A 67,897-nucleotide genomic window follows, 5' to 3' on the forward strand; every position below is an offset into this window, starting at 1 on the left:
CCTGTCCTTGATTCGCCCCCCAGGGGACACCCCCAGGCTGGTGTCCCTGTCCCCTGGGCGCTCCCCAGATTCCGTGTCCCTGTCCCTTGAATCCCCCCCAGGCTCTGTGTCCCTGTCCTTGATTCGCCCCCCAGGGGACACCCCCAGGCTGGTGTCCCTGTCCCCTGGGCGCTCCCCAGATTCCGTGTCCCTGTCCCTTGAATCCCCCCCAGGCTCTGTGTCCCTGTCCCTGAGAGCTCCCCAGGGGACACCCCTCAGACTCTGTGTGTCCCTGTCCCCTGGGAGTCCCCCAGGCTGGTGTCCCTGTCCCTCAGAGCCCCCCAGATTCTGTGTCCCTGTCCCTCAGAGCCCCCCAGATTCTGTGTCCCTGTCCCCTGGGAGCCCCTCAGATTCCATGTCCCTGTCCCCTGAATCCCCCCCAGATTCCGTGTCCCTGTCCCCCGAGTCCCCCCCAGGCTGGTGTCCCTGTCCCCGTGCCAGCAGCTGGCAGGGCACACAGCAGCAGGAGGAAGTGGCAGGGCCGGCTCCGCTGCCAGCCCTGGGGACAGTGCCCAGGCAGGGTCAGGCATTGCCAGGGCTGTGCTGGTGTCTCCAGGAAACCTCTCCAGGCTCCCAGCCCGGCTCAGCAGCCCCAGATCTCCTTCCTGCCAGCACCAGGGGGGCTTGGGGGGCTTTGGGGGGCTTAGAGGCTTTGGGGGGGTTTGGGGGGTTTGGGGACTCTGGGGGGTTTGGGGGGTTTGGAGGCTTTGGGAGGTTTGGAGGCTTTGGGAGGTTGGGGGGTTTGGAGGCTTTGGGGGGTTTGGGGGGTTTGGGGGGTTTGGGGGGTTTGGGGGGTTTGGGGGCTTTGGGGACTTTGAGGGCTTTGGAGGCTTTGGGGGCTTTGGAGGCTTTGGGGGGTTTGGGGGGTTTGGGGACTCTGGGGGGTTTGGGGGGTTTGGAGGCTTTGGGGGCTTTGGAGGCTTTGGGAGGTTTGGAGGCTTTGGGGGCTCTGAGGGCTTTGGAGGCTTTGGGGGGTTTGGGGGGTTTGGGGGCTTTGGGGGGCTTGCAGCAGGATTTGCTCCCAGCTCTGCTGGAGCTGCAGCTTTTGTTGGCCATTTCAGCCCTCCCACATCCTGCCCGGGGCTGGGGGAGATCCCCAGGACCCCAAACCCGAGTGGGGGCAGCAAAATGCTCCTCATCCTCCTGCCCTGGGGCTGCTCCAGCGTTTCCCAAGGATTTCCCAGCCAAAACCCCAAACTTCACTGGGTGTTCATCTCCAGAACCCCAAAACTTCACTGGGTGTTCATCTCCCAGAACCCCAAAACTTCACTGGGTGTTCATCTCTCAAAACCCCAAACTTCACTGGATATTTGTCTCCCAGAATCCCAAACTTCTCCAGATGTTTGCCTCCCAAAAACCCAAATTTTGCAGGCTGTTCATCTCCCAAACCCTAAATTTCACTGGGTGTTCATCTCCAGAACCCCAAACTTCACAGAGAGTTCATCTCCCAAAACCCCAAATTTCACGGGATATTTGTCTCCCAAAACCCCAAACTTTACTGGATATTTCACTCCCTCAACTCCCAAAGCCCCAAACTTCACTGGATGTTCATCTCCCAAAATCCCAAACTTCTCCAGATATTTGCCTCCCAAACCCCCAAACTTCACTGGGTGCTTGTCCCCCAAAATCCTGTGAGGAGCTGGGTTTTCTACCTGAAATAAATCCCTGGTTTTGTGCTGGTGACTCTCCCTCTGTCCCTGTTTTCCCTGTGCTCGTGGAGGAGCAGGGTTTGGCTGTGATGCCTTAAAGGGGAATTTTGGGCTGCAGGACTCAGACCCTCCCTGTGGCTTCCTCACTCTGGGTGAACAGGGAAAATCCCTCCCACCCCACAAAAATCTCCCTGCTGGCCATCAGGATGGACCCAAAGCTTTTCAGAACTCCTGGCCTCGTTTCCTACAGAAAAACCCAGCTAAACCCACCACCCTGGCCTCCCTTTTACATAAATTCTTCCTCCTTTGGTTGATTTCTGCCCGGCCTGACCACGGGTGGGACAATCCCACAAAGTGTCCCCAAAAACAAAAAGGGCACTCAGGAGGGGCTCAGACCCCGCCGAGGAGTGGCTGCAGCTTGAATAATGATGAATAATCCCCTCAGTTTTGTGGGAGAGCAGCTGGGAGGGTGTTTGGGAAGCTGTGCCACATCTGGATGTCCCCAGAGCCTCGCAGGTGGCACCTTGGTGTCTAATCCTGCCAGCCCACCCTGGGCTTATCAAGGCCCTGTGGGGGCAGAAAGGGCAGAGATAAAGCAAAAACTCCTTTTATTTTTGTGGTGTTCCTGCAGCTCCAGGCAGAGATAAAACAAAAACTCTTTTTTTTTTTTTTTGTGGTGTTCCTGCAGCTCCAGGCAGAGATAAAACAAAAACTCCTTTTTGTTTTGGGGTGCTCCTGCAGCTCCAGGCTTGGGTTTCTCAGAATGCAGCTGCCCTCAAAGGAGAAATGAGACAAACAAATGTGTGGGGACGGGGACAGGGAGTGATAGCAGTGCTGGCCCTGTCCCTGTCCCTGTCCCCAGGCACAGGGAGAGGCTGCCCTGGGCTATCAGCACCCTACAGAGGAAGGGGGAAGAGCTGCCTGCACTTCCAGAGGCAGCTGTGCCATCAAACTGCAGGGTTTCAATGGAAATCCCACGATTTTCCTCAGCCCTGCAAGGCTTTGGAATGGAAATCCCAAATTTTTTCTCAGTTCCCCCTCCTTGAAGGGTTTGGAATGGAAATCCCAATTTTTTTCTCAGTTCCCCCTCCTTGAAGGGTTTGGAATGGAAATCCCAAATTTTTCCTCAGCCCTGCAAGGTTTGGAATGGAAATCCCACAATTTTCCTCAGCCCTGCAGGGTCTGGAATGGAAATCCCAAATTTTAGAAAAGAAATCCCAAATTTTTGCTCAGCCCTGCAAGGTTTGGAATAGAAATCCCAAATTTTTCCTCAGCTCTGCAGGGTTTCAATGGAAATCCCAAATTTTTGCTCAGCCCTGCAAGGTTTGGAATGGAAATCCCAAATTTTTCCTCAGCTCTGCAGGGTTTCAATGGAAATCCCACAATTTTCCTCAGCCCTGCAGGGTTTGGAATTGAAATCCCAAATTTTTTCTCAGCCCTGCAAAGTCTGGAATGGAAATCCCAATTTTTGGAAAGGAAATCCCAAATTTTTCCTCAGCCCTGCAGGGTTTGGAATAGAAATCCCAATTTTTTCCTCAGATCTTCAGGGTTTGGAATGGAAATCCCAAATTTTGGAATGGAAATCCCAAATTTTTCCTCAGCCCCCTCCAGGAAATCCGTCCTGCCTCATTCTCTGAGTGTGAGAGACTTGAAATCACCTCAAATATTGAAATTTTCATTTTTTTCTGCTCAGCCCCCAGCCAGGGCAGCCTCTGGGCTGCTGGGAAGTGATGCCACGTTTGGGATTGGGATGGGATTGGGATTGGGATTGGGATGGAATTGGGATTGGGATGGGATTGGGATGGGATTGGGATGGGATTGGGATTGGGATTGGGATTGGGATCTGTCTGAAGGAGGGGACACATCCAAGTGGTCCAAGCAGGGACCAAAAACGAGCCCTGAGAAATCCTGCTTGGCTCAGGAGCTCAATTTTCCATCCAGGGAAACAGAAAAATCCATATTCATCTCTGCTTGAGATGAATATTTTTCCTATTTAATAAACTGGAAATAAGGGATAAATTCTATCCTAAGTAATAAATTATATCCTAAACGATAAATTCTATCCTAAATGATGAATTATATCCCAAGGAATAAACCAAAACCAGGGACTGTACATTTGGCCTGAACCTCGCAGGGCTCTCCTGTGAAATAGGGTTGGGAAATGATGCAAAACACCCCAAAATCCCAATTTTTGCACCTCTAAGCACCAAAATCCTGTTTGATTCCTGCCCTGATGGAGCCCTCAGGGCCTTTCTCCCTCAGGATGGTTCCCCTGATGGTGTCAGGGAGACAAAAAGAAACAAAAAATCTTCAAAAGCACAAGGCTGCCTTTGCCCCCAAAGATTTCAGGGGTCCCCACAAACCCGTTGTGCCCCACAAATTTATTTTTACCTGCCAGACACAAGTGTGAGCGCTCAAAAGTGTTTCTGTACTTCCTGCAGGGTGAAAAATCGAGCGGGAAAACAAAAATAAAAAATAAAAAAGCTGCTGAGCAACGATTTCTGCTCACCTGCAGGGCTGAAAAATCCCAATTTTCGCACCTCTAAGCACCAAAATCCTGTTTGATTCCTGCCCTGATGGAACCAGGAGAGCCCTCAGGATCTTCTCCCTCAGGGCCTTTCCCCTGATGGTGTCAGGGAGACAAAAAGAAACAAAAAATCTTCAAAACCACAAGGCTGCCTTTGCCCCAAAGATTTCAGGGGTCCCCACAAACCCGTTGTGCCCCACAAATTTATTTTCACCTGCCAGACACAAGTGTGAGCGCTCAAAAGTGTTTCTGTACTTCCTGCAGGGTGAAAAATCGAGCGGGAAAACAAAAATAAAAAATAAATAAAAGCTGCTGAGCAACGATTTCTGCTCACCTGCAGGGCTGGGTGCACAGCTGAGAGCTCCAGAGCAGTTTTTGCACCCCTAAATCTCCTCTGAACCCCACAGCTGCAGCCCAGGCTGGTTCTGACGTGTTCTGGGGGAGATTTGAGCTCAGCCTGCAAAGCCAGCGCAGCTCAGGGATTCTGCTGGGGGCTCCTGAGCTCAGGGCTGAGCTTTGCAAAGCTCGGCTTAAAAGGGCTTAAAAGGGTTGGACGGGGTTTGATAAAGGGTTTGGAGCATCCCAAACATTGGGATTTCTTTCCCTGCCTCAATAAAGGGTTTGGGGCACCCCAAAATTGGGGTTGCGTTTTTCCCTGCCTTGATAAAGGCTTTAGAGCATCCCAAACATTGGGATTGTATCTTTCCCTGCCTCTATAAAAGATTTGGAGCATCCCAAACATTGGGATTTCTTTCCCTGCCTCTATAAAGGGTTTGGAGCAGCCCAAGTATTGGGGTTCCAGCTTTCTCTGCCTCAATAAGGGGTTTGGAGCATCCCAAACCTTGGGATTTCCTTCCTAGCCTTGATAAAGGGTTTGGGATAAAATCCCAAAGATTGGGATTGTGTCTTTCCCTGCCTCAGTAAAAGATTTGGAGCATCCCAAATGTTGGGATTCCTTTCCCTGCTTTGATAAAGGGTTTGGAGCATCCCAGATATTGGGGTTGTATCTGGAGCATCCCAAATGTTGGGATTGTATTTTCTCAAATACTGGCGTTGCATTTTCGCTGCCTCTATAAAAGGTTTGGAGCATCCCAAATATTGGGATTTCTTTCCCTCCCTCAGTGAAGGGTTTGGAGTATCCCAAATACTGGGGTTGCATTTTCCCTGCCTTGATAAAGGGTTTGGGATAAAATCCCAAAGATTGGGATTGTGTCTTTCCCTGCCTCAGTAAAAGATTTGGAGCATCCCAAATGTTGGGATTCCTTTCCCTGCTTTGATAAAGGGGTTGGAGCATCCCAAATCTTGGGATTGCTTCTGGAGCATCCCAAATATTGGAATTGTGTTTTTCCCTTCCTCTACAAAGGGTTTGGAGCATCCCAAATCTTGAGATTGCATCTGGAGCATCCCAAATATTGGGATTGTGTTTTTCCCTTCCTCTACAAAGGGTTTGGAGCATCCCAGATATTGGGGTTGTATCTGGAGCATCCCAAATATTGGAATTGTGTTTTTCCCTTCCTCTACAAAGGGTTTGGAGCATCCCAAAGATTGGGGTCGCATCTGGAGCATCCCAAATATTGGGATTGTGTTTTTCCCTTCCTCTACAAAGGGTTTGGAACACCCCAAATCTTGAGATTGCATCTGGAGCATCCCAAATATTGGGACTGTGTTTTTCCTTTCCTCTACAAAGGGTTTGGAGCATCCTAAATCTTGGGATTGCTTCTGGAGCATCCCAAATATTGGAATTGTGGTTTTTCCCTTCCTCTACAAAGGGTTTGGAGCATCCCAAAGATTGGGGTCGCATCTGGAGCATCCCAAATATTGGGATTGCATTTTCCCAAATATTGAGATTTCTTTCCCTGTCTCAATAAAGGGTTTGAAGCATCCCAATGCCACTAAATGGGGTGATTTTGGGTTTTTTTTTTCCCATTTCCTGCTCGTCACCCTGTCCGTCCCCCCCTGTCTGTCTGTCCCTGTCCCCCCTCCTTAAATCCCCCCCCAGGTTCCAACGGCCGCCCCAGCTGTGGCAGCTCCTCTGTCACACAAGAGAGGCAGCAGCCCCCAAGTGACAGCAGGTGACAGTTGTGTGCACGTGAAGCGTGGCCTGCCACCCTCCCCAGGGCGCCCCCGAGCCTTGCAGGGCCCCTGGGAAATCGTTTCATCAACATCTGAATATTTGGAGTTCATCCAACGTTTGAATATTTGAATTTCATCCAACGCTTGAATATTTGAATTTCATTCAACGTGTTGATATTTCCCCCCAAAACAGCCCTGGCTGTGCCGGTGAGGATGAGGAAGGTCCCCTTCTCCATCATTCCTGCTGAAATCAGGGAAAAGTTCTGAATTCTTGAGACTTTTCATGTGAAAACCCCTCTGCTCTTCCTCAAATCTAAAATCCTCGAAAAATGGAAAAAACAAACAAAAAAAAAAAAAACCAAAACCCAAAAAACCCAAGATAAACCAAAACAACTACAACAAAAAAACCCTGAATTAAAAAATCCCCCAAAAAACAACAACAACAAAAAACCAAACAAAAACCCAAAAAAAACCCCCCAAAAAAACCCAACACCCCTCCCCAAAAAAACCCAAAAAACAAAAACCAAAAAAATGGGGATATAAACCCTCTTTCCCTTCCTGCCCAGCTGGAACGTGGAAAACCTGCTCAGATAATTTTTTGGGATGCAAAAAATGCTGGAATTCCTCACACCCAACCCCAGGGACACGTCCTGAGGGGGATTTTGCCCAGGGATGTGATGCAGGATGAAGATTTTAGCCCCAAATGTTTCCTGCACTCGTTTTTTTCCCCTCTTCAAAATTGCATTTCCTGCCAGAGAAGGATCCCCCAAAGAGCCCCACAGGAGGGACAAGGAGCGGAGCCAGGGCAGAACCTTCCAGAAGGAATCATGGGGACAGCTCCAGCTGAGAGAGGAGGAGCTGGGGCTGGGAGGGACAGGGCCACTGTCCCCGTGGCACAGGGAGGGGACAGGGCCACTGTCCCCATGGCACAGGGAGGGGACAGCACAGGAGCTATCGTGGCCTCCCAGCTGCTGCTGCAGCTCCAGCTGAGCCTCTGGGGCCGCCATCCCTGGGGACTTTATCAGGGATTGTCCCTTTGTGTCCCCTCCTTTGGGGCTGCCATCCCTGGGGACTTTATCAAGGATTGTCCCTTTGTGTCCCCTCCTTTGGGGCTGCCATCCCTGGGGACTTTATCAGGGATTGTCCCCCATTTTTGGGGCTGCCATCCATGAGGACTTTATTGGGGCTGTGTCCCTTTTTGGTGCTGCCATCCCTGGGGACTTTATCAGGGATTGTCCCCATTTAGGGCTGCCATTCTTGGGGACTTTATCAGGGATTGTGTCCCCCATTTTGGGGCTGCCATTTTTGGGGACTTTACTGGGGCTGTGTCACCTCCTTTTGGTGCTGCCATCCATGGGAACTTTATTGGGGACTGTCCCCTCCTCTGGGGCTGCCATCCATGGGGACTTTATCAAGGATTGTCCCCTTTTGGAGCTGCCATTCTTGGGGACTTTATCAGGGATTGTCACCTCCTTTTGGGGCTGCCATCCATGGGGACTTTACTGGGGACTGTCCGCTCCTCTGGGGCTGCCAGGCTTTGTTCTTATCAAGGATCTTTTATCAGCTCCTTGCCCTGATAGCCTCAATTTTCATTTCATCTGCAATTGGGGACAGGGGAACTGATCAGATCAAACAAGAACCGGCCCAAAGCCCAGCTCTAAACTCAGCTTGAGCTCTAAACTCAGCTTGAGCTGCTGAGAGGCTCCAGCGAGTTCACACAACTTCCTGCATTTCACCCACCCTTATTCCTGCTGGAATTCCAGGATCCCACTGGGAAGGGAGAAAAAAGGGATTTTTCATCAACCTCCAGGCTCAGATTTAGGGATTTTCTCCAAGTGACAGCTGAAAATGAGAGATTTAATGAGCAGGAGAAGGTGACAAAAGTTGCTGTCACCTATCCTGTCACACCAAGGAGCTGCTCAGTTCTGGCAGCCAAACCTTGCTGGTTCTTCAGCTCCTTGCCCTAAAACAATTTAATTTTTTTTTAAAACAATTTAAAGCTCATTTTTCAAACAATTAAGCTCATTTTAGGTCCAAAAAATCCCAAAGTTCTGGGAATCCCAAGAGCAGAGTTTGTCCCTGAGGACAGGATTGGGATCCAAGGATTGGGGAGTACAGAGAGCAAAACCTGCAGAGCTCCTCTGTTCCCTCAGCAACCCAAAATCTGATTTTCTACAGAAAATAAGTGAGTTTGTATCATCTGAGCTGCACAAAAAGGGGGGAAAAAGGCAAAAAATCCCAGCTTGGATCCATCTCCTCCTCCCTTGGGATCCCAGAACTCCAGGCAGGGATGGGAGGGAACAGAAATTTCTGAGTGCCTGGGACCAGCCTGGAGCAGGGCGGATTTTTTGGGTGGATTTTTTTTTGGGGGGGGATTTTCACAGCAGAGAGATGGGAAAATCGCCATGAATTCATTCAGCGCGGCTGATTTGGTTTGTGAATGAAGAAATAATCAGAATTTCTCGGTGCCAACGTGCCCTCTGCTGGCAGCGGGGCTCCTTGCAAAACGGGGGATAAATCACAATGAAAATGTGGGATAAATCACAATAAATCACGATCAAAATGTGGAATAAATCACAATAAATCACTATTAAAATGTGGGATAAATCACCATTATCTCAAATCAGGATGGTCTTTGTGCACTTTCCAGCCTACTTAGCAAGAAAGGAGAGTTAATGAGTGGAGCAGGCAAAGTTTCATCCTGGCTCAAGGACAGCCTGGAATTAAGGAGCTCCAGGGATGTCATAAATCAGGATATCATAAACTGGGATGTGATAAATCAGATTTTAATGGAGACTTTGCTGACTCAACAAAATCCTCGCGGTCCTTTTGTCCTGTCCGGTTTGGGATCATCAATCCCATCTCGTTCCACCCCCTCGGGATCTCCAGATGTGCGGGGGGAGGGAGGGTGGGCGCATCCAGATGTTGCCCCTCCTCCGCACTACAACTCCCACGATGCTCCGCGCGTTGCCCCGCCTGCACTACAACTCCCACAATGCCCCGCGCGCCCGCCCACCGCCACGCCCGCACCTGGCGCATGCGCACAGCTCCATATGGCTCCAAGATGGCTGACACAGCGTCCGGGGGCTCCGGCACGGTAACGGCGCCTGATCCCCGGGGCGCGGGGCCGTGGGGGCGGGTTCCCGGCGGGTCCCCGGCAGGGCCGGGCGGGGCGGCAGCGCTCGATCCCTCCGGGGCGCGGAGGCGGCCGCGGCCAGGCCGCGGAGCGTGGAGGCGGCTGGTGGAGGGAGGGAGGCGCTGATTGGCTGGAAGGCCCGAGGGGAGGCAGGGTTTGATTGGCTGAGGATGGCGCGCTCCAATTGGCTGGCGGGGAACGGGGCGGGGCTTGTGTGTGGGGGGTGTCCTTAAAGGGGCCGGGTCCCAAAAAGTCAAAAAGTATCTGGGAGGTTCTGTGAGGACACGTGTGTAAATATATGTATTTACATAAATATTTATATATATGTATATATACACACATATATACACACGTGCCCCTGTGAGTGTATACGACACACGTGTGTGTGTATACCTGTGTCCTGCTGTCACCCTTCCCATTACCTGCTCCCGCACTTTTTCCAATCCTTGTTCCATGTTCCTTCCCAGTCCCTGCTTCATGGTCCTTCCACCTGATCTGTGACCCTTCCCTGCTCCCAAGTTCCTGCTCCCGAGCCCTTCCATTCCCTGCTCCCTGTCCCGTCCCTTACCATGGATCTCATGCCATGGATCCCATTCAATCCCATCCTATCCCATGCCATGGATCCCATCCCATCCCATGGATCCCATCCCATCCCATGGATCCCATCCCATCTCATGGATCCCATCCCATGGATCCCTTCCCATTCCCTAACTCCATTCCCCCTGGCAGAGGGGCAGCAAGCAGGCTGGCACCCCAGCTGACAATTACCATGGATCCAACGGATCCCATTGCATGGATAACTCTGTTTTTTCCCTGGCAGAGGGGCAGCAAGCAGGCTGGCACCCCAGCTGACAATTACCATGGATCCAACGGATCCCATTGCATGGATAACTCTGTTTTTTCCCTGGCAGAGGGGCAGCAAGCAGGCTGGCACCCCAGCTGACAATTACCAGCTGGCGCGGCGCCGCACGCTGCAGGTGGTGGTGAGCTCGCTGCTGACCGAGGCCGGCTTCGAGAGCGCCGAGAAGGCGGCGGTGGAGACGCTCACCGAGATGATCCAGAGCTGTGAGTGCCCCCTGGCCAGCCTGCACAGCAGCGCCCTCTGCTCACACAGGGCTGGCACCCTGCTTTTCACACAGTCACAGCGTGGGGAGAGAGCAGCCCAGCTCTGACGCTGCAGATAAATCCCAAAAATCGGCCCTCAGCGCGAGGCATCGATCCCAAAAATCAGCCCCAGTGTGAGGCACCAATCCCAAAAATCAGCCCTCAGTGTGAGGCACCAATCCCAAAAATCAGCCCCAGTTTGTGGCACCAATCCCAAAAATCAGCCCCAGTTCATGGCACAAATCCCAAAAATCAGCCCCAGTCCGTGGCACAAATCCCAAAAATCAGCCCTCAGTGCGAGGCACCGATCCCAAAAATCAGCCCCCAGTTCCTGCAATCAGCCCCAGTCCGTGGCACAAATCCCAAAAATCAGCCCCTAATCCATGGCACCAGTCCCTGGAATCAGCCCCAATGCAAGGCACAAATCCCAAAAATCAGCCCCTAATCCAAGGCACAAATTCCTGGAATCAGCCCCAATCCATGGCACAAATCCCAAAAATCAGCCCCAATTCCAAAGGCACAAATTCCTGGAATCAGCCCCAGTCCAAGGCACCAATCCCTGGATTCAGCCCCCAATTCCTGCAGTCCTGGAGCTGCCCCAGCTGTGAGAATTGAACCCCTGGTGGTTTTATCCTGCAGATATTTCAGAAATTGGGAGGAGTGCCAAATCCTACTGCGAGCACACAGCCAGGACCCAGCCCACGCTCTCAGACATCGTGGTGACCCTCGTGGAGATGGGTGAGCAGCTCCCTCTTCCCACCCCTTCCACCTCTGGATTGGGAAATTTCCCCCCAAAATCTGGGATTTGGGGGGTGCCTGTGGTGGTGTTCAAAGGGGTCCCAGGACGAGGGAAGAGATGAGGATATGACTCCATGTTTCAGAAGGCTGATTTATTATTCTGTGATTGTCACAGACACATTTTATGAAAAATCCTTTCTTTAGGATTTTTTCTCCTGAGAAGCCTCAGGAACAAAATATAAACAATGGTTATCTGCTGCTGTGGAATGCAACAGGTGCATCTGTGATTGGTCTCATGTGGTTGTTTTTAATTAATGGCCAATCACAGCCCAGCTGTCTCGGACTCTCTGAGAGTCATGAGATTTTATCTTTCCTTTCCTTTCCTTTCCTTTCCTTTCCTTTCCTTTCCTTTCCTTTCCTTTCCTTTCCTTTCCTTTCCTTTCCTTTCCTTTCCTTTCCTTTCCTTTTTCCTTTCCTTTTTCCTTTCCTTTTTCCTTTCCCTTCCCTTTGGAGGAAATCCTTTCTTCTATTCTTTGAGTACAGTTTTAATATAAAATATATAAAATATATATAATAAAATAATAAATCAGCCTTCTGAAACACGGAGTCAGATCCTCGTCTCTTCCCTCAGCCTGGGACCCCTGTGAACACCACCACAGATGATATAAATTGTATTAAAACTGTACTAAAAGAATAGGAGAAGGGATTTCATCAGAAGGCTTGAAAGGAATAGAAAGGAAGGAATGATAATAAAATCTCGTGACTGACAGAGAGTCTGAGCCAGCTGGGCTGTGATTGGCCATTAATTAGAAACAACCACATGAGATTAATCAAGGATGCACCTGTTGCATTCCACAGCAACAGATAACCATTGGGTACATTTTGTTCCTGAGGCCTCTCAGTTTCTCAGGAGCAAAAAGATTTTTCATAAAATGTGTCCCTGACAGGTGCCCTGTGCTGTGGCCACACACAGCTGATTCCTTTCCCTGATCCCATGATCTGCTCCCCTCGCCCATTCCTTTCTTGTTTAATTTGGAAAAATTCTGGATTTTGACTGGGTAAATTCCTCTTTTCCTCTTTTGGGTTCCAGGTTTCAACGTGGAAACCCTTCCTGCCTACGCCAAGCGCTCCCAGAGGATGGTGATCACTGCCCGTACGTGGGGCACCTCTCCTAGGCTGGGGACAGCCTGCAACTCCTGCAATTCCCCTCTGCTGCCTTCCAGGGAGCTCCTGAGGAGCTTTCTCTGGGATAATCCCAGGATTTGGGGCTCCTGTGTTGGGGTGAAGGGACCTGGGTCGCTTGGGAGGGGATTTGTCTGAAGGGTCAAGGGATCCTTTTCCCCTCTGGGATCCAATCCCAGGGTCATGGATGGGGTCAGAGCTTTGGGGGGACCCTGGGAAGGAGGATTCCTGTGTTTTCCCTGATTCCTGTGGTGTTTTTCCAGGTTCCCGTGTTTTCCCTGATTGCTGTGTTCTTTTCCCTGATTCCCGGGTTGTTTCCCTGATTCCCGGGTTGTTTCCCCTATTCCTGTGGTGTTTCCCTGATTCCTGTGGTGTTTCCCCTATTCCTGTGGCGTTTTCCCTCATTCCTGTGTTTGTTTTCCCTAATTTCTGTGTTTTCCCTGATTCCTGTGGGTTTTTTCCCTGACCCCTGTGTTTGTTTCCCTCATTCCTGTGTTTTCCCTCATTCCTGTGTTTGTTTTCCCTCATTCCTGTGGTGTTTGTTTTCCCTCATTCCTGTGGTGTTTTCTCTGATTCCTGCGGTGTTTTCCCTGATTCCTGTGCTTGTTTTCCCTGGATCCTTTGTTGTTTTCTGATTCCTGTGGTGTTTTCCCTCATTCCTGTGCTGTTTTTCCCCTGCAGCTCCAGTGACAAACCAGCCTGTGACCCCCAAAGCCCTGACAGCTGGGCAGAACAAACCTCACCCACCCCACATTCCTGGCCATTTCCCAGAGTTCCCAGATCCTCACACCTACATCAAGACACCAGTGAGTGAAAACAACATTTTTGTGCTGTTTGGGGTCTCTGAATTCCGGGAGTTGGGGTGGTTTTACTGCAGTGCTGCTGCCATTTATCCAAAATGTTCCTGCTGACCTGATACATTCCTTCTTTGTGGGTTGTGGGCATCCCTTGCCATCCAGAAATCAGCCAGAATCCCTGGATTTCTCATTTTTGTGCTGGCTGGGATCTCTTTGATGTCCAGAACCCCAGAAGTGTTGTTTTTTTTACTGCAGCACTGGTGTTATTTATCCAAAGTATTGTTTTTCCTGGCTTTGAATATTCCTTGTTTGTGGGTTTTGGACATTCCTTGGGATGGGATCCTTCCCATTGCCTGCTCCCAGACCATTCCCAGTGCAGAATCCCTGGATTTCTGCCTGCTGGACCCCTCTAACTGTCCAAAACCTCATGGATGCTGAAGAGCAGAACCTGCAGCTGCTCCATCCCCGTGAAGTTTGGAAGTTGAGCTGCTCCATAACTCCTCCATCCCTGGGATGTTGGTTTGGAGGTGGAGCTGCTCCATCCCTGGGATGTTTGGGAGTGGAGCTGCTCCATAACTCCTCTATCCCTGTGAAGTTTGGGAGTGGAGCTGCTCCATCCCTGTGAGGTTTGAAGGTGGAGCTGCTTCATAACTCCTCCATCCCTGTGAAGTTTGGAAGTGGAGGAGCTGCTCAATTCCTGGGATGTTTGCTTGGAGGTGGAGCTGCCCCAACCCTGGGATGCTGGTTTGGAAGTGAAGCTGCTCCATCCTTGTGAAGTTTGGAAGTGGAGGAGCTGCTCCATCCCTGTGAAGTTTGGAGGTGGAACTCCTCCATCCCTGTGAAGTTTGGAGGTGGAGCTGCTCCATCCTTGTGAAGTTTGGAAGTGGAGGAGCTGCTCCATCCCTGGGATGTTTGTTTGGAGGTGGAGCTGCTCAATTCCTGTGAAGTTTGGAGGTGGAGCTGCTCCATCCCTTGGATGTTTGCTTGGAGGTGGAGCTGCCCCAAGCCTGGGATGTTGGTTTGGAAGTGAAGCTGCTCCATGCCTGTGATACTTTGAGGTGGAGCTGCTCCGTCTCTGGGACGTTTGGAGGTGGAGCTGCTCCATCCCTGTGATATTTGGAGGTGGAGCTGCCCCAACCCTGGGATGCTGGTTTGGAAGTGAAGCTGCTCTATGCCTGTGATACTTTGAGGTGGAGCTGCTCCGTCTCTGGGACGTTTGGAGGTGGAGCTGCTCCATCCCTGGGATGTTGGCTTGGAAGTGAAGCTGCTCCATCCCTGTGAAGTTTGGAGGTGGAGCTGCTCCGTCTCTGGGACGTTTGGAGGTGGAGCTCTCCCCAGCTCCTGCGTGCTGTCCCTCCCTGCAGACGTACCGCGAGCCCGTGTCCGATTACCAGGTGCTGCGGGAGAAGGCGGCGTCGCAGCGCAGGGACGTGGAGAGGGCCCTCACCCGCTTCATGGCCAAGACTGGCGAGACCCAGAGCCTCTTCAAGGACGATGTCAGCACCTTCCCACGTCAGTCACTCCATGGTTTCACCTCCCTGCAGGGTTTGGGAGTCATCCCGCGGTGCTGTCTGCACTGCTGAGGTGCTGGGTGTGGGAATCCTCAAAATCAGAGGGTTTGGGGGAAGGATTTAAGGATTGCCACAATGGAAGGTTGGAAAAGGAGGAATTTGGGGTTAAAAGGGGGAGGAAAAGCAGAAAGCAGCTCCTCAAGGTTCCCTTTTTTCTCCTGGTGGAGAAGGCCTAAATCCAACTCTCATCCCAATCCTGGCTCCATCCCTGAAACCTCCCCCATGAATTTCTTCTCCCTGACATTTTCCTGCTGCTGGAAATTTTCCTGTCTCTGCCTGCAGAGCAGAGATGAGAATTCCCACTTTCCCAAGGCTTGCTGGCCCCACAGCTTCATTTAAGAGGAGCCCAAATTTCCCAGATAACTGGGAATTTATGGTGGAGCTCAGGGAGGATTTTCTGTGTTGGAACGCTGCTGGAAACATGAAGAGATTCAGAAAATTGGGAAGTAGAAAGTGCCATCTTTTAGGGAGCAGAAAATTGGGAAGTAGAGAGTTCCATCTTTTAGGGGTCAGAAAATTGGGAAGTAGAGAGTGCCATCTTTCAGGGATCAAGATTTCCTTCCTTATCCTTAGGAAATGTAAGGAAAAGGAAATGCATCCAAACCCAGAACCAGCAAAATGTTTGATCTCCGTAACTTTGCCCCTAATTTCTGAGGGCAGGAATTTCTCCCAGCTTCCTGACTTGTTGTGTCTCCCCTTTTCCCTGCTGCCAGTGATTGCTGCCAGGCCTTTCACTGTGCCCTACCTGACAGCTCTGCTGCCCTCTGAGCTGGAGATGCAGCAGATGGAGGAGACGGATTCCTCGGAGCAGGACGAGCAGACGGACACCGAGAACCTCCCGCTGCACATGAGCACGGTGGGGCCACCCTGGGGCCATTCCTGCACCTTGGAAAACCTGCCTCTGCCTCCTGGGAAATGGGAGATGGAATTGAGCAGTGCCAGGGTTGTCCAGTTTGGAATTCTGGCTCTGTCTCCTGGGAAATGGGGAATAATGGAACTGAGCAGTGTCAGGGTTCTTGAGCTTGGAATTCTGGCTTTGTTTCCTGGGAAATGGGAAATGGAACTGAACATTGTCAGGGTTCTCCAGCTTGGAATTCTGGCTTTGTTTCCTGGGAAATGGGGAATGGAACTGAAGAGTGTCAGGGTTCTCCAGTTTGGAATTCTGGCTTTGTTTCCTAAGAAATGGGAAATGGAACTGAACATTGTCCTGGTTCTTAAGCTTGGAAAACCCGGCTCTGTTTCCTGGGAAATGGAACTGAACATTGTCAGGGCTCTCCAGCTTGGAATTGTGGCTTTGTTTCCTGGGAAATGGGGAATGGAACTGAACATTGTCCTGGTTCTCCAGCTCCCTGCAGAGCCCAGTGCAGAAGGAGGCTGAGCAGGAGCTTTCAGGGCATCCCAAATTTTCATTTTCCCGAGGGATTTTCCTGTCTCACAGCCCAGGAGGCCTGGCCTCTGCTGCAGCTCCTTGTGTGCTTGGTTGTTGATTGTCCCTCCTGCCCACAGGTTCTGGGCTTAGAATTTGGAATCCTGGAATAGTTTGGGTTGAGAGGGACCATAAAAATCTTGTCCCATGGGCAGGGACACCTTCCCCTACCCCAGGATTGCTCCAGCCTGGCTTTGGACACTTCCAGAGTTGGAGCAGCCGTGGATTCTGTGAGCAGAAAGATTTCCAAGCCTGACTTTGATTTTTTCCTGTTTTTTTTCCATGGCAGGATGATGCAGGACCCGAGAAGGAGAACACCTCAGTGCTGCAGCAGAGCAGCTCCCTGGCAGGCAGCAGGAACGGGGAGGAGAACGTCATCGACAACCCCTACCTGAGGCCCGTCAAGAAACCCAAAATCCGCAGGAAGAAGTGAGGGGGGGGGGGGGAAATTCCCAAAATTCCCCTGGGAACCTCACCCAGGGCTCAGGAGAGGCAGCCCAGCTGAGGAGGGGTCTCTGAGCCTGGTGAGCCCCGCTCCCACCCTGCAGTGCTCCAGGAGAACACCCGGGAATTGTCTGGGGGGCTTTGGCTTCCGCTCTGGGGGGGATTTAATTTCTGAGGAGCTGAGAGAGCCGGGGCTTGGAGGGGCTGGGCTTGGAGAACCCAGGGGTTGGATTTGCATTTGGAGAACCCAGGGGTTGGATTTGGATTTGGAGGACCCAGAGGTTGGATTTGGAGGACCCAGGTGTTGGATGTGGGGACCCGAGGACTGGATTTGGAGGAACAAGGGATTGGATTTGGAGGGACACAGGGGTTGGGGTTGGATTTGGATTTGGAGAACCCAAGGGTTGGATTTGGAGGACACAGGAGCTGGATTTGGAGAAACCAGGGGTTGGATTTGAATTTGGATTTGGAGGACCCAGGGTTGGGTTTGGAGGGACTCAAGGTTGGATCTGGATTTGGAGAACCCAGGGGTTGGGGTTGGATTTGGAGGACACAGGGTTGGATTTGGAGGGACCCGGGGATGGATTTGGATTTGGAGAACCCAGGGTTGGATTTGGATTTGGATTTGGAGGACCCAGGGTTGGATTTGGATTACCCAGGGGTTGGATTTGGATTTGGATTTGGATTTGGAGGACACAGGGGTTGGGGTTGGATTTGGAGGACATAGGGTTGGGTTTGGAGGGACCCAGGGTTGGATTTGGATTTGGATTTGGAGGACGCAGGATCTGGAGCTGAGGGACCCAGGGACTGGATTTGGATTTGGATTTGAAGGACCAAGGGGTTGGATTTGGATTTAGAGGACACAGAGGTTGGATTTGGAGAACCCAAGGGTTGGATTTGGAGGACACGAAGCCTGGAGCTGTGGGACCCAGGGATCGAGCTTGGATTTGGAGGATCCAGCCTTTATTCCCTTTATTTCCTCCTTCATTCCCTTTATTTCCTCCTTCATTCCCTTTATTTCCTCCTTCATTCCCTTTATTATTTCCACGTCACTGTTGTCATTATTGGCTCTGCTTCTGGAGGGCTTTGCTTTCATTTTCCTTCAGCATTTTCTTGGGTAAAATAAAGAAGGAAAATCTTCTCTTTTTTTGGGTTAAAGAAAACCAAAAAAAAGGTTTTCTTTGATTTCTTTGGAAAACCCATTTGGGTTTTCTTTGACCCAAAATCTGGGTTCAGTTTCCATCAGAAAAAGCTCCTGAGGTTTGGTCCAAAATCTTCCAAAAAATTCCAGCTTCACCTCCATGAAGTTAAAAGGATCCCCCCTCTTTCCCCAGGACAAAAATTAAAAAAAAAAAGGTTTTTATTCAATTATTTCCTGCCAAAAAAAATCTGAAATTAAATCTCAAAGCCCCTGCCCTGTGTGTTCCACTGTCCCTTCTGCTGGTGCCTTGCTTGTACAGAGTGAAAAATGTACAGAACACCTGTAAATGTTTGTATATATCCAAAAATTTTATCTTTTTTTAACTTTTCTTTTTTTTGTTTTCTGCAAGGAGAAAAATCCCTTGCTGGGTAGGGGGGGAAAAAAAAGATGGAATGAAAATTGTAGTTTTTATGTTCATAATAAAAGAAATTTTATGTCCTTATGAGCAAATTGTGATTTTTGTGTTCATCAGAAAGGAATAATAATTATTATTTAGTAAAAGTATTTAGAATTATTTAATAAAGGTATTTAGTAAAGGTATTTAGTAAAGGTATTTAGTATTATTATGTTCCTGTATCAATTTAATACAAATTAATAAATTTAAATTAAATTTATATAAATTTAATAATGGAATATAATAATAATTCATTATGTTCATAATTAAAGGAATTTTATCTCTTATGAGATAAATTTTAATCGTTATTTAAATTATTTTCAATTCAATTCTTTATTTAATTTAATTTAAATTAGCAATTGGGTTTGGAAACACAGAAATTAAAGGTTTGAGGGGAAACAGCTGCCCCAACACCAGGAACTTTCTGTTTCAGGCCACGTTTATTTTTGTGATTCTCAGTTTCAAGCAATTTTTTTTTTTTTTTAAATTAAGAATATTTTCATTTCAGCAAGGAAGGAGCCAAAATGCAGAAAAATTCCTCCTGTCCCAACCTGGCCTCTTTCCCTCAGATGTTTTCAGGGTGATATTTTGGGCAAAAAACATTAAAACTCTCTGAGTGTTAGAATTTGAAATGTAGGGAATTCTTGGAAAATTATTTAGTTTATAAAATTATTTAGCATATAAAATTATTTGGGATATGAAAATATTTGATATATGAAATTATTTGGTATATAAAATTATTTTGTATATAAAATTATTTGGTATATAAAATTATTTGGTATATAACATTATTTTGTATATAAAATTATTTGGTATATAAAATTATTTGTATATAAAATTATGTGGTATATAAAATTACGTGGGTTTATAATCTAAAGTTTAGAATTTAATGTAAGATTTAATTTGAGGCTTTAAAAAAACTTTTAAGTACTAAAAGTGAGAATATAAATTTATAGTTTAGAGACATGTTAAACTAAGTAAAAGAAAGTTTAGAAATTGAATTTTTACTTTCATTTTGATTTTATACCTTTATTTTTTTATATTATTATTTTATTTCAGTTCATTACCATAATTTTTTTTAAAAAATATCTCCAACATATTTAAAACACATGAAAATATTTTAAAACACCTTCAAATATTTTAAAACACCTCCAAATTATTTTAAAACAAATTCTGGATTTCAATTTCGTCCCAAGGGGGGGGAATGGGGCTGAGAAGATTGAGCTGAGCAGAGTGAATTAAAAACATTAAAAACAAACACTAAAAACATTAAAAACCATTAAAAACATTAAAAACCATTAAAAATATTTGATTTATTTGGCCTGGAGCTGCAGGTGCTATAAAATAAAGATATTTTTCCTCAGCCATGGTACAGCTTCAGGTACGCCTCTCTGCCCTGGTTCTTCTGGAATTTTTTATCCACAGTCATCTAAAAAAAAAAAAAACAAACCAAATTTGCATTAAAAGCAACGAAAATGTGCCAGAAAATGAAGGGGGTGAGACCTAAAATTGGGATTTAAATCAGATTTTTGTACCAGCGGAGCCCCACGAGGCAGTGGAGGCCCCACGTTGCTCATTTTGGGGTGGAAATCGGAGAGAAATTCTGAGTAAAAGAAGTTTTTTTGGAAGGGTTTTGCGAACAGGGATTGTTTGAGAGAAAATCATTTTGTGTTTGGTGCTCTGGCAGGGAAAAATACAAAAGAATTGTGGAAATGTGAAGGAAAAAAGGAAATTTCCTCTCTCGGAAGCAGGAAAAAAATAACAAAACAGGGAAAATGGGAATTGAAAAGGGAATTTTTATCTGTCAGAAGCTTTGAGGCAGGGAAGGGTAAAAAAAGGTGGAGGAAATGGGAAATAAAAAGGGAATTTTCTGTCTCGGGAAAGGAAAGAACAACAAAACAGGGAAAATACGAAGAAAAAGGGAAATTTCTTGTCTCAAAAGAAGGAGAGGACAATAAAAAGGTGAAAATATGGAGTAAAAAGGAAATTAGGAAATTTCCTCTCTCAGAACATTGGGACAAAAAAAAAGGGTAACAAAACAGTGGAAATATGAAGCGAAAAGGAAATTTCCTCCCTCAAAAGCAGGGAAGGAAAATAAAACTGAAAATATGAAGTGAAAAGGAAATTTCCTCCCTCAAAAGCAGGAGAGGACAAGAAAAAAGTGAAAATATGAAGAAAAAAGGAAATTTCTTGTCTCAAAAGCAGGAAAGGACAACAAAACAGTGAAAATGGGAACTTAAAAGGGAATTTCCTGTCTCGGAAGCACTGGGGTAGGAAAGGATTATGAAATAGAGAAAATATGAAGTAAAAAGGAAATTTCTTGTCTCAGAAGGAGGAAAGAACAATAAAATGGCGAAAATATGAAGCGAAAAGGAAATTTCCTCTCTCAGAAGCTTTGAGGCAAAAAAAGGACGACAAAACATAGCGAAAATGGGAACTTAAATTTCCTCTTTCAGAAAGATTAAAGACCGACAAAACAGTGAAAACGTGAAGAAAAGAGGACATTTCCTGTCTCAGAAGCAGGAAAGGACAGCAAACCCTAATAAAAATATGAAGCAGAAAGGAAATTTCCTCTCTCAAAAGCAGGAGGGGACAGGGAAAAAAAGGTGAAAACGGGAAGCAGAAAAAGGAAATTTCCTCTCTCAAAAGCAGGAGGGGACAACCAAAAAAAAAAAAAAAGTGAAAATAGGAAGGAAAGAAAGGGGGAGTTTCCCTGTCTCTGAGCCTTCCTCACCTTCTGCACCTGCATCTTCACCATCCTCGGGGCCGGCTGGGGCAGCGCTGCCCGGTCGGGAGCCCCAAACCTGGAGGGCCACGAGATCTTCTTGGTGAAAGGCTCCTGGATGTCGTAGGTGCCAGGCCTGGGGGCAAGAGGAGCCCTTTGTTTATTTATTTGCATCGTTTATTGATTTAAATGCATTTTATCTGTGTTTTGGGGCCGGGGTTTGGTTTTACTAAGATGGCGCAGTGTTGGCCAAAGCGTCGCAGTGTTGGCCAAAATATTCCAATGTTAACTTAAATATTCCAGTGTTAACCTAAATATTCCAATGTTAATCAAAATATCCTAATGCTAACCAAAATATCCCCGGTATTATCCAAAATATCCCAGTGGTAACCAAAATATGCCAGTATTATCCAAAATGTCTCAGCATTAACCAAAATATTCAGATATTATATAAATATCCCAGTATTGTCCAAAATAGCCTAATGTTAACCTAAATATTCCAATGTTAACCTAAATACTCCAATATTATCCAAAATATCCCGATGTTAACCAAAATACTCTAATATTGATCAAAACGTCCCAATATTAACCAAAATATTCTAATATTAACCTAAATATTCTAATATTATCCAATGTTAATTAAAATATTCCAGTGTTAACCTAAATATTCCAATGTTAATCAAAATATCCTAATGCTAACCAAAATATCCCCGGTATTATCCAAAATATCCCAGTGGTAACCAAAATATGCCAGTATTATCCAAAATGTCCGAATATTAAACAAAATATCCCAATGTTAACCAAAATACTCTAATATTGATCAAAACGTCCCAATATTAACCAAAATATTCTAATATTATCCAATGTTAATCAAAATATCCTAATGCTAACCAAAATATCCCTGGTATTATCCAAAATATTCCAGTGTTAACCTAAATATTCCAATGTTAATCAAAATATCCTAATGCTAACCAAAATATCCCTGGTATTATCCAAAATATCCCAGTGGTAACCAAAATATGCCAGTATTATCCAAAATGTCCCAGCATTAACCAAAATATTCAGATATTATATAAATATCCCAGTATTGTCCAAAATAGCCTAATGTTAACCTAAATATTCCAATGTTAACCTAAATACTCCAATATTATCCAAAATATCCCGATGTTAACCAAAATACTCTAATATTGATCAAAACGTCCCAATATTAACCAAAATATTCTAATATTAACCTAAATATTCTAATATTATCCAATGTTAATTAAAATATTCCAGTGTTAACCTAAATATTCCAATGTTAATCAAAATATCCTAACGCTAACCAAAATATCCCCGGTATTATCCAAAATATCCCAGTGGTAACCAAAATATGCCAGTATTATCCAAAATGTCCGAATATTAAACAAAATATCCCAATGTTAACCAAAATACTCTAATATTGATCAAAACGTCCCAATATTAACCAAAATATTCTAATATTATCCAATGTTAATTAAAATATTCCAGTGTTAACCTAAATATTCCAATGTTAATCAAAATATCCTAATGCTAACCAAAATATCCCTGGTATTATCCAAAATATCCCAGTGGTAACCAAAATATGCCAGTATTATCCAAAATGTCCCAGCATTAACCAAAATATTCAAATATTATATAAATATCCCAGTATTGTCCAAAATACCATAATGTTAACCTAAATACTCCAATATTATCCAAAATATCCCGATGTTAACCAAAATACTCTAATATTAATCAAAATGTCCCAATATTAACCAAAATATTCTAAGATTAACCTAAATATTCTAATATTATCCAATGTTAATTAAAATATCCCAATGTTAACCTAAATATCCCAATATTAACCAAAATGTCCCAATGTTAACCAAAATATTGCTATGTTTATCAAACATTCCAATATTAACCAAAATATTCCAATGTTAATAAAAATATTCCAATACTAACCAAAATATCCCAATATTATCCAAAATGTCCCAATATTAACCAAAATATCCCAATGTTAATCAAAATATCCCAGTATTATCCAAAACATCCCGGTGCTGACCAGAATGTCCCAATATTAACCAAAATATCCCAATATTAAACAAAACATCCCAATGTTAACCAAAATATTCCAATATGCACCAAAATACCCTCATATTAAACAAAATGTCCCAATATTAACCCATATTTTTTGAGATACAAAGCTTGTTTTTTTGCAGATAAAGAACCCTTCTATTTGGAGATTAAAAAAACTTGTTTTTTTAGGACATAAAAATTTTCTTTTCAGAGATTAAAAAAAAAAACCCTTATTTTTTGAGACATAAAAAAAAAAAATTCTTTTTGGAGCTAAAAATCATCTTTTTTGGCGATAAAACCATGTTTTTATTTGTAATGGAATGGGCGCAGGGTTCCCTTACCCGGGGTAGCGCTCCCTGTCCAGGAGGCGCTTTGGGAACCGGGGGCTGCTGGAGCAGAACGGGGCCGGGGCCGGGGCCGGGCCGGGCTCAGCCGGGAAGGGCCCGTAGGCGGCGGGGCCGGGGCTCACGGTCTGCGGAAAGCAGCGGAAAAGAGGGGAAAAGGCAGCAAAAAGCAGGGAAATCATGGAGAATTCCCGCCCAAAATTGCGTCACGTTCCCGCCCAAAATTGCGTCACGTTGCCGCCCAAAATTGCACCACGTTCCCGCCCAAAATTCCGCCACATTCCCGTCCAAAATTCCGCCACATTCCCGCCCAAAATTCCGCCACATTCCCGCCCAAAATTCCACCACATTCCCGCCCAAAATTCCGCCACATTCCCGCCCAAAATTCCGCCACATTCCCGCCCAAAATTGCACCACATTGCCACCTAAAACTCCAAATTCCCACCCAAAATTGCACATTCCCTCCCAAATTCCACCACGTTGCCACCCAAAATTGCACATTCCCATCCAAAATTCCACATTGCCGCTACAATTCCACACTCCCCCCCAAAATTCCACCACATTCTCTCCCAAATTCCACCACATTCCCACCCAAAATTCCGCCACATTCCCGCCCAAAATTCCACCACATTCCCATCCAAAATTGCAAATTGCCCCCCAAAATTGCACGTTCCCACACAAAATTCCACATTGCCGCTACAATTCCACATTCCCACACAAAATTCCACCACATTCCCCCCCAAAATTCCACCTTCCCATCCAAAATTCCACGTTGCCACCCAAAATTCCACCACGTTGCCACCCAAAATCGCACGTTCCCTCTCAAATTCCACCACATTCCCACCCAAAATTGCACATTGCCACCCAAAATTGCACATTGCCACTAAAATTCCACCACATTGCCACCTAAAACTCCAAATTCCCACCCAAAATTGCACGTTCTCACCCAAAGCTGCACATTCCCTCCCAAAATTCCACCCCACTGCCACCTAAAAGTCCGAATTCCCTCCCAAAATTGCACGTTCCCATCCAAAATTCCACGTTGCCACTAAAATTCCACATTCCCACCCAAAATCCCACATTCCCACGGCAGCAGCCAGGGCATGGCACATCCGGGCTGGGGAATATTTTGGCTGCTTTTCCCATCTTTTTTTGCTCATTTTCCCCTGTTTTTTCCTGCTTTTCCCCCGCTTTTTGGCTGCTTTTTCCCCTCCTTTCTTTTTTTTCTTTTGCCACCTTTTTACTGCTTCCCCCCTGTTTTTTGCCACTTTTTCATTCTTTTTGGCTGCTTTTCCCCTGGTTTTTGGCTGCTCTTTTCCTCTTTTTATCTCTTTTTTTTGCTGCTTTTACCTGGGTGGGTTTTGTTGGGGTTTTTTTCTGCTTTTCCCCTCTTTTTGGCACTCCCCCCTCACCTGAGCCTTCTGCTGGAAGCGCGGGGCTGTCCTGGCTCCCATCACGTAGCCCAGGGTGCTCATGGGCCGGGTGCTCAAGGAGGACTGCAGGGCGCTGTTCTGCAGTTTGAGAGCCAAAATCATTTATTTGACATTATTAAAGGCATCTTTGGCCAGGCAGAGCCATCTGAGCAACAGATGTCATTCCTAATAGAGTTATTCCTAATTATTCCCTTAATTTCTTACTGCTGCAGAGCCTCGAGGATCAGGTGGGAAAGGAGATAATTCCTTTTTTCCGGGAAAATTTCCTTTTTCCATCCTGCAGTGGGTTTGCATGAGCAGCAGACACTTTTCCTATTAAACTTATTCCTAATTATTCCCTTAATTTCTGACTATCCCAGAACCTCGAGGATCAGGTGGGAAAGGAGAAAATTCCTTTTTCCAGGAGGGTGTGGGACACTTTGCAGTGGGTTTGCAGGGCAGGAGTGCATGGTACTACTCCTGTTAAACTTATTCCTAACTATTCCCTTAATTTCTGACAATTCCTAATTATTTCCTTATTTTTATTCCCTTAATTATTCCCTTAATTTCCCACTATTCCAGAACCTCAAGGATCGGTTGGGAAAAGAGATAATTCCTTTTTCCAGGAGGATGTGGGACATCTTGCAGTGGATTTGCAGGGCAGGAGTGCAGCTTGAAAAGCAGACACTATTCCTATTAAATGTATTCCTAATAATTCCCTTAATTTCTCACTACTGCAGAGCCTGAAGCAAGGGAGATAATTCCCTTTTTCCAGGAGGATTTGGAACATCTTCCAGCAGGTTTGCATGGTACTATCCCTGTTAAACTTATTCCTAATACCTCCTTTAAATTCTGACTATTCCAGAACCTCAAGGATCGGTTGGGAAAAGAGATAATTCCTTTTTCCAGGTGGATATGGGACATCTTGCAGCGGGTTTTCAGGGCAGTAGTGCAGCATGAAAAGCAGATACTTTTCCTATTAAACTTATTAAACTTATTCCTAATAATTCCCTTAATTTCTTACTACTGCAGAGCCTGAAGCAAGGGAGATAATTCCTTTTTCCAGGTGGATATGGGACATCTTACAGCGGGTTTTCAGGGCAGTAGTGCAGCATGAAAAGCAGACACTATTCCTAATAAACGTATTCCTAATAATCCCCTTAATTTCTCACTACTGCAGAGCCTGAAGCAAGGGAGAAAATTCCCTTTTTCCAGGGGGATTTGGGACATCTCCCAGCGTGTTTTCAGGGCAGGAGTGACCCTATAACTCCTGTGCCTCCTATAGAAAACCCGAGAATGAAGGAGGAGCTCACCTCTGGCCCCAGGTAGGAGCCTGGCCCCAGGGAGGGGCTGCCCCTCAGCCCCAGCGCCTCGATGCCCAGCCTGTCTGGGGCGTAGCTGTAGGGGAACATTTTCCGCTCCTGAGTGGTCCCAAAGGAGATGAGCTTGGCCACGGCTGGGGCACAGGCACAGGGAAACGCCAGCAGTGGGATAAACAAGGAAAAAAAAGAGAAAAGAGAAAAAAGGGTGACCACGAGCTGCTCTCTGCCCTCATCCCCCTGGTCCTGGGTATTTGGGAGGGATTTGCTCTTTTGCCTCAAAGCCACGAGAGGCTGAGAGGAATGAGGGATTTGTCTTTCCAAAGAGGTTTGTTTTCCACAAACAGTGACAGATTTGTCTCTCCAAACATGCTGTGGGTCTGCTGGTAGGTAAAACCAGCACTGAGAGAGAGAAGAAACGATGGGAAGGATTCCCATGAATGGAAATCCAACCATGGATTGGATTCAATCCATTCCCATGGCTGACGAATGGGAAAAAAAGATATTTGCCTTTACAAATGAGCTGTAGGTTTGCTGATAAATGAAATTGGATATTGAAAGGTGAAAGAAACAATGGGGAAAACCCTAAATTCCGTAAGAATTAAAAATGAAAAGGGAGGGTTGTACATTAGAGGGGAATCTTTGGTATCAGGCGTTTTGGGAAGTCAGAACCTCTCAGGTACCTCAGAAATGAGGAAAGAGAGAGGGAAATTGGGATAAAAAGGAGCCTGATCCTCCAAAGGTTGGAGAGACCCCAGGGGAACACCCCGCGGCCTCTCCCTTTATTGGAATAAAGTCAAAAGACTCCGTCTCTGTTTTGGACACAAACCTCTGATATTTGTTGATTAATTTTCCCGACAGGGCAGGTTTTTCCCATTCTGAGCAGGGCTCTGGGATCTGAGAAGACCCTGGAGCAGCCGATGGCAGCAGGAGGGGGTGAAGAGCAGGAATCCCAGCCCCTCCAGGCGCCCCCACCTCTCCAGCTCTCACCTTTGGGGTCGTGCCGCGCCGCCATCCCGGCCTGGCACCGCTGCGGGTGCTACGGGCACCAGGGAGCCGGGGAAAAGCCAGGATTGGGCATTTCCCCCTGGAATGGGCTGGGCTGGCTCCGGGCAGCAGCCCCTGCTTGTGAGGTCACAGCCCTGGCCATGTGGCAGCAGCTCCTGCCTCGGTTTCCACGGCACTGCCAGGGTGGGGCTGGGAAAAATCCCCGGCCGGGATGAGATCCAAAACCTTCCCCGAGCACCAGGGTGAGGGCCAGAGACGCGTACTGTGTGTTGGCTTTTTGCAAGTATTAAAATGGGTCTTGTACGTGCGGTGTTAAAGTAACTTTGTTATAAAAGGGTAGTTTTCATTTGTGTCGTGAATTAAGCTTGGACATAGTAGTGAAATGGCTGGTGTGTGTTATTGATACATGTTGTAATAGTGGCTTTTTGCAAGTATTAAAATGGATTTTGTGTGTGTGGTGTTAAGGTAACTTTGTTATAAAAATATAGGTTTCATTTCTGTTGTTACTTAAACTTAGACATATAGTGAAATAGGTAAGTGTGTGTTATAGATGCATAATACTGGCTTTTTACAAATATTAAAATGGATTCTATATGTGTGGTGTTAAGGTAACTTTGTTATAAAAATATAGGTTTCATTTCTGTTGTTACTTAGACATAGTAGTGAAATAGATAAGTGTGTGTTACAGATGCATAATACTGGCTTTTTACAAATATTAAAATGGATTCTATATGTGTGGAGTTAAAGTAACTTTGCTATAAAGATATAGTTTTTATTTCTGTTGTTAATCAAGCTTAGACATAGAAGTGAAAAAGATGAAATAAGTGATATAAGTATGTGTCAGAGATACATATTATAATACTGGCTTTTTGCAAGTATTAAAATTTTATAAGTCTGGTGTTAAAGTAACTTTGTTATAGAGATATAATTTTTATTTCTGTTGTTAATTAAGCTTGGACATAGTAGTGAAATAGCGAATAATGAATTTTGTGTTAAAATGCCTGCTTGGATGGGACAACATCCCAAAAGCACAGCCAAAAAACACACAGGCTCCAAAAAGGCAGAGCAAGGAGGGGCCATGTAAAATACCTCCCGAATATGTAAATTAGTTTATGGATACGCATAAGGATCTATGAATATTCAACAGGATGATGTAATTAAAAGGTATTTAAGGGGAATCTCCGAGGATAACAGGGTGCTCTTGGCTGACCCAATAACCTTTGTCCTTGTTTCCTACTGTCCTTCATTAAACTGTTTAACCTGTTTTTCACACCTTTGCTCTGTGGTCCTTGTCTCCTATTGTCCTTCATTAAACTGTTTACATTTCCACAGAAGAGTGAACCTGTTTTTCACACGAACATCCTGAGAGAATCGGGAAGTGACAAAATACAAAGGAAGAAACGAGTCAAAACAGGAAGTTGTTGGTTTTGGGTAAAGGTTTATTGAATCATTGTCATTGTGTGCAATGGGATCAGAGGGATCTTTGGTCTGGATCGGGATCAGGATTGGGATCAGGATCTGTCACTGCAGCTCCTCCTGCACCTCCAGCAGCTGCAGGGATGTGAGGGCTGTGCTGTGAAAAGAAAGCAGAATTTTCCTTGCTGTCACAGATGATAATGCCATGGCTGACTCTCACAATTAAATTGAATATCAATTAAATTAAAGTAAACATCATGTACATCTGTTAGGAGAAGTTTTATAGATTTATAGTTTTGTTTTGTCCTCCCCTTGTGTTGTTATTATGGGGTGGCCTGTTGGGACATTTGGGAGGGTGGGATTGTTACTATGGCAACAATCTATTGGCTGATCTCCAATCAAGATTTAAGGAAGAGATCTCCACTGGATAGGGAAGGAGAAGTCAATGGACAAAACTTTGGGAAGGGCTAAGGATTAAAAGGCAAAACCTCCATTGTGTACACGAGCACATGCTGTGGAAAAAATCCTTTAAATTTTCTCTATTCAGTCTTCTGTTGTATTTTTGATAAGGTTTTAATAAACCTTTAAAATTTTTTGGAAGTGAGTATTGTTTTTCACATTGGGGAAGGGATGACGTTTGCAATGCCCCCTTGCCCGCCCCTCTGTGTCCTTTGGGGCACACAGCCCATGTCCTTCCCTGTCACTCACTGCACGCTCACAGCCCCAGGCCCTTCTTCAGGGTGGAGATCAGGGGGTATTTGCCCTGGTGGCAGAAGGTGCCAGTGAAGTCATCCAGGTCGATGGTCCACACCATGGCCCCTCCAAAGTTGTTCTTCTTCAGCCAGTCCACCTGTGGGGAGGAAAGTCCCGGTGAGCCCCAGGAATTGATCCCACAGGAGAATCCAGCCCCATCCCAGCTCTGCCCCCAGACCTTGAGGCCAAAGCTCCTCTCGTTGTCGTAGCCGACCCATTCGCTGCCCTTGTAGGTGTAGGGGACATCCTCAGGGGCATCCCAAGCCTGGGTGGCTCCAGAGCTCAGGAAGGTGCAGATCTAAGGAGAAGAAAGAGCAGTGGAGATGTGTTGTGGTGAGATGTCATGGTTTGCCTCAGATACCCCAGGTTTCTCCCTGAAGATTCCTTCCCCAGGTGTGTCAGACACCTCTCCTTTCCCTTCCCTGACCCCTCCCAGCACTGTCTGTCAATCCTGGAATTCCAGAAGGGATTGGCAGATTCAAAGGATGCCCTCTACCCCTGGGGGACATTGGGCCATCCAGGTGTCCTTTGTCCCTTTGTCCCTCCCCTCCTGTCCCTGCTTGGTGGCTCCCTGCCCCTTCCCTGCCCCTCTCCCCGGGGTTCAAAGGAGCAGCAACCACGGGCTCAGGGAGCTCTGTGGGAGCTGGTGCTGCATTCAGAGGCCTGAGGGCCAGAATAAAGCTCTGGATCCAAACCCTCCATCAGAACCAACTCCTTTCCTTCACCATGGCCTGAAAGCTTCTCCACAGGGGGAAACCTGAGGAGCAGCCCCTGTTATGGGGGGAAGCTCCATCCCAGCACCACCAGAGCTCCTGCAGGCCTGGACTTGTCTGCAGTGCCCAGCTGCAGCACCCAGGCAGCCAAAAGTGTCTGTGGGGTGAAACACCAACACCCAGCCGGCCAAAAGTGTCTGTGGGGTGAAACACCACACACCCAGGCAGCCAAAAGTGTCTGTGGGGTGAAACACCACACACCCAGGCAGCCAAAAGTGTCTGTGGGGTGAAACACCACACACCCAGCCAGGCAAAAGTGTCTGTGGGGTGAAACACCACACACCCAGCCAGCCAAAAGTGTCCCAGGGGTGAAACACCACACACCCAGCCAGCCAAAAGTGTCTGTGGGGTGAAACACCACAGTGGCCGCTGTTTGGTTCAGCAGCAGGGCCAGACAAGCCCAGGCATGTCCTGTCTGGCCATATTGGTCATATTCCAATAGGAATGTGGGCCAGGTAAGGAATTCCGTGCTGGGAAGTGCCAGCAGTGTCTGGGCTGTCCTTGCAGTCCAGGATGAGTCCCTCACACACCTCGTAGTAAGCCAGGAGCCCGGCCTCCCCGGTGTAGGGCCCTGCAGGGCCAGGCCCGGAGCTGGGGGCTCCGATGGCCGTGTTGGATGGGTTCTGCAAGGTGAAGCTCTTTCCGTAGGTTGGGAATCCCACCAGCAGCTTCTGGGCTGGGGCGCCGTTGTTCTTCCAGTAGTTCATGGCGTATTCCTGGAAAAGGCAGCAGGGTTCAGGCTGAGCTGTGGCAAGGGGAGCCCCGGGCCAGAGGCCCCAAAGGCACTCACAACACTGAGGGTGCTGCCGCTGCTGAACAGGGGGCTGTTCTCGCCCGTGGAGCCGTCCCAGGGCCCGTGGAAGTCGTAGGTCATGACGTGGATGTAATCCAGGTACCTGCAGGGAGCAGGGCTCTGTCCTCACCTGGGGCTGCCATCACCCCACACCCCCTGAACTTGGGGGTCCCACAGGGGCTTTCACTGCCGGGAACCCATCCCAGAGCCACCAGGGACCCCAGGTTGGTCACTCACTTGCCCAGCTCAGCGATCTCGTAGCCAGACTGGATGGTGGAAACTCCTCCAGCAACAGCAGCAGTGACCATGAGCCGGGGCCTGTTGGTCTGCTTGGCTTCCTGCTCGAAGGCTGCCACCATTTCCTGAGGGATCGAAGGCACAGGAATCACCTGGGGGCTCTCAGATGGGGCTTTGCAGCCACCCAGGGCTCACAGGCCAGAGCTGTGGCCAGCAGAGCCTGGAGCCAAGCCCACCTTAACCAGGACGGTGAAGAGAGACTTGTCCTGGGCAGGGCTGCCCCTGGAGCCGGGGTATTCCCAATCCAGGTCCAGCCCATCGAATCCGTACTGGCGCAGGAACCTGACCACGGAGTTGATAAAGGTCTGGCGGTTCTGGGGCGTGGAGACCATGGTGGAGAACCTGGGCAAGCAGAGCAGGAGAGAGGTGGGGTTGGAATCCTGCCTTTTCCTGTTTCCCTCCCTCTACCGGGGGTCATTATTGGAAAGAGCTGGTTTGCACTCACTTCTGTGTGCCGAAATTCCATCCTCCAATGGCCAGCAGGGTCTTCAGGTTCCTATTCCTGCAAGGAAGGGAGAGGAACCGGAATGACCCCAAGGGTTTGGTGTCACTGTGGCCTTTCAGCCTGGGTCACTTTGGTGGGAAAGGCCAAGAGCCACTGTCCCCATGCTCAGAGGATGGAGCTGTCCCCATGTCCTGCCTTGGCTGTGTCTCTGTCCCTCTTTGCTCCGAATCCTTGTCACTGAGCTGAGAGTGAACCAGAGGGAAGGACTGGGAGGGAGGAGAAGGGCAGAGAAGGCCACAGGAGGGAGCAGAGAAGGGCACAGGAGGGAGCAGAGAAGGGCACAGGAAGGAGCAGAGAAGGGCAAATGAGGGAGCAGAGAAGGGCACAGGAGGGAGCAGAGAAGGGCACAGGAGGGAGCAGAACCCTGCTGGGGCTCCCAGCACTCACTGGTTCTTGAGGCCATTGAAGGACTTGTAGAGGGTCTCGTCGTTCCACTCATAGGTGGTGATCTCGTTGTTGTTCATGCCGGCGAAGGCGTAGATCAGGTGGTTGCACAGGTTGGGGTCGATGTTCTCGGGGGTGTACCTCCCCTCCCCAGGCCTGTACTGGGCCCAGTTGGTGAAGTAACAGGTCAGCACATAGGCAGTGCCTGCGGGGAGACAGTGGCCATGGAGGGGCTGCAGTGCCCAGCACGGCCCGGCCCTGGGCACGGCATCGCCCACTATGGGCACAGCTCCTGTGCCAGGCTGCAGGGCAAGATCTGTTCCATTGCCATCTGGATGGCAGCTGACTTTTGTCAAGTGGGCAGTTTGCCTTATCTCCTCCCTTGGGAGGGGACATCTGCTGATAACAGCTATTGACTGTCACTGCATGGCTGATAAGAGCTACAGCATCCCCCTGGGAGATGTGAGCCCACAGGGAGGAGCCAAGCATTCCTATCTAGATAGAATCTGGAGATTCTGGAACACCAGCACGGCCTCTGCACTGGATTGCCCAGAGGAACAGCAGCTGCCTCTGCCCCTGGATCTTCAGAGGCAGAGACTGCACCTTTCTCCAGGATCCCTGCTCCAGCAGAACCAGCCCTGGCACTGCAGGAGGGCTGAGCCACAATTCCAATGGTTCTGCTGCCAGCACCCTGACCCACAGGGTGTCAGGCTGAGCTCTGACTCTGCCGCTGTTGTTCTAGTGTACTGCACTATTTATTTCATCTTTTTCTTTTCTTCCCTGTTAAAGAACTGTCATTTCCTGCTCCCACATTTTTTGCCTGACAGCCCCTTAAATGAAAATTTACAGCAATTCCGAGGGGTGGGGAGGGTTGACATTGCCCATTTCAGGCGAGGCTCCTGCCTTCCTCAGCAGATTCCCGGCTTTCCAAACCCAGACATCTCCGTGTGCGGGGCACAGCTCCGCCGAAGGCAGCGGGGCCGGGCACCCTGGGCCACCCCGGGGCACCCCGGGCTCCCCCAGCCCCGCAGCCCCAGCCCTTCCTCCCCGGGCTGGGCAGGGCTGGCTCAGCAGCCCCGGGCCCGCAGCTCCCGCCCCGCTCCGGCCCCGCTCGGGCCCGGCCGGGCCGGGGGCAGCGCGGGGGCAGCGGCGGCTCCGGCGGGAGCTGCGCCCCAAGAGCGGCACCTACCGAGCTGGGCGTTCAGCAGCAGGGCCAGACCTGGCAGGGCACAAGGAAACAGCACATGGTCACTGCTGGGCCTTGCCAGTGCAAACCCCTGCAGCAAGGCTCTGCTCCCAAGCTCAGGCACAAGAGCTTCGCTGACGTTTCTCCAAGCACTTCATTTCTCCAATGAAATAATGTAAAAGCACACAAAAGAACCCAAACAGATGCCATAGGAATCATTTGATTTTCAGGTTTAAGTCTAAAAGCACATTTCAATTGCAGCCTGCAATGAACCCCGTCCATGCTCAGGCACAAGAGTTTCGCTAACATTTCTCCATGCACTTCATTTCTCCAACGATTTCAGGTAAAAGCACAGAAAAGAACCCAAACAGATGCCATAGGAATCATTTGATTTTCAGGTTTAAGTCTAAAAGCACATTTCCATTGCAGCCTGTAATGAACTCTGTCCATGCTCAAAGCACAACAGATCCCCAACCACAGCAGCGCTAAAGAAGAGAAATTTCCCTCCCCAAAGGCAATTGAGAAATTTTGGACAGAACAGAGAGAGCAGCGTTTTTATCCCTCCAGCCCCTGAGCAGGCAGCAGAGCAGCAGTGCCAGAGCCCCCAGCCCTGCTCAGGAGGGCTCAGAGCTGCAGCCCAGCCGCACTCACCGGTGAGCAGAGTGAGCTTGGCCATCTTGGACCAGACTGATGGGCTCGGGCTCTCTCCCTCTTTTATACCCTGCTCCTCTCTGCTGCCAACGTGGGACCGACAGGGATGGACAAACATTACGAAACTTGGCAGGGAGCAGTGTCACCAAACCTGACACCAGCACAATGGGCCTGGGCTCTCCAGCTGCAGGGGTCACTGCCGTGGGGCTGTGCCACGTCCTGCTGCTGCAAGGGCAGATAAAGAACGGGATTAGATTGCTGGGATTGTTCAAATGTTGTTCTAACCACAGCTCTGCGTCCCCGCAGGGACCGATGGCTGCAGGGCCTGACCTTGTGCTGTCCTTGAGCCCTTCCAGGGGCTGGCACTGCCAAAGCCCAGCTTGGGTGCCCTTGGTGGGAGCGGCCCCAGGCAGGGCTGAGCGGGGCTCTGGCTCCAGCTCTGGCCCTGCTGGGGGCTCTGGGCTCACTCGCTGTGGGACAGAGGGACCCTGGTGCTCTGAGCTCTGCCGGGCTCTCCTCTGGAAGCAGACACGAGGAGTCCCATCACTAAAGGAAAACCACATCACTTCTTACTGAGTCATTCTCCACCTGATAAAAGAAAAGTTCTTCTGTAAGAAGCGTTGTTTTTGTCATCTTCTTTCCCTAATCTCCTGACACTCATGGTCACAAGAACAAGTGGGAGAACAACACAGCAGAAGCTGATTCTGATTCACTTTGTTTGCATCAAGCCTTGTGCCACACCTCTGTTTTGGTAATTCCAGTGTTGGTGTTCCCAGCAGCCAATGGAATGGGGAGGGTGAGAGTTTTACAGGAAAGATGCAACAGGAAAAACCCAGAGTGGTGAAATCTCTCTGCAACCCAGCACTGGAATAGTTGGAAGGTCCCTGTCTGCTCTATTTAACTGGAATTCTTTCAGCAAGGACCAATTCTTGTTCCCTTTGTTACCTCCCAGCACTGCCAGGGAACCCACAGCAAACCACCTTTGTTAGAACAGGAGAAGGGGACGAAAAGTCCTGAAGGAAAACTCCAGGATTTGTTACCCCCAGATGAAAACAAATCACTGTCCTTGAGCCTGTCCCAAATGCTCTCATTTCTATACCCAAACACCTTCCCTGGATAACAGAGCTGAAAATGCTCCAGAGGTCACTGAGGGCAGGATTTTCCAAATCTATCCCTGTTGAATTTGTACCCTGAGACTTTATCAACCAAGAAAAACATTGGAAAAATACTCCCTTGAGGATGTTGTCCTGTTATCAGCCATATCCCACCCTGTGCCTGCATCAAATCCCAAAGGCTCAGGGTGGCACATTTTAATCTGCAGGTCAGCCAGCATCTGATACCAGGCTGTTTTCCAGGATTCCAGTCATCCAAGGCTGGGTGACCTCCTGGAAAGTCACCTTCATGTCACCCCACAGGGAATTAAACCTCCCAGTGCAGGGACACAGATGTGTCCCCGCTCCTGAGTGGGGAAAAGGGAAGAAATCCCCAGTCTCCTCACACAGGGGGAGAGCTTGGAGTCTCCATCTGGACAGAAGATGGAAATAAAATGTGGAAAGGATATTTTGAGGCATTCAGCTGATGGAGCTTCACTTAGGGAAAATGGGAATGCTCAGCAACATGGGGATGTTGCAGTTTGGGAAAGAGCTGAGAAGGAAGAGGAGGGGATAAATGTGAGAGGAAAATTAACTGGCCTCACATTCCAAGGTCGGCCTTGCGGAGTTTTACCTCCAAGAAATAAAAACACTTTCTCTGCTTCCAGAGGAGAGTAAGAAGTGACATGGTTTTCCTTTAGTGATGGGACTCCTTGTGTCTGCTTCCAGAGGAGAGCCCGGCAGAGCTCAGAGCACCAGGGTCCCTCTGTCCCACAGCGAGTGAGCCCAGAGCCCCCAGCAGGGCCAGAGCTGGAGCCAGAGCCCCGCTCAGCCCTGCCTGGGGCCGCTCCCACCAAGGGCACCCAAGCTGGGCTTTGGCAGTGCCAGCCCCTGGAAGGGCTCAAGGACAGCACAAGGTCAGGCCCTGCAGCCATCGGTCCCTGCGGGGACGCAGAGCTGTGGTTAGAACAACATTTGAACAATCCCAGCAATCTAATCCCGTTCTTTATCTGCCCTTGCAGCAGCAGGACGTGGCACAGCCCCACGGCAGTGACCCCTGCAGCTGGAGAGCCCAGGCCCATTGTGCTGGTGTCAGGTTTGGTGACACTGCTCCCTGCCAAGTTTCGTAATGTTTGTCCATCCCTGTCGGTCCCACGTTGGCAGCAGAGAGGAGCAGGGTATAAAAGAGGGAGAGAGCCCGAGCCCATCAGTCTGGTCCAAGATGGCCAAGCTCACTCTGCTCACCGGTGAGTGCGGCTGGGCTGCAGCTCTGAGCCCTCCTGAGCAGGGCTGGGGCTCTGGCACTGCTGCTCTGCTGCCTGCTCAGGGGCTGGAGGGATAAAAACGCTGCTCTCTCTGTTCTGTCCAAGATTTCTCAATTTCCTTTGGGGAGGGAAATTTCTCTTCTTTAGCGCTGCTGTGGTTGGGGATCTGTTCTGCTTTGAGCATGGACAGAGTTCATTGCAGGCTGCAATGGAAATGTGCTTTTAGACTTAAACCTGAAAATCAAATGATTCCTTTGGCATCTGTTTGGGTTCTTTTCTATGCTTTTACATGGAATCCTTGGAGAAATGAAGTGCTTGGAGAAATGTTAGCGAAGCTCTTGTGCCTGAGCATGGACGGGGTTCATTGCAGGCTGCAATTGAAATGTGCTTTTAGACTTAAACCTGAAAATCAAATGATTCCTCTGGCATCTGTTTGGGTTCTTTTGTGTGCTTTTACATTATTTCATTGGAGAAATGAAGTGCTTGGAGAAACGTCAGCGAAGCTCTTGTGCCTGAGCTTGGGAGCAGAGCCTTGCTGCAGGGGTTTGCACTGGCAAGGCCCAGCAGTGACCATGTGCTGTTTCCTTGTGCCCTGCCAGGTCTGGCCCTGCTGCTGAACGCCCAGCTCGGTAGGTGCCGCTCTTGGGGCGCAGCTCCCGCCGGAGCCGCCGCTGCCCCCGCGCTGCCCCCGGCCCGGCCGGGCCCGAGCGGGGCCGGAGCGGGGCGGGAGCTGCGGGCCCGGGGCTGCTGAGCCAGCCCTGCCCAGCCCGGGGAGGAAGGGCTGGGGCTGCGGGGCTGGGGGAGCCCGGGGTGCCCCGGGGTGGCCCAGGGTGCCCGGCCCCGCTGCCTTCGGCGGAGCTGTGCCCCGCACACGGAGATGTCTGGGTTTGGAAAGCCGGGAATCTGCTGAGGAAGGCAGGAGCCTCGCCTGAAATGGGCAATGTCAACCCTCCCCACCCCTCGGAATTGCTGTAAATTTTCATTTAAGGGGCTGTCAGGCAAAAAATGTGGGAGCAGGAAATGACAGTTCTTTAACAGGAAGAAAAGAAAAAGATGAAATAAATAGTGCAGTACACTAGAACAACAGCGGCAGAGTCAGAGCTCAGCCTGACACCCTGTGGGTCAGGCTGTGGGCAGCAGAACCATTGGAATTGTGGCTCAGCCCTCCTGCAGTGCCAGGGCTGGTTCTGCTGGAGCAGGGATCCTGGAGAAAGGTGCAGTCTCTTCCTCTGAAGATCCAGGGCAAGAGGCAGCTGCTGTTCCTCTGGGCAATCCAGTGCAGAGGCCGTGCTGGTGTTCCAGAATCTCCAGATTCTATCTAGATAGGAATGCTTGGCTCCTCCCTGTGGGCTCACATCTCCCAGGGGGATGCTGTAGCTCTTATCAGCCATGCAGTGACAGTCAATAGCTGTTATCAGCAGATGTCCCCTCCCAAGGGAGGAGATAAGGCAAACTGCCCACTTGACAAAAGTCAGCTGCCATCCAGATGGCAATGGAACAGATCTTGCCCTGCAGCCTGGCACAGGAGCTGTGCCCATAGTGGGCGATGCCGTGCCCAGGGCTGGGCCGTGCTGGGCACTGCAGCCCCTCCATGGCCGCTGTCTCCCCGCAGGCTCTGCCTATGTGCTGACCTGTTACTTCACCAACTGGGCCCAGTACAGGCCTGGCCTGGGCAAGTTCACCCCCGAAAATGTCGACCCTTGCCTGTGCAACCACCTGATCTACGCCTTCGCCGGCATGAACAACAACGAGATCACCACCTACGAGTGGAACGACGAGACCCTCTACAAGTCCTTCAATGGCCTCAAGAACCAGTGAGCGCTGGGAGCCCCAGCAGGGCTCTGCTCCCTCCTGTGCCCTTCTCTGCTCCCTCCTGTGCCCTTCTCTGCTCCCTCCTCTGCCCTTGTCTGCTGCCTCCTGTGCCCTTCTCTGCCCTTCTCCTCCCTCCCAGTCCTTCCCTCTGGTTCACTCTCAGCTCAGTGACAAGGATGCTGAGTGAAGAGGGACAGAGACACAGCCAAGGCAGGACATGGGGACAGCTCCATCCTCTGAGCATGGGGCTAGCAGCTCAGAGGTGCTGTGGATATCCCCTCTGTGATTCTATGACATGCAATAACTCAGGGTCCTGCCTCTTCCCCTGCAGGAACAAAGATCTGAAGACCCTGCTGGCCATTGGAGGATGGAATTTCGGCACAGCCAAGTGAGTTCAAACCATGTCCAGCCGTAAACAGCAACGTAGGAACAAAATGAGAAGAGGAAGGGGCTCCATGGAAACCCCACCTCTCTCCTGCTCTGCTTGCCCAGGTTCTCCACCATGGTCTCCACGCCCCAGAACCGCCAGACCTTCATCAACTCCGTCATCAAATTCCTGCGCCAGTATCAGTTTGATGGGCTGGACCTGGATTGGGAATACCCCGGCTCCAGGGGCAGCCCTGCCCAGGACAAGTCTCTCTTCACCGTCCTGGTTAAGGTGGGCTTGGCTCCAGGCTCTGCTGGCCACAGCTCTGGCCTGTGAGCCCTGGGTGGCTGCAAAGCCCCATCTGAGAGCCCCCAGGTGATTCCTGTGCCTTCGATCCCTCAGGAAATGGTGGCAGCCTTCGAGCAGGAAGCCAAGCAGACCAACAGGCCCCGGCTCATGGTCACTGCTGCTGTTGCTGCAGGACTCTCCACCATCCAGTCTGGCTACGAGATCGCTGAGCTGGGCAAGTGAGTGACCAACCTGGGGTCCCGGGTGGGATTTTGGGGGGTACCCTGGGAGTGCTGAAGTGAAAGAGCCCCTGAGGAAGGGGGGGTGATGGGCAGCTCCAGGCCCTCAGGTGAGGACAGAGCCCCTCTCCCTGCAGGTACCTGGATTACATCCACGTCATGACCTACGACTTCCACGGCTCCTGGGAGAGGAACACGGGCGAGAACAGCCCCCTGTTTGCTGGCCCTGCTGACAGCGGCGACTACAAATACTTCAACGTTGTAAGTGCTTCTCTGGGACATTCACAGCTCCCAGATCCTGGGTGAGATTTCGAGGAATTCATCCTACAAATCCTAGCAAAGGCTTGAGTGGGACTGGTTTCTTGCAGGAATACGCCATGAATTATTGGAAGAGCAATGGTGCCCCAGCTGAGAAGCTCCTTGTGGGATTCCCAACCTATGGAAAGAGCTTCACCCTGCAGAGCCCATCTGACACCTCTGTTGGGGCTCCAGCATCTGGCCCTGGCCCCGCTGGGCCCTACACCAGGGAGGCTGGAACTCTGGCTTACTACGAGGTAGGGATGTTCCATCACATTCCTCGCTCAAACCGTTTGAAGGAATTGATCAGGAAGCTCCCATGGGGTTTTCATTTGAAGGAATTGATCAGGAAGCTCCCATGGGGTTTTCATTTGAAGGAATTGATCAGGAAGCTCCCATGGAGTTTTCATTTGAAGGAATTGATCAGGAAGCTCCCATGGAGTTTTCATTTGAAGGAATTGATCAGGAAGCTCCCATGGAGTTCTCTGCATGGCTCAGGCACAGAGCTCTCCATGGAATCACCAGGAAGGAGCTGTGTACTCAGGCAGTGGGGAAGCAGCACAAAAACTGAGGATGAAGCCAAGGAAAGGGCAGAGCCTGGGCTTTTTCCTTTTTCATGGATAACATTCCTGCTTCCTTCTCCTTAGATCTGCTCCCTCCTGAGCTCTGGAGCCACCCAGGCTTGGGATGAACCCCAGGATGTCCCCTACACCTACAAGGGCAGCGAATGGGTCGGCTACGACAACATCAAGAGCTTTGGCCTCAAGGTCTGGGGGCAGTGCTGGGATGGGGCTGGATTCTCCTGTGGGATCAATTCCTGGGGCTCACCGTGACTTTCCTCCCCACAGGTGGACTGGCTGAAGAAGAACAACTTTGGAGGAGCCATGGTGTGGGCCCTGGACATGGATGACTTCACTGGGGATTTCTGCAAGGAAGGCAAATACCCCCTGATCTCCACCCTGAAGAAGGGCCTGGGGCTGGAGAGTGGCGGTGAGTGGCTCCAGGAGAGCAGGAGCAGCTCCTTGATGGAGACTCCCAAAATTCTTATGGGGGCGTGGGAGGGATGAAACATTTTGAACCTTTTCCCACCCAAATTCCAGATTTGTGTTCGCCCATCTGAGCCCCTTCCTCCCATCACTGAGGCTCCCACCACCACCACCACCAGCAGGAGCAGCTCCTTCATGGAGACTCCCAAAATTCCTATGAAGGATGGGGAGGAATCAAACACTTCCAACCCCTTCCTGCCTAAATTCCAGACTGTGTCCCCCCCCCTCCCATCACTGAGGCTCCCACCACCAGCAGCAGCAGGAGCAGCTCCTTGATGGAGACCCCCAACCTTCATGGAGACCCCCAACCTTCCTATGGAGGTGTGGGAGGGATGAAACACCAGGAATATGAGAATAAACCTTTTCCTGCTTGGATTCTTGAATTCCAGACTGCGTTCCCCCCGCTGAGCCCCTTCCTCCCATCACCGAGGCTCCCACCACCACCACCAGGAGCAGGAGCAGCTCCTTGATGGAGACTCCCAACCTTCCTATGAAGGATGGGGTGGAATCAAACACTTCCAACCCTTTCCTGCCTAAATTCCAGACCGTGTTCCCCCCTCCTCCCATTTGAGGCTTCCACAACCACCACCAGCAACAGTTCCTTCACGGAGCAGCTCCTTGATGGAGACTCCCAACCTTCCTGTGGAGGTGTGGGAGGGATGAAACACCAGGAACATGAGAATAAACCTTTTCCTGCTTGGATTCTTGCATTCCAGACTGCGTTCCCCCTGCTGAGCCCCTTCCTCCCATCACTGAGGCTCCCACCACCACCAGCGGTGGCTCCGGCGGCTCCGGCGGCTCCGGCGGCTCTGGATTCTGTGCCGGGAAACCCAACGGGATCTACGCAGACCCCAACAACAAGAGGAACTTCTACAGCTGCCTGAACGGCCAGACCTTCGTGCAGAGCTGCGAGGAGGGGCTGGTCTTCGACCCCGCCTGCTCCTGCTGCAACTGGCCCCAGTGATTCCCAACCCGTTTTCCAGCCAATCCATCCGTCGGATTTAATTGTGTGCAATAATCGTGATTAAATAAAGCTTTCTCAAAGCAATCCTCTCCGTTGCAGCTTTATTTATTGGGTGTTTTCATGCTCTCGGCTCTCAGGGAATCCTGGAGTGCGTGGCTGTTAAAATTCCCGACAGCAGGTGTCAATGTTGCCTGCTCTTCCTCCCAGCCGTGGAGGGATTTTCCAGGAGTTTTTCAGAGATTTTCCGGCAACATTTGGAGAAGAAAAGTGGTTGCAGGCCAGAAAACTGAGTTGTTGTTCCTCCTCTTTGTTCGGTCACAAATCAACATCTGAGGTGGAGAGGAATTTTTTTAGCAGTTTTTTATAGAAATGGAGCACTTTGATAGGTAAAAAAAAACCCCAAAATAACCAGGATAAAGACAGTTTGTTTCTCCAGGGTTTTAAAGCCTGTGGGAGGCATGGAATCATGGAATCCCAGAGTGGGCTGGGTTAGAAGAGACCTTAAAAGTTCATTCCATTCCACCACAGGCCATTCTTCCTGTTTGGGACTGCCAGGAAAGCTCCACTCTCTCCGAGTCCCACCAGCTCAGTGGAGAAATATAAATATAAATATAAATATAAATATAAATATAAATATAAATATAAATAGTATAAATGAATACATCTATACCTATACCCATATATAAATCTAAATCTAAATCTAAATCTAAATTTACATAGAAATATATATAGAAATATACATAGAAATATACATAGAAGTATTAATATAAATCTAAATCTAAATAGAAATCTAAATAGAAATAGAAATCTAAATAGTATAAATGAATACATGTATACCTATACCCATAAATATAGATAAATAAATAGAAATAGAAATATACATAGAAATAGAAATATACAGAGAAATATAAATCTAAACATAGAAATATTAGTATAAATAAATATAAATATAAATATAAATATACATAGAAATAGAAACACACATAGAAATATTAGTATAAATATAAATATAAATATAAATGGCTCTATTTTCAAGCTGTTTCCCCCAATCCCAGCTCCACCTTCCCCTGGAATTCCACTTCCCTCCTCTCCTCAGCCCATGGCTGCAGCTCTGATTTCCAGCTCCCAGCCCTGCCCTGCCGGGGGAGGTTCCTGCCTCCCTCCTTCCCAGAAACACCAGCTCTGACTCACCCCATTGCGAAACGCTGCAGCCGCCTCCCCTGGCTCCTCCGGGCTCCTTTGTCCCCCTCTTGTCCCCGGGCATGTTTGAGGAGGACCCAGACAAGTTTTTCCCCTGGTGATTCCGTGCCCTGCTGCCCTGTCCCATTGTTCATCCCTCCCGTCTTTCACATCTTCCCTCACTCCTCGTTCTCCTGCTCTGTGAACAAACCCCGAGCTCTCTCTGCTGTTGTGAAACAGCTCCAGCTCAATTTCTGCCTGTCCTGTTCCCCAAATAACCCTGGCTCTGCTGGGCTGTGGGAACCCAGCACATTCCTGGATGACTCAAGACTCTGGCAGGGAGCTCAGAGACCTTGGCACGGGGTCAAAACCACCTGTGCCTTCCATTTTATCCCATGGAAACAATTCCCAGCTTTGTGTGAGGAGTTGCAGGCCACAAGGGCTTGAGTAGAGTGAATTTGTCACAGGGTGAAAAAGTAGAATTTTGGGGTTTTTAGAACGGGGGTTCAAGAGGCAAGATGGAGGAATCTGGGAGTGTCCTGTCCTTCTTCTCCTTCTTCTCCTTCTCCTTCTCCTTCTCCTCCTCCTCCTCCTTCTCCTTCTCCTTCTCCTTCTCCTTCTCCTTCTCCTTCTCCTTCTCCTTCTCCTTCTCCTTCTCCTTCTCCTTCTCCTTCTCCTTCTCCTTCTCCTTCTCCTTCTTTCTCCTTCTCCTTCTCCTTCTCCTTCTCCTTCTCCTTCTCCTTCTCCTCCTCCTCCTCCTCCTCCTCCTCCATCCTCTGCTGTGTTGGTGGCACTTTTGGATTGGTTTAGAGCAGAGACAGACTGTCTAACATAGGTGATAGGTGTTGGGAAATTACTGTAAATGAAGTACAGGAGTTTTTAGTATCAAAAGCCAACACCACCCCAAGGGCAGGGACTGTGCCACAACCCTTGTCTGGACAGATGTCAGCAGGTCAGAGAAAGAATGTGACAGATAACAGAAAATAAACAACCTTGAAAAGCAGAGCTGAGGAATCTCAACTCCTTCAGTCGTGGGGCTGGGGGAAAAAGAGACTTTTTAATACCTTTTAATACCTTTTTAATACCTTTTTAATACCTTGGGGGTCATTTCAATCACAGAAAACCCGAGAGGTTGGCACCTCCCTGGCATTCCCTGGAGCCTTCCCAGAGGTGCTGAGCTCCTGGGAAGGGGCTGCAGGTCCTTCCACCCATCCCCAAATCAATCCCAAAGTTTCTTCCTGCCTCTCCAGGCAGGATGGCAAAAAGAGCTCCAGAAATGCTGGGTTGATGTGAATGAGCAGACACATGGGTGTTGTTTTGGCTCAGGAAATATCTCATGGATCATTGGAGCTTTGTTTCACTGGATTTTCCTTTATTTATCTTTTTTTTAATGGACCTTATGTTCCATGAATTTTTTTTTAATATATATATAGCCCTGATCTCTTAAAAATTGGATTTATTAAAGCGTGTAATCTCCCAAAATCCATTTAGGATTGGTAAAGCATCTCCCAGCCTGAACTAATATCAGCTGTTATTTAGGGGAATAACATATAATAATAATAATAATAATAATAATAATAATAATAATAATAATAATAATAATAATAATAATAATGGGAATAATCCTGCCTCCAGACAGGATTCCCCATGGAACAGGAGCTGCTCCCACCCTGCCAATTCCCAGCATCTGCCCTGGGACAAACTGGGAGAGCTGGGGGTGAATCCATCCCCCAGCACAGGGTGTGGGGATGATATCCTGAATTTCCTCCTGGTTTTTTGGAGGTTTGGACCTCACCAGGACCTTGGGAGCACCTCCTGTGTCGCTCTATTTAATAATTTGGCTAATTATGAGTGTGTTCACCAGAATGTACTCGTTTATTTCTTGTTGTGAGATAGAATTTATTTATTGTTGGGAGATGGAATATGTTTCTTGTTGTGAGATGGAATTAGATGGAATTTCTAATTAGAGTTAGAAAGGTAAATTAGGCTTAAAACTTTAAAAAAGGATATGAAGAAAAATTTATTAACAGTAACTAAAAGAAAGAGGAATAAGAGTTAGAACTAAAAGAAAGAGGAATAAGAATTAGAACAAAGAGTAATAAGAACAAAAAGAAAGAGGGATAAGAACTAAAAGAAAGAGTAATAAGAATTTTAAAAAAAGAGCAATAAGAACTAGAACAAAATAAGATTTAGAACAAAAATGTATTAACACTAACTAAATGAAAGAGAAATGAGAATTAGAACTAAAAGAAAGAGTAATAAGAACTAAAAGGAAGAGTAATAAGAATTAGAACTAAAAGAAAAAGTAATAAAAATTAGAACAAAGAGTAACAAGAATTAGAACCAAATCAGAATTAGAACAAAAATTTATTAACACTAACTAAAGGAAAGAGTAATAAGAATTAGAACAAACACTTCTCTTCCCCTTAAACCTTTTCTTTCTTACTGACAAAACCTAAAATTTTTATACTTCTTTTATACTTTTATACTTTTAGAATACATATATAGAATATATAAATACTTCTAGAATATATATATATATATATTATATATATATTTTTTATGCTTCTCCTTATATACATTTTACACTTCCAGAATAGTCTTTTTTTGGTTCATTTAGGACGAGAAATCCCCCTGAACCCCTCCCAGGATGCTCTGGCCCCCAGCCCCATCCCAGCCCATCTAATCCCAGTTTAAACCCTTGTGCTGAGGCAACATCTGCCTGTCCCCCCTAATCCCTGCTCCATCTGGGCAGGGAGGCTGGATCAGCTTCCCATGAAATATTTACCCCTGACAACCCAGCTGATCCCACGTTTCCAGCAAAAAAAAAAACCAAAAAAACCCCAAAAAATAAAATAAAAGGGTTTAAAAATGGCTGTGGATCATCACATCCCCCCCAGCACAGGGGGTGTGAGCTCCTCTCATTCACATCCACAGATTCCTGCTCGTTAAAATAAAGGATTATTTAGTGACTACAAGAAAATGGTCTGGGAGGAAATGAGGTGCAGTGCAAAGGACCAAAACAGGCCAAAACCAAGCTCACAGATGTTGCAAAAGCAGGGGAAAAAAATCAAGGAGGGAGACACAACTTGGAGGGGAAGATATGAGGATGAGTGACATGGATACTTTAAAAAAAAAAAAAAAAAGGATTTTTAATAATTTAATGACATTTTGAGCCCAGCTTGAGCAACCAAATAGCCTTTAAATAAAACATTCCCTGCTGGAGCAGGTGCCCTTCAACTTCCCTGGGCTTAAAATAGCTCTGGAGTCAGGCTGAGCCCCCAGTTCAGCTTTCCTGAGCGGGGTTTAGAGTGACCTTCACTGGGGCAGGGACGTTCATCTCTGTCCCCACGCTGGCTCAGCCTCTTGGCCTTGTTTGGAAATAACAGAAATTTTCTTTCCAAATCCTGCTGGATGGGGTTTATCTCCCACCACCCTTTTATCCCCCTCAAGGTTTGGGGTTTTTTTTTTTTGGGACAGAATTTCCTGTTCCTTCAGTAGTGCTTAGGTCAGCAGGGCAAGGGAAATACCTGACATGAAAAATTAAGGGAAATTAATTAAAAACTTGAATTAAAATTAAGGAATGAATGCAGAAATTGGGAATATTTAGAGGGAGAGGGTTTGGAGGATTATGGCTTTTGAGGGTGTATTAGTTTTTTGAGGTTGGCATTGAAGGTATTTGAGATGTTTGGATTTAGGTGTTTATTATTTTTTATTAGTGAAAAAGCCCTATAACTATGAGTTTTTTAGTTTTTCATTAGTAAGGTAAAAATGGTGAACTATTTTTTGTCACAAGGTCTTTTAAGACTAAACTATTTAATTAAGAACTGATACTCAGATTATTTTCCCCACTAACCTAATAATGGATCTTTTCAAGTTTGTGATGTGGACTTTTCCTTCCTTGGACTGGATCTCTCCCACTCCTTCCTCATTTCCAGGCTGGATTCATCCTCTCTTCCAGGCATCCCTGACATTCCTCTCTCCTCTTCTATTTCCCAATCCTTTATTTCTCCCACAGGGAAGTGAACATCCCCTGGTCCTATGCATTACTGGAACATTGAACAGAACCCATTTTCCTGCTGACAATTCCCTATTTTCTGCCAGGAAAAATCCCAGATTCCCTGGACTGAATCTCTCCCCCTCCTTCCTCACTTCCAGGCTGGATTCATCCCCGTCTCCCTGGATGTTCTTCTCTTCTCTTCTATTTCCCAATCCTTTATTTCTCCCACAGGGAAGAAAGCAAAACTGGGACATGGAACAGGATCTGTTTTCCTGCTGACAAATCCCTATTTTCTGCCAGGAAAATAGGGAAATAGGGATTGGATCTCTCCCACTCCTTCCTCACTTCCAAGCTGGATTCATCCTCTCTTCCAGACATCCCTGACATTTCTCTCTTCTCTTCTATTTCCCAATCCTTTATTTCTCCCACAGAAATAGAGGACAGAACCCCTTGGTTCTGTCCATTATTGGGACACAGGACAGAACCCATTTTCCTGCTGACAATTCCCTATTTTCTGCCAGGAAAAATCCAGATTCCCTGGACTGGATCTCTCCCCCTCCTTCCTCACTTCCAGGCTGGATTCATCCCCCTCTTCCAGGCATCCCTGATGTTCCTCTCTCCTCTTCTATTTCCCAATCCTTCATTTCTCTCACCTCGTGGTCCCATCCATTACTGGAACATGGAACAGAACCCATTTTCCTGCTGACAATTCCCTATTTTCTGGCAGGGAAATAGGGATTGTCTCTCTCCCACTCCTTCCCCTCTTCCAGACATCCCTGACATTCTTCTCCCCTCTTCTATTTCCCAATCCTTTATTTCTCCCACAGGGAAGAAAACAAAACTGGTACACAGAACGGGACCTGTTTTCCTGCTGACAATTCCCTATTTTCTGCCAGATAATCCCTATTTTTTCCCAGGTTCCCTGAACTGAATCTCTCCCTGAAAGATTGAAACTGAAACTCCTTCCCCACTCCCAGACTGGATTCATCCCCCTCTTCCAGGCATCCCTGATGTTCCTCTCTCCTCTCCTATTTCCCAATCCTTTATTTCTCCCACAGAAACAAAGGGCAGCACCCCTTGGCTCTGTCCATTAGGAACAGGACCTGTTTTCCCGCTGACAATTCCCTATTTTCTGCCAGGAAAACAGGGATCGTCTCTCTCCTGCTCCTTCTCCACTCCCAGGCTGGATTCACCCCCTCCTCCCTGGCCATTCCTCTCCCCAGGACCCCTCCAAACCCAGCCCCTCTCCAGCAGCCCCCCGACATTCCCGGGGCTCCCCTGGGCTGGAATTCTGTCGGGATCTCCATCTTTGGCAGCCTGGCCGTTCTCCCCAGCCCTCCCTGGGAGCTTTTGCTCCCACGTCATTTGTTTTGGAGCTCCCTGCTGCTCCCGCTGACGTCTGTGGGGCCGCGTCAGGCGAGGGAAGCGCGGCCCTTTTTTGGGAATTTGGGATTTGGGAACAGCTGGGCTCTGTCAGCTCCAGGGATAAACACTCCAGGGTTTTTGTTTTTTTTTTCCCCTCCCCTGTGCTCAGCACAATATTTTCCTTTCTCTTTAGGAAGCGTTTTGCTGCTGAGGGGTGGAATTCTGCGCCAGAATTCTTTTTAAATTTGATTTTTTTTTCCTCCTCATTTCAGCCTCTCCAAAGCAGCTGCGGCCCCTTTGGGAAGGGAAAAGATCCTTTGGCTCCCAAAAAATGTGGGAGTTTGGAGTCCTGAGGAAGAACTGGGGCATTTTTGGGAGGGGTTCTGAAGGTTTATGGGGGAGTAAAGGAGAATTGGGGACTTCAGATGCTTGGGAAAGGGGGATTAGAAAAATAGAAAGGTGAAAAAAGGGGGGTTAAAAAAGGGGGATAAAAAAGGGAGGTAAAAAATAAGGGGGGATAAAAAAGGGGATAAAAATGGAGGTAAAAATAAAGGGGGATAAAAAAGGGAGGTAAAAAATAAAGGAGGATAAAAAAGGGGATAAAAGGGGGATACAAAATAAAGGGGGATAAAAAATAAAGGGGATAAAATAAGGGGGGAAAAGAGGGATAAAAAATAAAAAGGGGATAAAAATAAAAAGGGATAAAAAATAAAGGATAAAAATAAATGGGTCTTAAAAGGATAAAAAAGAGGGGTAAAAAAAAGGGGGGTAAAAAAATGGGAATTAAAAGGGGATGAAAAAGAAGGGGATTTAAAAAAGAGGGGTAAAAATAAAGAGGGGTAAAAATAGGGGAATAAAAAAGAGTGGGACAAAAAAGGGTCTAGAAATTAAAGGGGGGTAAAAATAAAGAGGGATTTAAAAGGGATAAAAAATAAAGGGGGATAGAAAAAAAAGGGGGACAAAATATGGGGGATAAAATTAGAGCACACTGGCAGTGGAGTGTTATCCCAAAGTGATAAATTTTATACAAATGCAATATTTTATACAAATATTTGTGAACACTTGACAAGAATCCTCTAAGTCAGGCTAAAGTCAAATCCCCACCTGACTCCTCCTCAGCTCCTGGGAAAACCCCAAACCCAAGGCAAGGCCCCTTTTCCCTGACCTGGCTGCAAATCCCTCCTCTGATGTGGGCGGTGGGGAGATAAGGCCAACCCTGCTCTAAAAAATGAACAAGTCAGCAAAAAATAAAGAAATCAGCAGGAAAAAATCAGATTACGGAGGCAAGAGGAGGAGTTGGCCCCAGCTGAAGGACAGGGACACTGGGAGATACTGGAAAATCCCTTTATCCCAACTGGAGAGAGCCAAAAATGAGGATCACACCCAGGGTTTCATCTTCTGGAGGAGAAGGAAAACCCCAAACCCAAGGCAAGGCCCCTTTTCCCTGACCTGGCTGCAAATCCCTCCTCTGATGTGGGCGGTGGGGAGATAAGGCAAGCTCTGCTCTTAAAAATGAACAAATCAGCAAAAAATAAAGAAATCAGCAGGAAAAAAATCAGATTACACCGGCCTCAGCTGAAGGACACTGGGAGATACTGGAAAATCCCTTTATCTCAAACTGGAGAGAGCCAGAAATGAGGATCACACCCAGGGCTTTCATCTTCTGGAGGAGCTGGAACCTGCTGGGCAGGGCAAGGAGCAGAGTGGGGCCAGCAGGAGCTTCTCAGCCTGGGCCAGATGTGGTCAGAGCCTTTTTTATCCCACGTGTGCTGCCTTTCTTTGCATAGCCCAAGTGTCATTAGGTGTCATTAAGGCAATTATGCTGAATTTTAGCAGCCCACAGAGTAATTGGGGGCAATTTTTAGCATCCCCAGGGGCATTTTTTGAGAGCCCAAGGTGGCCCTGCTGATGATTTTCTCAGGTCAGGTGTGGCTCAGGTGACACCTTTGAAGTGAACCTTGTTGTGCTGCTGCTGTTGGGACAGGGCTGGAGGAGAACAACTCCAATTTTCCAATTTTTCCCTTCATTCTTGTTGAAAAAAAATAAAAAAAAAAGGAATTTTTGCCTCTTGTTTCAGCTCTGAAGCAAATTAAACCCGGGGAGTGGTTGGGAAAAATCCAGGTTCAGGTGGGAGGCACCAGGTCCACAGGGAATTTAATGGCTTATAAAATCCATTTTTAAAAAATTCATGGCTTCTAAAATCCTTAAAATTCCTGTGGTTTTACCCTGGCTGTGCTTGGAACAGGGGGAGCAAAGGGGACTCAGCTTTGGGGTGAGGAAATTCTGAGCATCACCCTCTGCTCCATGGGGAAAATCAGGGAATTTCAGGGAATCCACAGGGAAAATGAAGGAATTTCATGGCTTCTAAAATCCTTTCATGGCTTCTAAAATCCATCAAATCCCTGTGATTTATCTCTCCCCTACCTTAAACCACCACCAGCCCAAAGGGAAATTTGTTGGTTTTTTTTCTTTATTCCCTTCTTCCCCCAGCTGACTCCTGCATTTCAAGCCTTGCTGTGGATCAGCAGGAGCAATTCCAGATTTTTCCTCAGCCAAAACCTCCCCTGAATTAATTTACCCTCTCAGGGGGGGCAAAAAAAGCCTCAAAAAAAAAAAAAAAAAAAAAAGGCCTCAAAAAGGGGGAGATTTGAGGAGCTCAGAGCTGCAATTCCAGAGCAGAGCGCTTGGAGCCCAACAGGGCCTAGCCAGAAAAATGGGAAAAAATCTCATTTATGGCTGACAAACGTGGCCAGAGGCCAAGGAAAACCCTCCAGGGGTTTGGATTCAGCAGGGTAAGGGGGTGGGAGATATTTTTAGCTGTTTTTTTTTCTGCTCACCCCTCACAGTGGGGCAAAAAAGCCTCAAAATTGGGAGATTTGAGGAGCTCAGAGCTGGAATTCCTGAGCAGAGCGCTTGGAGCACAGCACGGCCTTGGGGCAATAAAGAGAAAAAAAAATCCCATTTATGGCCGACAAACGTGGCCAGAGGCCAAGGAAAACCCTCCAGGGCTCTGGATCCAGCAGAGTGAGGGGGTGGGAGATATTTTTAGCTGTTTTTTTTCTGCTCCAGAGGCCTTTGGGGCCTGTGAGAGCAGCTCAGGAGCTCTCCTGAGGAGGAGGAGGAGGAGGAGGGAGTGGGAGGCTGGAATTTGAGACCATTTTAAAGCCCTGTTTGCCTTTCCAGCCTCTGCAGGCTCCAAGGGCAAGGCCATGGGGTTATCTTGGGAAGGGCAGAGGGAGGGCAGAGCCTTGGAGCCATTTATAGGGGCCTTTATAGAGGATTTTCCCTGCTCTGCTGGGCCATTCCCATTTTAACGTCCCTGATCCCAAACGGGAACAACCCCTCAGTGGGATCAGGGGCCTCGGAACCCTTCATGGGGGATTTTTGTGATTTATGTGATCCTCAGCTTAGGATCAGGGGCCTCAGAGCCCTTTATAGGGGATTTTTATTTTCCCCTGCTCTGCTGGGCCATTCCACCAGCCCCTTTCTTCCTCCACTTTATTTTCTTAATTCAATATATTTCATGCTCCCTTTCCCTGTCCATCCCTCTTCACTGAATTTCTTTATTCAATGTTTTTCATGATGGAGCAGCTCCTCAGGAAGGATTTATGTGGCTCAGCTCAAGATCAGGGGCCTTGGAGCCATTTATTTGTGGGGTATTTTTGTTTTTCCCTGCTCTGCTGGGCCATTTTCTCCCTCTTCAGGGGAGACAGGTGATGAGGGCTCTGGTGTTGAGATGACCCCAAGGTGGTGGAAAGTCTCTTTTTCCCAGTCCTGAGACCGAAGAAGAAGTCAGGATTCCTTGGCTCTTGTTCTCAAGGTTGTTTATTTTCTCTTATATATTACATTGTCTCTCTGACCTGCTGAGATCTGTCCACACAAGGGTTGTAGCACGCTGACCACCCTTGGGGTGGTGTTGGCTTTTTATATTAAAACCTACCTGTACTTTATTTACAGTAATTTTCCAATACCCATCACCTATGTTAGACAGTCTGTCTCTGCTCTAAACCAATCCAGAAGTGTCACCATCACAGCAGAAGATGGAGGACAAGAAGAAGGAGAAGGAGGACAGGACACTCCCAGATTCCTCCATCTTGCCTCTTGAACTCCCATTCTAAAAACCCCAAAATTCTACTTTTTCACCCTGTGACAAATTCAGTATCACTCTACTCAAACCCTTGTGGCTTGTAACTGCTCACACAAAGCTGGGAATTGTTTCCATGGGATAAAATCAGAGGCACAGGTGTTTGTGACTCCGTGCCAAGGTCTCTGAGCCCCTGCCAGGGTCTGAGGGCAGCCAGAGGAATTTCCTGGGTTCCTCCACTCCAGGGAGGTTTGGAGGGCGATGCTCACCCTGCCCCTGCTCCAGGGCTGATCCAGCTCTGGGAATTCCAGCAGAGCAGCTCAGGGGGGACGTGCTGGAGCTGTGGATTCCCCCAAAGCTCTGGGAGATGAATCCATGTTCTTCCTGCCCGACCCACCCAGCCCAGCCCTGTGGCTGTGCCCGGGAAGGGCGAGGGCTCCTTGGGAAGGGCCCGGAGCGGAGCCAGGAGGGATCTCCTGGAGCTGGGATCAGCCTGGAGCAGGATCTGAGCCAGGCCTGCGCGTTTCCTGCCTCACCAGGGCTCCCTCTGCGCCCTGATTGCTGCTGGCAGCCCTGGGGAGCCCTGGCCTCCTTCATCTTCCGTGGGTGTAGCCTGAGAAGAGCCCCAGGAGCTTCTCCCAGTGTCACCTGCCACCCCAGAGCCTGGGCTGTGTCACCACGGACACCCAGGACAAACGTCCACCATGCATTTGGAGGGGGCACAGCTGTGGGTTGCTCCCCACGGCCTCAACTCTTCGTTTTGGAACCAAATAAATTGATTTTTTTTTGCGCGTTCTCCTGCTGCCATTCTGCCAAGCAGCACCTTCCACGGGCAGCCCCAGAATATTCAGGCAAAGGGAAAAGCTGATCTGATCGTGGGGAAGTGTTACAGAGCCAGTAAAAAAAGAAGTTTTTGGGGTTGATCGGGCTGAAATGGGGCTTCTCTTATTATGGATCCAATTTGCAAAGTACATATGGATTTATGGTATTTTTAAATAACAGAATTGTTATTCAATTATGATCAAATTATCAAATAATTCTTAAATTATTGTTAAATTAATATTAAATATATATTATTATTATTTTATCGATAAATATTTTAAAATTTATATTATCATTAAATAATTATTAGATTATTATCAATTTTACTACTAAAATATTATTAAATATTACAAAATTATTTTCTAATAAAAGAAGAAATAGTGAAGAGCGTCCCGAACAATAAGAAAATGCCATTCCAGGTATCCCAAATAGCAAACCCAGGCACTGCTCTGAGCTGAGCCACATAAATCCTTCCTGAGGAGCTGCTCCATCACTAAAAATATTGAATAAAAACATTCAGTGAAGAGGGATGGACAGGGAAAGGGAGCATGAAATATATTGAATTAAGAAAATAAAGTGGAGGAAGAAAGGGGCTGGTGGATCCACCTGGACAGTTCCAGAGCCTGTGGAGGGAATGAGGTCTGGAATCAGCCTTGGATGGGTCAATTTGCCATAAACTGACCCAAATCTGAGTCTGGAGCCTTCTCACCAGCACCTGGGACTTCCTTGACCCCTTCAGCCTTGTGGGAGAGCACAGAACATCCCAAAAATCCCATATGGACCCCATGGATCCCACAAACCCCCCCAGGCCTGAGCAGCAGCTCGATAAAAATCCTTTAATCTGTGACCGTCTCCTGCTTCTCCCCTCTGACTCAGGGAGAATAAACTGCTTTTCACAACCTTTTAAAAATCACATTCAAGCCCAGCAGGGTCAGGAAATTCCCTTCCCAGCTGCTCCAGCTTTGGTGTTCTTGGTCTTGTTTTGGTGGCAGGGATTGGGGTTGCCATGGAGCTGCACCACACGTTTCCCTCTCTTCAAAACCGGCAAAAAAATGCAGATTTTGGGCAGTGGGCCCTCCTCCCAGCCTGGCTGAGCTGCACTTTGGCAGCCCAGTTACATTTTCAGCACCTTAAAAAAATATAAAAAAAATCAAATTCCTGTCTTGTGGTTTCAGCCAAAGAGGTCTGGGGTTTTTTCTTTGTTGGTTTTATTTTTGTACTTCTCGTTTCTAAGAAAAGAAAAATCTCTTTTTCGTAGCTGTGTGTCAGCAGGGAAGGGGGAAATCCTTCAGTCCAGCCTGCCTTAGAAGGAAAGGTGTCAGACAGACCCAAGGAGGGAGGTTTGGCCTAAAAAATTCAGGGAGAGGGGAGGAATTTCAGTCCTTTATCCCACCAGTACAGGGTCCTGATTGTTTTTTGGCCTGAAAAATTCAGGGATAGGGGAGAAATTTTGATCCTTTATCCCACCAGTGCTGTGTCTTGATTGGGTTTTTTTGGCCTGAAAAATTCCGGGAGAGGGGAGAAATTTTGGTCCTGCACATTCCTGCTGTGTCCTGATTTTTTGGCTTAAAAAATTCAGGGAGAGGAGAGGAATTTTAGTCCTTTATCCCACCAGTGCAGGGTCCTGCTTGGTTTTTTGGCCTGAAAAACTCAGAGAGATGGGAAAAAATTTGGTCCTGCACGTTCCTGCTGTGTCCTGATTGAGTTTTTTTGGCTTGGAACAGGAGGTGCCATCTCCCAGGCTCTGTTTTTTCTCCATCCTGGACAAAAAATTTTCCACCAATTTTCCCTGGATCCCTGTCTGTGTGTGTGTGTGTGTGTGTGTCCGTGGTGGCAGTGCCAAGGACTCGGTGTCACCCCCACCTGTCCCCAGGTGTGTGCAGGAGGGAGGGAGCGGCTGTTTTGACTGCACTCTGTGTTTATCCTGGGAGTTTCCAGAGGGGAAAGAGCAAGGCCTGGCTGGGCAGCCCCGCCCTGATAAGGAGGAATTACCGAGGGGCAATTTGCCTGTGCCCAGCTGTGCCCCCACGTGCTGTTTACCCTGGGCTGGGGGAGATTTTATCGCCAGGTTTGGGGTGGGGCACAGCAGGGCACGGCTCACCTTGGGCCTTGCTCTGTTCCCAGGGCTCTGGAGTGCTTTTATCTCCTGAAGCAACGCTGCTGCTGCTGCTGCTCCCAGCTGCCAGCTTTCCCTGCAAAAAGAAATATATATTTTACATTTTATATTTTATACTTTACATTTTATATTTTACATTTTATATTTTAAATTTTACATTTTAAATTTTACATTTTAAATTTTACATTTTAAATTTTACATTTTAAATTTTATATTTTAATTTTATATTTTACATTTTATATTTTATACTTTACATTTTATATTTTATATTTTAAATTTTACATTTTAAATTTTACACTTTAAATTTTATATTTTAATTTTATATTTTACATTTTATATTTTATATTTTACATTATATATTTTACACTTTATATTTTATATTTTACATTTTATCTTTTACATTTTAAATTTTATATTTTATATTTTACACCTTATATTTTATATTTTACATTTTATCTTTTAGATTTTATACTATTCATTTTATATTTTATACTTTACATTTTATATTTTATATTTTACATTTTATCTTTTACATTTTAAATTTTATATTTTATATTTTACATTTTATATTTTATACTTTACATTATATATTTTACACCTTATATTTTATATTTTACATTTTATATTTTACATTTTATCTTTTAGATTTTATACTTTTCATTTTATATTATATATTTTACATTTTATATTATATATTTTGCATTTTATATTTTACATTTTATACTTTACATTTTATATTATATATTTTACATTTTACCTTTTATATTTTACATTTTACATTTTATCTTTTATATTATATATATATATAAATTATAGATTTTCTAATTGTAAAAGATATAATTCTAATATTTGCAAAAAGCCAATCATATAATAAGCATGCTTCACAATTCCTAAAGGCTAATCTGGTCTTAAATCCACCACTGTTTCTATAAAAACTGTGGATTTCTAATAATAAAGTGCTTTTTCTTGCCTTCTGAAGATATAAAGGGGGATTTAAAGGTGACCAAAAAAGGATGGGGCTGACAGAGCCCCCAAAATGGGGGTGGAGGAGCAGAGATAAGGGGGGATAAACCCCAGGAATTCTCTGGAGTTTTGGGATCCAGAGTCCCCAAGGGGATTCAAACCTGACAAACAAAGGATGGGGTTGACAGAGCCCCCAAAATGGGGAAAAACCCCGGGAATTCCCTGGAATGTTGGGATCCAGAGTCCCCAAGGGGATTTAAACCTGACAAACAAACGATGGGGCTGACAGAGCCCCCAAAATGGGGAAAAACCCCGGGAATTCCCTGGAATGTTGGGATCCAGAGTGCTGCAGGACACTCTGGTGTCCCTGTCCCATTTCTCACAGGGTGCCCTCATTGCTCAAACCCATTTGGAAAGGCCTAAATTTAAGTCTAGGCTGGGCTTTAAGCCCTGCCTTGTTGTTTACCCTGCCTGCCGGGTTACCAATTACAGCTGGGATTAAACATTTTAAACCTGGTTTAAGATGTTTAATCTGGGTTTTTTTTCCCCCTTAAATTCCCACTGATTGTGCTTAACTGGTGTCCCCAACCAGGTGGCTGCTGCCACTGCCAGCACAGCTGTCTGTCCCACAGTTGTCTGTCTGTCCCTCCTCCGCCACAGCCACATAATGAGATTTAAGCCAGGCCAATACATCCATTATTTTTACAGTTCTGGACAATTCCCAGTGATTTTTTTTTCCCCCCTAAACTTAAAAGAAAAGCAGCTCAAATGGACCAAGATAACCTTGAAATCCTTCCCAAAGCTTGGGGTGGCTGAAGGATCCCGCCCAGGCCTCTTTCATGTGTGGTGAGGACTTAAAAAAAAAAAAAACCAAATATATCCACTCTTTTTATAGTTTTGGACCATTCCCAGCGATTTTCCCCCCTAAACTTAAAGAAAAGAAGCCCAAATGGACCAAGATAACCTTGAAATTCTTCCCAAAGCTTGGGGTGGCTGCAGGGACCCACCAGGGGAGGTGGCCAGGCCTCTTTCATCTGCGGTGCTGACTTCAAAAAAAAAACCCAAAAAATCCATTATTTTTACAGTTATGAGCCATTCCCATTCCCAGATTTCCCCCCCCCCCTCCCAAACTTAAAGAAAAGCAGCTCAAATGGACCAAGATAAGCTTCAAATCCTTCCCAAAGCTTGGGGTGGCTGAAGGAACCTGCCCAGGCCTCTTTCATCTCTGGTGCTGAAAAAAAAAAAGAAAAAAAAATAGGAAAAAAAAAATCAGCAAGTGGGACCCAGCTGATGAGCAGGATTTGAATGTTAATTTTGTTAATGCGGAACGTTAATTATGTTAATTCTGAATTCTGGGGCTGTTTTCCTGCTGGGGACAGGGGGTGCAGAGTCCCCTGTGTGGGCAGCTGCCTGTGCTGGGATTCCAGGACATTTGGGGTTGGGGTTTGTGCCTCATGCCCTATAAACTGCAGACTGAGGGTGTCATCACCCTAAAAAAAAACAAACCAAAGCCACAAGGAGTCCAAGTGCGGCGTGGGAACTGAACATGAAACACCCTGAGCTGCTGACTTGCAAAGCCTCAGTCCCTGTGAGCAGCTTGGGTTTAACCCTTGGTTGGATGCCAAATGTTCTCACTTTTTTTTTTTTAATGTATTTAAATTTATTTTTATTTTTATTTTATTGTAAAATTTCCAGCTCAACTGGTTTGGAGCCTCATTTGGGTACCCAGGGGGGTTTGGGAGCCTCTCTGAGCTCCTGGTTCCTGTCAGACCAGTTCCAGCCCCAGCCTGGCCAATCCTTGAGCAGAAATTTATTGAGTTTGCCTTTTTTGTTGTTTTTTTTTTGTTGTTTTTTTTTTAATTGAAATAAAAATGCTCTCAGCTAAATGCAGGGTGGAAAACTAACCCAGCCAGAACAGCCTCAAACTCAGAGAAAATAAGAGAAAAAGAAAGGAAGAAGAAAAGAAAGAAGGAAGGGAAGGAAGGGAAGGAAGGGAAGGAAGGAAGGAAGGAAGGAAGGAAGGAAGGAAGGAAGGAAGGAAGGAAGGAAGGAAGGAAGGAAGGAAGGAAGGAAAAGAAAGAAAGAAAGAAAGAAAGAAAGAAAGAAAGAAAGAAAGAGAATAAGAAAGCGAAAATAAGAGAAAGAAAGAAAGAAAGAGAAAAATAAGAGAAAATAAGAGAAAGAAAGAGAAAATAAGAAAGAAACCAAATTTGATTTTTCTGGTGGTTCCTTTGCTCTGGAACTCCTCTGAGCTCTTTGAGAGGCTGCACGAAGCCTCAAGCTCTGCCTTAAACCCCAAGGGCAGAAATTAGGGACACAAAACCCGCTTAGAGGGCCCTGAGCCCACAGGAAATCTCCTCTTGGAAGGGTTTAACGGGGCCAAGCTGATTTAGGAGCCTTGATGAACACAGATGTGCTCAGGAATAAGTGGGAATTTGGGGAATGGTGCCACCACTTCCCCCATCCTGGGGGGACCAGGGGAACCTGCCCGGTGGGGCTGGCTCATCCTCATCATCCTCATCATCATCAGTGCCTAATGAGCACAGTTAGCCCCTAATGGTTAATTAATAGCCCTGGTTATTAGAGCTGTTCTGGGCTAGGCTGCAGCAGAGCTCCTGCTCCAACCCAGTGACTCAGGGCTGGAGGATTCCATCCCAAAATTCCTTAGGCTGAGGGAAACCAGCCCTGATCCCAGCTGCAATGGCCAAGCTCAGCTCAGTGAAATAAATTTTATTTTAATTTTTATTTTTAATTTATTAATTTTTTAAAAAAATTAATAATTCATTTATTCCTTTAACTTTTAATAATTTTTATTTTTATTTATTAGAAATTAATTTTAATTTAAAAACAATTTTATTTCTTAATATATTTTAAAAATTAATGTGTTTTAATTTTTAATTTATTAAAATTATTTTTTAAATTTAAAAATAATTTTATTTCTTAATTTCATTTAATTTTTAATTAATTATTTTCACATTATTAAATTTGGTTTTTCTGGCCGTTTTTGCACATGGGGGATGTTTCCCACCAGGATGGTTTTGCTGGATTCACATTTTTTTGCTTCATTCCCATTTTTTCCCGCTGATCCACGTGCCCAGGTGTGTTCAGAGCTCTGGATGTTTATCCAGCCTCTTCCAGGGGCCTCTGGAATATCCAAAATATCCAACCCCCTGCCCCTGCAGCCTGTGCTGGGCTCTCCCAGGCCTCTCTCATTTGTGGTGCTGACTTCAGGGGAAAAAAAGGAAAAAATAAATAGGAAAAAAAATAGGAAAAACCCCCAGTCCTCAGACTTTAATCCTTGGGTTTATTTCAAAGCTTACAAAGGCAAATCTGGTTTGTGGTGAGAGATTTGCCTGATTTCTTCTGCTCTGGGCATGAATGGGGCGGCAGATGGGGAGGGGAGGATTTGGGGACCCTTGGCTGTGTCTGCTCTCAAACCTGAGCCTGCCCTGGGCACAAAATGGGGTCAGGAGCTCTGAATTTCCCTTTTCAATAATTTCCAAATTTCCATTTTCCTTCCCCTTATTCCTGTCTCATTCCCAATTCCTGTTCACAGCCCTGGGTGGGAAATCCCTCGTGCAGAGCAGGAATAAAACCAGAGCAGGAATAAAACCAGCTGCAGGCTGCAAGCAAAAGACCTCAAAAAAAAATCCTATTACAGCCCAGAATCCTGGGAAATACTGGGAATTTTGAGACCTGGAGGTGCTGGAAAACCTCAGGCCATCCCCACTTTTAGGAGTACAAGTGGGTGATGCTGCCTTTTGCTCAGGATAATTTTCCAGAGGGACAGCAAGTCCAGGATAATTTTCCAGAGGGACAGGAAAGGGTCAGCAAGTCCAGGATAATTTTCCAGAGGGAAAGGACCCCAAGGATCAGTAATCCAGGATAATTTTCTAGTGGGACAGAAAAGGGTCAGCAATTCATGGATAATTTTCCAGAGGGATTCCTCATCCCAGCTGCTCCCAGCACTTCTGTTGAAAATATCTAAAATAAACTTCTGGACACCCATGAAGAGTTTAACAAAATAAAACCAAACCCTTCTGTCACACATAGTAATAAAACCAAAAACACAAATGAAAAATAACAGATTGAGACTGAATGTAAGGAAACCTTTTCCATCTCTAAAACAACCATTCCCCAAAAAAACCCTACAACCTCCAACCTTAAAAATCCACAAAACTCAACCAGGCAAAACCCTAAACAACCTGATCCAGTCTCACAACTCCACCTCAAACAACAAACCCCACTACAAACCTCCCACCCCACCGTGCCAGTTCCCCCCTCCCGTGTTGATCTGGAGATGCCAGGTGAGCACCTGGGGAGCAGAGGGCGTTTTCCTCCCCATCAGAGCAGAGCTGTGGCTTCAGGTCCTCCCCCAGGACCTCAGAGTTGGTTTGGAACCGGGGGAGGTTGGTTTGGAGCCATCCTGGAGCTCTGGTGGGGAATATCCACCCGAGATCCCAGCCCTGCCTCCATAGGAGCTCTCCCATGGATGATCAAAGCCCAGAGCTCACCCTCCCACTGCTCTCTTGCTCGGGGCCAGTTTCAGCAGGAGCTCTCTGGGCTTGTGGTGGCTTCCAGGTGCTCCTGCATCTCCCACAGCATCAGCGTTTCTCCTCTCCCTCCCTCTGGGCTGGCTGGCAGCACCTGGAGGCTCCGTGTGCTGCTCCAGCCCTGCCTGCCCTGGCTTGTCCTGGCCGGTTCCTGGTGTGGGACACGGCCCTGGTGCCACCTCCTCCTGCATCCCGTTCTTCCTCCAGCCTGGAGTGGGGCTGGGAGGTCCCAGGTGTCCCCTGCCACCTCCTCAGGTGGGGTGGGGGTGGCACGGTCACCTCTTGTGTTCTGCAGGGACACCTGGAACCTTCTTCAGAAGGTTCAGGAAGTTCAGGGGGTGGCACTGTCACCCCTCATCTCCTCCAGGGGACACCTGGAACCTTCTCCCTTCTTCAGAAGGTCCAGGAAGTTCAGAAGGTTCAGGGGGTGGCACTATCACCTCTCATGTCCTCCAAGGGACACCTGGAACATTCTTCAGGAGGTTCAGAAGGTTCCAGAGGTTCAGGGGGTGGCACTGTCACCCCTCATCTCCTCCTGTGTACCTGTGTCCTTATCCCTGTGTCCCTATCCCGGTCCTGTCCCTCTGTGTTTGTGTCCCTGTCCCTCTATCCCTATATCCCTGTGTCCCTGTCCCGTCCCTCTGTCCCTGTGCCTATTCCTCTGTCACTCTGTCCCTCTGTCCCTGTGTCCCTATCCCTATCCCTCTGTCCCTATTCCTGTGCCCCTCTGTCCCCATCCTGTCCCACTGTCCTTGTGTCCCTGTCCTGTCCCTGTGTCCCTATCCCTGTCCCGGTCCTGTCCCTCTGTCCTTGTGTCCCTGTCCTGTCTCTGTGTTCCTGTCCCGCCCCTCTGTCCCTGTCCCTCTGTCCTTGTGTCCCTGTCCTGTCCCTCTGTCCCTGTCCCCCCCCAGGTCCCCCCAATCCTCCCCCGGTAACCGCCCCCCCCCCTCCACCCCCTCGCGCTGTGACGTCACCGCGCTGAGCTCAGCCGCTATTACCATGCCGCTCATTTGCATTCCCTCATTTGCATGCGGCGCGGCCAATGGAACGCCGCGGCCGCGCCGTGACGTCGCGCGCGAGCCGCCCTATATAAACCGCGCGCGGTGCCAGCGGCCGCCAGTCCGAGCGTCGCGGAGCCGTCGAGAAGAAGGTCGCGGGTGTCGCCGCGTCCCCGCCGGGATGAGCCACCGCCACAGCCAGCGCCGCGGCCCCCGGGCCGACATGGTGCCCGAGATCGCCGCCGCCGTGGGCTTCGTGTCCGGCCTGCTGCGGACGCGGGGCTGCGTCAGCGAGCAGCAGCTACAGGTCTTCAGCGGGGCGCTGCGGGAGGCGCTCACAGGTGAGCTCGGGGCGAGGGCGGTGACAGAGCCCGCTGGAGGCCGGGCTCTTCTGGTGGCCCTCGGGGCCAGGGGCACACTGGAGTGCCCTCTCTGTGCTCCTTTCAGGACCTGGCGGCCCTTCGAGTGCCCCCCATGGTGCTGCGAGGACCTGGTGTCCCTTTCGAGTGCCCTCTGTGCTCTTTCCAGGAGCTGCTGTCCCTACCGACTGTCCCCCGTTGTTGCTCCGAGGACCTGGTGTCCCTCCCGTCTTGGTCCCGGGACCGGGTGTCCCCTCCCGAATGGCCCCCGTGTTCCTTCCAGGACCTGCTGTCCCTCCTTGGTGCCCCCGGTGTCCCCTCCCGGGACCGGGTGTCCCCTCCCGAGTGGCCTCCGTGTCCCCTCCAGGACCAGGTGTCCCCTCCGGGGTGCCCTCCGTGCTCCTTCTGAGACCTGATGTCCCCTCTCGTGTCGCTCCCGAGACGTGGTGTCCCCTCCCGAGTGCTCCCTGTGTCCCTTCTGCGACCTGGTGTTCCCTCCGGGGTGCCTCCCGCGTTCCTTCCAGGACCTGATGTCCCTTCCCTTCCCATGTCGCTCCCGGGACCTGCTGTCCCCTCGGGGATGCTCTCCGGGGCGCCCCCGGTGTCCCCTCCGTGTCGCTCCCGGGACCGGGTGTCCCCTCCCGAGTGCCCCCCGTGTCTCCCCTCCGGGACCGGGTGTCCCGTCGGGGACTCCCCCCGTGTTCCTTCCAGGACCCGATGTCCCCCTCCTATGTCCTCTCCAGGACCGGGTGTCCCCTCGGGTCGGGCACCCCTCGGGGCTGTCCCGTGCCATTCTCGCTGCCGTCTGTCCCTTTGTGTCCCTTTGTCCCTTTGTGTCCGGCTGTCCCTTGCGGGGCGGTGCAGACCCCACAGCTGCTCCCGGTGATGCCCCCGCTGATTGCCGGTCCCTGCCGTGCCCGTGCCGGTGTCACCGCCCCTGGCACTCCCTGGGCGGTGCGGGGGTCCCTCCCTCCCGGCCAGGGCTGTTATCAGCCCCGGGAGGGGTGGCCGGGCTGTGATAAGGGGCAGCACAGGGCTGAGCTGTGGGATGGGGCAGCTTTGGGGTGCCCTATCTGCCCCCAGCACCCCCCAGCCCCTGGCATTGTCCTGCGGGGCTTTTTGGGATGGAAGAGAAGCATTTGGGGTGGGCAGAGGGCTGGGGGTGCTTCCCTATCCCTGCCCCCCCTTGGAAAAGGGATTTGGGTACCAAACTTTGGGTACAGAACTTTTGGCCCGGTTTAATTCCTGCTCTGCCCGGTTCCTTTTGTGCTCCCAGCGTTCAGGGAGGCTCTGCCCGGATGTTTGTTGGGATTTGGCTTTTAAACCCTGAATTTAGTGAGAGCTAAAGGCTCTAAACCCCACCTGCCTGTTGGGAAGGAGCACTACAAACAGCGCTGGTTCCCTGAGAAACCCCTCAAAGGATCTTCTTTAGGATTTCACCTTCAAACCCTGAATTTAAGGGTTTAAAGGTGAAATAAGGGCTCTAAACCCCACCTGCCTGATGGGAAGGAGCACTGCAGACACCACTGCAAAACCCTTCAAAGGGCTTTCTTTAGGATTTGGCCTGTAAACCCCAAATTTAGTGGTGGCTAAAGGCCCTAAACCCCACCTGCCTGTGGGACACCCCTGGTCATTTCCCAGAGCACTAAAAACACCACTGAGAAAAAAGGGGTTTCTTTAGGATTTCACCTTTAAACCCCAAATTTAGTGGTATCCAAGTGCCCTAAACTCCACCTCCTTTCGGGATGTCCTTTCTCACATCTCTTTTTTCCCTCCGTAGAGCACTACAAATGCAATTTAAAAAAAAGGGTTTTCTTTAGGATTTCACGTTTAAACCCCAAATTCAGTGGCAGCTAAAGGCTCTAAACCCCATCTGCTTTTGGAATATCCCTGCTCACATCTCTTTTTCCCTCCCCAAAGCACTACAAACACCACTGAGAAAAAAGGGTTTTCTTTAGGATTTCACCTTTAAACCCCAAATTCCGTGGCAGCTAAAGGCTCTAAACCCCATCTGCTTTTGGAATATCCCTGCTCACAGCTGTTTTTCTTTTCCCAGAGCACCACAGACATCATTGAGTAAAAAGGGTTTTCTTTAGGATTTCACCTTTAAACCCCAAATTCCGTGGCAGCTAAAGGCTCTAAACCCCACCTCCTTTTGGAATATCCCTGCTCACAGCTGTTTTTCCCTCCCCAGAGCACTACAGACACCACTGGTTCCCCGAGAAACCCTCCAAAGGCTCCGGCTACCGCTGCATCCGCATCAACCAGAGGATGGACCCTCTGCTGAGCCGTGCAGCGGGGCAGGGGGGGCTGGCAGTGCCCCAGCTCTTGCAGCTGCTGCCCCGCGAGCTCACGCTCTGGGTGGATCCCTACGAGGTCTCCTACAGGATCGGCGAGGACGGCTCCATCTGCGTCCTCTACCAGGCCGCCAAACCCCCCAGCCCCTACGGAGGGATGCTCACCTGCAAGAACCAGATGATGCTGGGCCGTAGCAGCCCTTCCAAAAACTACATCATGACTGTCTCCAGTTGAAAAAAAGAGAAAAAAAAACCCCAAAAAAGAAAAAAAAAAAAACCAAAAAAAAAAACCAACCCACAAAACACGACAAAAAGAAAAAAAAAATTTTTTTTTTCTCCTCCTTGTCCTTACACTGCCAAGACACAGGCTACTGTAATACCTCAAGCTGAGGATCTATTTTTAAGATGAAGAGCTATTTATATTTTTTAAAAAAAACCTCCAGAAAATCCAAAATTAAAATTTCGGGCGCCGCTCTGAGCCGAGGCGACGCCCCAGGTGCCTTTTCTAAAGCTGTTGCAAGCTTGTGAGTTTCTCTTTTTTTTTGTATTATTATCGTTGTTATTGTGAAGCTGAAATCTGCCTGATGATGATTTTGGGGCTGGCTTTGTTCACCTTGGGATGAGGGGGTGAGGCCAGTTTGGGCAGTGTGGCAGCATTGTCACCTTGTCACCGCCCTGTTGTCACCTTGGCTGCTGCTGCTGCACCTCCAGGTGGAGATTTGGGGCCTGGATTTGGTGTCACCTCAGGGCTGGGGACATTGGGGTGGCCCTGCTGGATGTGCTGCAGCTCTGCCCTGCCCTATTGGGTACACTGGGGACATTGGGGTCACCCTCCTGGACGTGCTGCAGCTCTGCTGTGCCCCATTGGGTGACATTGGGGTCACCCTCCTGGACGTGCTGCAGCTCTGCTGTGCCCCATTGGGTGACATTGGGGTCACCCTCCTGGACGTGCTGCAGCTCTGCCCTGTCCCAGCCCTGGAAGGGCTCACCTGGGACGTGGAGCAAGGCAGAGACAGCTGGGGGTGTCCCCAGGGTGACCCTGGTGGCACTGAGGGGACATTCCTGCTGCTGCCACCACCCTGGACCTGTGGATTTTCTGCTCCCAGGGGCCCAGCCCTGCCCTGGTGGCCTCTCTGTGTCCCTTCTGTGTCCTTGTGTCCCCATCCTGACGCTGCCACCTCCTCCTTGTGTCCCTCCTCTCCTCGTCCTGCACGGATTGATGCGTGGCACCCCCTTTTTGCTGCCTTTTCTCCTCAAATCTGGATTTTTGGGGGGCTCTCCCTGCTCCCTGTGGGTGTTTTGGGGTCCTGATGTTGCTGTTTGAAGCCACAGCACTTCCCTGCCCCCCTTGGAAAAGGGATTTGGGTCCCCTCTCTTTGGTACAGAACTTTTTACACAATTTTAAATTCCTGCTCTGCCCAATCCTTTGGCATTCAGGGAGGCTCTGCCCGGGTGGTTTTTGGGATTTGGCCTTGAAACCCCAAATTTATTGGCAGCTAAAGGCCCTAAACCCCACCTTGATTTTGGAAGGAGCTACAAACACTTCTGAGAACCTTAAAAGGGTTTTCTTTAGGATTTCACCTTTAAACTCTGAATTTAGTGGGAGCTAAAGGCCCTAAACCCCACCTGGATGCTGGGATGGAACTACCAACACCACTAAGAAACCTTTAAAAGGGTTTTCTTTAGGATTTCGCCTTTAAATCCCAATTTTTTGGCGTTATATTATTTTATATATTTTATAATATATTTTTATTGACACCTAAAGCTCCTAAACCTCATTTGATGCTGGGAATGAGCATCTTAACAAACACCTTAAAAGGGTTTTTTGTTTTAAGGATTTCACTTTAAATCCCAAATTTAGTGGCACCTAAAGGCCCTAAACCCCACCTTGCTTTTGGCAAGGAGCCTTTCCTGTGAAATCCCAAACCCTCTCCCCTTTTCCCACCCCCTGGACCTCCCCAAGGGATAAAATCTGGGCCTTGGTTGTTGCAAAACTTCCTGGATTTTTTTTCTCTTCCCCTTTTCCCGACGTGGCAAACCCGGAGCTGTTCTCAGCCAGCCCCCGGTGATTCAAATTCTCAGATATTTGTGCAATCCATTTCCAAATCCTGCCTGCTCTGGGAATGCGTTAAATCATCCAGCTCAGCAACCCAGCCCTGCCTTCTAAAATTCAGATTTTTTTATTTTTGCAAGTTCAGAACTGGAAAATCAACCTCAATTCTCAAATATTTGTATTTTTATTTAAATGTCAGGTTGGTTGTGCTTGAGATCAGAGCAGAGTCTGGGGTTGCATCACTTCTCTTCCCCCTTCTAAAATTCAGATTTTTGGGTTTTTTCACAAGTCCAAAATTGGAAAATCAACCTAAACTCTCAAATATTTATATATATTTTTTATGGAAATATCAGGTTGTTTGTGCCTGAGATCAGAGTCTGGAGTTGCATCACTTCTCTCCCATTTCTAAAATTCAGATTTTTGGATTTTTTTTCAAGTCCAAAATTGAAAAATCAACCTAAACTCTCAAATATTTATATTTTTTATGGGAATATCGGTTTGTTTGTGCTCGGGGAGGCCAGAGCAGCGTCTGGGCTTGCATCACTTCCCTCTTCACTGGAATTTCTCACGTCAGCAGAGCAGGAAGGAAGCCCTGGGGGGGATTTTCGCTTGTGCAAGAGCTGAGTAACCTCACCCACACTCCAAAAACCCAAAAAAACCCCAATTTATTTCCCAGTAAAACACATCCCAATGCTTTGATTCTGGGGGATTCCTCACTTTGAGCTGCCACATGAGGAGCCTCAAAATTTGATTTATTTTCCCTTCCCTCTCCCCAGTGAAATTTTCCATGGGAGAATTTTTTTTTTTTTTTTTTCCAGAAAATTCTTTTCCAAAGGATTTTTGTTTCCCAGAACAGCCTCGTGCTCCTCACCCTGCCTCATCTCCAAGGCTGATTTTTTTTTTTTAAATTTCCAATTTAAAATAAGCTTCAAAACCAACCCAATTTGGGGCTTAGAACCCACTCCTGTCTGGTGCTGGTGCCACACAAAGCTGGGAATTGTGAATTCCTGAGCTCTCGGTGCCTTTGGCCTCCAGGCCTGCTGTGGATTTTGACAAAATGACTTTTGAGGGGGTTTCTGTCATTAATTATTATTATTATTATTATTATTATTATATTTTAATTTGTATTTTTAACTGAGCTGGACTGTTGAACAGGACCTGCTTCTTGTTTCTGTGGGTTATTTTGTTGGGTGTTGTTGTTTGGTTGGTTTTTTGTGGGTTTTTAAAATTTTTATTTTAATTTTCTTTTTATTTTCTTTTTATTTTATTTTTTGGGGGGCGGTTGTGGTTTTTTTTTTTGTTTGTTTGTTTTTTGGGGTTTTTTGGGTTTATTTGCTATTTTTTTATTTTTTGTTTAGGTTTTTTTTTTTTTTTTTTTTTTTTTTTTTGCTGCTTTTGAGGGGGTTGTTTTGGGGTTTTTGTTGGTTTTGGGGGTGGGGTTTAAACCTCCCCAGCCCCTTTGATTGCTCATCTGGGCTGTCACTCCCAGATCCCTCGGAAATTATGGGATTGGGGCTCCTTAGAACCTCTCCAACCCCTTTTCTTGTTCCATCTGGACCATTCTCTCGGATCCCTCTGAAATTATGGGATTGGGGCTCCCCAGAACCTCCCCAACACCTTTGGTTGCTCCCTTTGGACTTTTATTCCCAGCTCCCTCTGAAGTTATGGGATTGGGGCTCCCTAAATCCCCTCCCCAACCCCTTTGGTTGCTCCCTCTGGATCGTCCTTCCTGGATCCCTCTGAAATTACAGGATTGGGGCTCCCTAGAACCTCTCCAACCCCTTTGCTTGTTCCATCTCGCCCGTCATTCCCAGAT

The 67,897-nt window shown here is 47.9% G+C and overlaps 5 protein-coding genes and 1 long non-coding RNA gene across 6 annotated transcripts; 3 read left to right on the forward strand and 3 right to left on the reverse strand.

Annotated features, from left to right (window-relative positions):
- Positions 1–9,299: 9,299 nt before the first annotated feature.
- Positions 9,300–18,329, forward strand: TAF8 (TATA-box binding protein associated factor 8). The gene is made up of 8 exons (XM_066565153.1): positions 9,300–9,385; positions 10,336–10,489; positions 11,168–11,266; positions 12,357–12,419; positions 13,130–13,254; positions 14,610–14,757; positions 15,530–15,672; positions 16,532–18,329. Exons 1-8 carry the CDS (start codon positions 9,326–9,328, stop codon positions 16,673–16,675), a joined length of 936 nt encoding a protein of 311 aa, XP_066421250.1. The 5' UTR covers positions 9,300–9,325; the 3' UTR covers positions 16,676–18,329.
- A 1,245-nt stretch (positions 18,330–19,574) lies between these two features.
- On the reverse strand, positions 19,575–27,258 carry CIMAP3 (ciliary microtubule associated protein 3). Its single transcript, XM_066565400.1, has 6 exons — positions 27,148–27,258; positions 26,152–26,294; positions 24,839–24,937; positions 23,424–23,554; positions 21,016–21,142; positions 19,575–19,710 (listed from the first exon to the last, which is right to left on the reverse strand). The coding sequence occupies exons 1-6, from the start codon at positions 27,170–27,172 to the stop codon at positions 19,642–19,644; spliced, it is 594 nt and encodes a 197-aa protein (XP_066421497.1). The 5' UTR covers positions 27,173–27,258; the 3' UTR covers positions 19,575–19,641.
- Positions 27,259–28,625: 1,367 nt separating this feature from the next.
- LOC136566225 (acidic mammalian chitinase-like) lies at positions 28,626–32,241 on the reverse strand. Its single transcript, XM_066565277.1, has 9 exons — positions 32,090–32,241; positions 31,643–31,699; positions 31,374–31,539; positions 31,138–31,262; positions 30,898–31,003; positions 30,638–30,823; positions 29,513–29,632; positions 29,290–29,431; positions 28,626–28,738 (listed from the first exon to the last, which is right to left on the reverse strand). Exons 1-8 carry the CDS (start codon positions 32,164–32,166, stop codon positions 29,297–29,299), a joined length of 972 nt encoding a protein of 323 aa, XP_066421374.1. The 5' UTR covers positions 32,167–32,241; the 3' UTR covers positions 28,626–28,738; positions 29,290–29,296.
- Positions 32,242–36,143: 3,902 nt separating this feature from the next.
- Positions 36,144–41,376, forward strand: LOC136566196 (acidic mammalian chitinase-like). The gene is made up of 11 exons (XM_066565236.1): positions 36,144–36,261; positions 36,879–36,908; positions 37,892–38,093; positions 38,423–38,479; positions 38,584–38,749; positions 38,861–38,985; positions 39,123–39,246; positions 39,354–39,539; positions 39,930–40,049; positions 40,131–40,272; positions 41,045–41,376. The coding sequence occupies exons 1-11, from the start codon at positions 36,144–36,146 to the stop codon at positions 41,290–41,292; spliced, it is 1,518 nt and encodes a 505-aa protein (XP_066421333.1). The 3' UTR covers positions 41,293–41,376.
- Positions 41,377–41,381: 5 nt separating this feature from the next.
- On the reverse strand, positions 41,382–42,595 carry LOC136566198 (uncharacterized). Its single transcript, XR_010785000.1, has 2 exons — positions 42,484–42,595; positions 41,382–41,621 (listed from the first exon to the last, which is right to left on the reverse strand). It is a non-coding gene; the product is annotated as an uncharacterized lncRNA (long non-coding RNA).
- An 18,912-nt stretch (positions 42,596–61,507) lies between these two features.
- Positions 61,508–64,597, forward strand: BTG2 (BTG anti-proliferation factor 2). Its single transcript, XM_066565397.1, has 2 exons — positions 61,508–61,713; positions 63,926–64,597. The coding sequence occupies exons 1-2, from the start codon at positions 61,554–61,556 to the stop codon at positions 64,261–64,263; spliced, it is 498 nt and encodes a 165-aa protein (XP_066421494.1). The 5' UTR covers positions 61,508–61,553; the 3' UTR covers positions 64,264–64,597.
- Positions 64,598–67,897: the final 3,300 nt, after the last annotated feature.

The sequence above is a fragment of the Molothrus aeneus genome, chromosome 24 (assembly GCF_037042795.1).
Source record: "Molothrus aeneus isolate 106 chromosome 24, BPBGC_Maene_1.0, whole genome shotgun sequence".
NCBI classification, from domain to species: Eukaryota; Metazoa; Chordata; class Aves; order Passeriformes; family Icteridae; genus Molothrus; species Molothrus aeneus.

Bases quoted from the DNA above. Each gene is read 5' to 3' on its own strand.
- TAF8 (XM_066565153.1), top strand. From the start codon at position 9,326: ATGCGCACAGCTCCATATGGCTCCAAGATGGCTGACACAGCGTCCGGG. The intron at 10,490-11,167 runs GTGAGTGCCCCC...TTTATCCTGCAG, and splicing joins CACCGAGATGATCCAGAGCT to ATATTTCAGAAATTGGGAGG. The intron at 15,673-16,531 runs GTGGGGCCACCC...TTTCCATGGCAG, and splicing joins TCCCGCTGCACATGAGCACG to GATGATGCAGGACCCGAGAA.
- CIMAP3 (XM_066565400.1), bottom strand. From the start codon at position 27,172: ATGGCGGCGCGGCACGACCCCAAAG. The intron at 24,938-26,151 runs GTGAGCTCCTCC...CTCAAACTGCAG, and splicing joins GCTCCTACCTGGGGCCAGAG to AACAGCGCCCTGCAGTCCTC. The intron at 21,143-23,423 runs GTAAGGGAACCC...TCTTGCCCCCAG, and splicing joins GACAGGGAGCGCTACCCCGG to GCCTGGCACCTACGACATCC.
- LOC136566225 (XM_066565277.1), bottom strand. From the start codon at position 32,166: ATGAACAACAACGAGATCACCACCTATGAGTGGAACGACGAGACCCTC. The intron at 31,263-31,373 runs GTGGGCTTGGCT...TCGATCCCTCAG, and splicing joins TCTTCACCGTCCTGGTTAAG to GAAATGGTGGCAGCCTTCGA. The intron at 31,004-31,137 runs GTGAGTGACCAA...TGCTCCCTGCAG, and splicing joins GAGATCGCTGAGCTGGGCAA to GTACCTGGATTACATCCACG.
- LOC136566196 (XM_066565236.1), top strand. From the start codon at position 36,144: ATGTTTGTCCATCCCTGTCGGTCCCACGTTGGCAGCAGAGAGGAGCAG. The intron at 38,480-38,583 runs GTGAGTTCAAAC...CTGCTTGCCCAG, and splicing joins TGGAATTTCGGCACAGCCAA to GTTCTCCACCATGGTCTCCA. The intron at 40,273-41,044 runs GTGAGTGGCTCC...CTTGCATTCCAG, and splicing joins CCTGGGGCTGGAGAGTGGCG to ACTGCGTTCCCCCTGCTGAG.
- BTG2 (XM_066565397.1), top strand. From the start codon at position 61,554: ATGAGCCACCGCCACAGCCAGCGCCGCGGCCCCCGGGCCGACATGGTG. The intron at 61,714-63,925 runs GTGAGCTCGGGG...TTCCCTCCCCAG, and splicing joins GCTGCGGGAGGCGCTCACAG to AGCACTACAGACACCACTGG.